At 45.0% G+C, this 67,514-nt stretch overlaps 1 pseudogene; it reads left to right on the top strand.

Moving 5' to 3' along the window:
- The first annotated feature begins 12,818 nt into the window (after positions 1–12,818).
- On the top strand, positions 12,819–64,078 carry LOC141273908 (uncharacterized; annotated as a pseudogene).
- Positions 64,079–67,514: the final 3,436 nt, after the last annotated feature.

The following is a 67,514-nucleotide window of genomic DNA, read 5'->3' as shown; positions in this document are numbered from 1 at the left end:
AATTGTTTTACATAACTTTGTGTCATCTGCAAATATTGATATTTTACTATTTATCCCGTTGACTATGTCGTTAATAAAGATATTAAATAACATTGGGCCTAGTACAGACCCCTGTGGTACCCCACTAGTGACGCTTACCCAATCTGAGTATATTCCATTTATAACCACCCTCTGCCTTCTATCCCTTAGCCAGTTAGCTACCCACTTGCAGACATTTTCCCCCAGCCCCATCATTCTCATTTTGTATACCAACCTATTATGTGGCACGCTATCGAACGCTTTTGAGAAGTCGAGATACACGACATCCACTGGTTCCCCCTGATCTACTCGAGAGCTAACCTCCTCGTAGAAGTCAATCAGGTTTGTTTGGCAGGAGCGATTCCTCATGAATCCATGTTGGTTCGGGATTAAAAGATTATTAGCATCAAGATGCTCCGTAATTGCCTCTTTAATGAAGCTTTCAAAAATTTTGCCCACAACGGACGTCAGACTCACCGGCCGATAGTTTCCGGCGTCACTTTTCGCTCCCTTTTTGAATATTGGCACTACATTCGCCTGTCGCCAATCAAGTGGCACAGACCCAGTCTCAACAGAGTCCTTAAATATAAGATATAACGGTCTGTCTATCACATTACTTAGTTCCCTTAGTACCCGTGGGTGTATGCCATCAGGTCCTGGTGATTTGTTTATTTTAATGTTACTGAGGCGTTTCTGTACCCCAGCTTGGGTTAGATTTGTCATACTTAGTGGAGGATTAAGTTTGTCACTTCTCATTTCTCCTGTTAGTTTGATTTCCTTTGTGAAAGTTGTCGAAAAAAAATAATTTAATAGATTAGCTTTATCCTCATCTTTCTCTATGATTTTGCCTTCCTCACTTTTTATCGGTCCAATATTATCCGATTTAATCCTTTTACTATTTATATACGTAAAGAACAGTTTGGGATTTGATCTACTTTCCCTAGCAATTAATTTCTCTGTTTCCTCCTTCGCTATTTTTATTTGTTTTTTGCAGGTTCTCGTTTTTTCCTTGTAACACATTAGTGCCTCCTTACTGTTTTCCTGTTTTAATCTCTTGAATGCCTCTTTTTTGCTATTTAACGCCCCTTTTACGTTCTTGTTCAACCATATTGGTTTCCTCTTATTTCGGGCCCTTTTATTCCCATACGGTATATACCTCTCGCACTGAGTATTCAGAATTCTTTTGAAGGTTTCCCATTTACTATTCGTATTTCCTTTGATTAAGAACTTTGTCCCTGTCAATAAGTTGAAGGCTTTCTTTCAGCTGATCAAACTTCGCCCTCCTAAAGTTTAATGTTTTTGTTGTTCCCTTATTGATAACCCTACTGAAGGGCATTTTGAAGTCGATAATATTATGGTCGCTATTACCTAGGTGCCCCCCTATCTGTACCTCAGTTATTCTATCAGGCCTATTAGTCAATATTAAGTCCAACACTGCCTTCTCTCTCGTTGGTTCCTGCACTAGTTGGGAGAGATAATTATCCTTAATATTTGTCAAGAACCTTTTTCCTTTCTGAGATCTACAGGTTTCTGTTTCCCAGTCATTATCCGGGTAGTTGAAATCCCCCATTACAATCACTTCATTATGTTTTGCTACTTTGTCTATTTGTCCTAATAGCAGATTCTCATTCTCCTCTGTTATATTTGGTGGCTTATAGCAGACCCCCAGTAATATTTTATTATTATTTTTAGTTCCCTCTATCTCTACCCACATGGACTCGACCCCCTCTTCTCCCTCTCCTATATCTTCCCTTAGTCTGGGTTTTAGACATGACTTTACATATAAGCCGACTCCTCCGCCTTTCCCCTGTTTCCGGTCCCTTCTAAATAAACTATAATCTAATAAATTTACCGCCCAGTCGTAGCTATCGTCTAGCCAAGTCTCTGTTATACCTACGATGTCATACCTCTCCTCCGATATAAGCGCCTGCAGCTCATCCGCCTTATTGGTCAGGCTTCTTGCGTTGGTCAGCATGCAAGATAAAACTTTGGGGTTATTTAGCATCCTATTCTTCTCTAACGATCTAACTGTACTATCCCCACCCCCCTCTCCACCCTCATTATATTCACTTCTCCCCTTCCCCCTTGCTTGCCTCACATCCCACCTATTTCCTTGGTTCCCCCCCCCCCGTCTCTAGTTTAAAAACTCCTCCAACCTATTAGCCATCTTCTTCCCCAGCACCGCTGCACCCTCCCCATTGAGGTGCAGCCCGTCCCTACGGTAGAGCCTGTAGCCGACCGCGAAGTCGGCCCAGTTCTCCATGAACCCAAACCCTTTTTACATCCCTTTATACGGTGATTCAGCACCATAAAGGCTGTGAAGCCACTACATTCTTTCTAAATAAGCTAAGTAACACACCAGACACACAAATTCACTTCATAAAGGAGTGTATGTACTTCATTTTGAACCATAACGCCTTTAAATATGGAAATAACTACTATACCCAGAGGTGGGGCACCGCCATGGGCACGAGATTTGCGCCCAGCTATGCAAATTTATATGTGGGCATGTGGGAACACTTTAACATTTACCCAGAAGGACATCTACGTACCAACCTAGTCTTATGGCGTCGCTTTATAGACGACATCCTCTTCATCTGGTCAGGCAGTCAATCAGCCCTAGATGAATTTTTAGAGGATATTAACCAAAATGAGTACTTCTTGAAATTCACCGCCTCCACTAGCCAAGAACGAGTTAACTTTTTGGATCTAAATATCTTCATTGACAAGGACCAACTGTGTACCAACACCTTTTTTAAACCTACGGACACAAATGGATATATACATCTAGACAGTTGCCATCTACCCAGATGGCTCCTAAACGTACCAAAGAGTCAATACCTAAGACTACGTAGGAATTGCTCCAAAATGTCAGATTTTAACAAAGAGGCAAATCTCCTCACAGATAAATTTATTGTCAAAGGGTACCAACAGGACTCTCTCCAAGCTACCAAAAATCAAATTAAAGCAATTCCACGATGCCAATTACTAACAACCAATAACTCCAGTGATACGAACCTTCCCATATCTGCTAAACCCACACTTGAAGTGCCCATCATTACGACCTATAACTCCAATTCTAATATACTCAAAACTATTATCCAGAAACACTGGGACATTCTAAAGGATGATAAGATAATTGGGGATCTGATACCTCCACACCCCAAATTCATCTTTAGGAAAGCAAAAAATATTGGCATGAAGGTAGCACCTACAATCAAAAATCCACAGCCCCCCCACCCCTCAGATACCGTGGGCTTTTTTCCGTGTAGAGACTGTAAAATGTGTAAAACTTTACACACTAAAAAACAAAGCCACATTTCTCATAGATATACAGAATTCCCCATAAAAGACCATATTACGTGCACCACTAAAGGAGTGATATATGGGTTAAAATGTCCATGCAAAAAATTATATGTTGGTCGGACTATACGGGCCTTTAATAAAAGGATAAGTGAACACGTTAGAAATATCAAAAATAAATATGAGGGACATCCCCTATCCAAGCATTTCAAAGATAAGCACAAAGGATCCATAAAAGGCATAGAAATCACAGGGATACAGATTGTCCAAAGAAACTGGAGGAATGGCAACTACATCAAACAGATGTCCAAGACAGAAACAGAATGGATATTAAGATGAACTCATTAAGGCCAAGAGGCCTTAACAGTGGAATTGAACTTTTTGCTTTCAATGATAATTAATTACAAACACCTCCCACCAGCTATGACAGGTATATAATGAGAGCAGTGAGAATCATGACCATCCCTGACGAAGGATACCGCAGTATCCGAAACGCGTAGGAAGTTTGGCCTCTCCTGCTCTCCGTCTCCAAGTCACGTGACTACCAGGACCTTACGCTACGCAGGTCCTAGTGTTATAAACGTCTTTATCTCCGGGCGCTGTACGCAGGTGCCGGAGTCTCCGGCCGGGACTCCGACATCCCTCAGCCCCGACACCCACCCGGTCCGTCTCCACGAAGCAAGTCTTCTATCACAGGACGCCAACCAAGGTAAATACCTCAGCAGCACGCAACTCCCGGGACAACAAGGCTTTTGCACAATCTACACTCTCTCTCCCCAAAGAAGCTGGGCTACTCACAGCAACATTTGCTTGCCACCATCACTGCCTAAAGAAACAGCCACAAAGCGCTATAAGCGCTTTTAACTCCTGCTACAGATAAGGGTATTTACCAATAACCTGACCTTCCCTACAGCTGAACTTTATCCATCATACAGAGCCAGCAGTGGTAAGACCTCTCACCCTACTGTAGTACTACGAAACTTTACCATATAATAATAGAATATCTTACCCTATTTTTTAACCCTATGTGTACCGATTTTTTATACTAACTAATATTGACACATAGCTTCTCTAGGTTGAAAAAATAATCTTGATGACCTGGATGATAAAATTGTGACTACATCCACCACCATTGGATACAACTACCATACAACTACCTCCTTACGGGTAAGATACTCAACTGTGTAGAAGTGTGTACTATATATCTATACACGTTTTATCTTCTTGAGTTCCCACTTTATAATACCCTATAGTCCTTCAAGCAAACCCAGGACAGGGACTCTCCAGTCCAAAACAGATGTAAATAGACTTTACCACCTATCTAAGATCCGAACTATAACAGGTAAATACCCAACTTAATCTCTAAACGTGGTAACATCCTGTCTCTTAATAATTAGTCCCTTCTTTACTCACAGCTGACCGTTTCAGCAGAGCTAGCCAGAGGCGTCCATACTCCTGTGATTACTCTTCCACCACCTAACTGCCCTCCAGGTAATTAGAACCTCCATATACTAAAAAGGAATCCGCCAACTTATCCTAAGCTTACCAAAGTATATATATACCCCTCACAGGTACTCGTACGTCCCGGACTTACCGAGAACAACCAACTAGGAAAATCTGGTATCCCGATCATATTTCTCCAAGGAACCCCTACTTCTTCTGTGAATTTTAACCCTGTATTTTAACTATATATTTTAAACAATTCTTTGTATAAATAAATTCTTCGTTTTATCATTAACCCTCTCGTGTCATTTTAGAGTAAGTTTACCAGCGTAGTAGATCTTTTTTACATTATGAAAAACAGTGATTTCTAGTCTGTAACTGAAGGACAAATGGTCATCATGAGAACAGTATGATATCTTTTGGGCATAAAAATAAGCTTTGATTTGGTGGAAATTGTTTATACCAACCTAACTATTCGTAATGTGCAATTTTGAATTGGGCATGTGCAGAGGACCCATGGCGGTGCCAGAATTTTTACTTAAATACTGCACCTTTTGGGGTAAACTAAATCTCTACCACTATGGTCTCTCTTTATGTATGTTTTTTATCTTCATCTGTGCCTTTTTAATTGTAACTTCTATGTGTATGTATTTTTTTTAAATAGATGTAATTTTTATTCAAATCTCCTGTAAAGTCCAGAGCTTTGCTAGGGTAGAAATACCACTCATTTTTATAGTGGAGTATGAGTAATGAAATAGTATATGATGAGGTTAATGGCAGTAGTGGTATCAACTGTCCTCATAATACAGATTGTGAGAAAAGGATTGTGTAGCAATAAGTGGTACATTAAAATGGTATGGTTTCAGTAGTGGCTAAGAAAACCATGGTAAGATAATTCCTAGGGTGTTGAAATAAAGTCTATATTATATTTAACACTTTTTAACCTGGGGAGATTAGATAAAAAGGAGAGCTGTACTTGCCATATAATTACAGATATTGTTGAAATGTACCGTGGTGGAATAGAAACCTAAGAGTGTTTATGTATAAATGTAGAACAGTTCTGGATGTGGTTTTATTTCCTACTAAGGAGTTAAAATACTACATATTCTAAAGAACACTCAAAGGAATAGAGACCCCGTGTGACAAGATAAGTAATATTTATCCCACTGCTTCCTGGAGTACCTTCTAAAAAATGGTAGCTGAATACATTGAAAAATTCAAAAAGGCAATAACTATCTGTGGGGGTCCCAGAGGAGACAAACGGACCAACAGCAGCTATGTTTATGGTAACATACATGACTGGGGTGACAGTGAGCTGTGACTGCAGGCCATTAAAATAAAGTGTCCCCGTACCACTACTGCCTCTCTCAGGACAAGACTCAGAAGAGCCCACCTTCCAGTTTTTCATAAATGAGTTGCTCTTTCATGTGTAGTGATTACAGGGCCAGCACGAGCAGCATAGTAAAGTGACTTAACCCTCCCATGTTCCTGGGGTCGGCTCAGATGCCAAAGTAAACTTACAGAAGCTGCCTGTAAAAATAAGTCCCATAAGCACACAGGCAGCATTTCTTCTAAGTAATCCTGTGCCCTGTAATTTATTGGGACTGTCCCCTTCTTCCTCAGTCAGTTTTCATGGACCATACTGTAATCAGGCCTGCATTGGCATTTTCTGTCCTGCATCTGGTGGGGCTCTTAGAGAGTGGAGCTGAGGAAGTGTATCGAGCTATGGACTCACGGTGGAACCACGAGTATGAGGACATTAAAGAAACCATCCTGGAACATTATGCGGTTACTCCAGACACTTACAGGACTCCGTTCTGCTCATTAGCCTGTAATGGGGAAGGCTCTTTCAAAATGTATGCCCCAGGTGTGTCATCGCTGGTTGGAGGGAAAGGGAGCCTTAACGCGAGAGACCATCCTCCAGGTCATCCTAAAAGAACAGTTCTTTGCCAAATGCCCCACTGAAATCAGAGAATGGGTTCATAAGAGAAAACCAGTGACAGTAGAACAAGCTGCCGCTTTATGTGATGACGTTTTCACCATCAAGCCTCAGTGGAAAAAGCTGCTGGTGGATGGAGAAAAAACTACCAACCCTTCAGTCCCCCATGGTTTGCTGTCCAACTAGACCACCACCTCATGTTGATACCCATGTGAATCACCTTCCAGCTAGTCCTACCTCATCCTCTGGAATGCGACAAGGAGAGAAAGTAGTAGAGCGCAGGTGTTATGGTTGTGGGCATCCCCGGCATCTGCAGGCCACATGCCCAGCTACCAAGTCGTCCTCAACCGCAACAACCACCTCTTGTACCTTCACAGGATTATCAGCCTCAAGGTTCCCCTACATTCTTCCCCAGAATGTAAATGGGAAGCAGTGTGACACAGCACAGATGTTACTGATGTGGGCAGCCTGGGCATCTGCAAGATACCTGCCCTCATGGTCAAGTGAGGAATGACCCTGCACCAAATCGGCCTATAAATTATTTAAAGTGAAATACCATGGAAGAAGAGGTGTAACCCCTCCAAGTTGACTTGCCCAATGACTCAGACACCCATGTTCGATCGTTAGGGGTTTATGAGGTGTGGGCCACAGCCACGAGTTCCTCTAATCATCAAAGAAAGCACTTACAGGAAGTCGTGGTGGACGGTCGGAAAGTTCTTGTGACTCTGGGGCATTTCTCACCATAGCGGATCCCAGAGTGGTTTGGCCAGAGGCAATACAGCAAGGACCTGGGATTAACATTGAATTTGCTGGAGGCCAATGGAGGAATATCCCAAAAGCAAATGTAGAACTGGACTTTGGCTTTGGGGTCAAGCAATGTGTGGTTGGGGTGATGAGTGGCCTGCTTGCAGATATTGTCCTAAGAAATGAAGTGGAAGATCTACAGTGCCAATATGTGGGTGCAGGAAGCAGAGCTTAACTCAAAGAGGATACGAAATGGTGCCCGGACCTTCAGCCCTGTAACTTTATTGTATGATATTGAAACCACTGTATCTCGTATTCTTAGACTCTCTTGCAACAGGGGTAGTGTCACAGGATTGGAGGATAGCCGATGTGGTACCGATATTTAAGAAAGGTAAGAAGGTGGATCCAGGTAACTACTGTCCGGTAAGTCTGACATCAGTAGTGTTCAAAGTTTTTGAGAGCATCATAAGGGATGACCTGCAGAGATATATCGCAGAGAATAATATAATAAATGATCGTAGATTGTGAGCCCTCGCGGGCAGGGTCCTCGCTCCTCCTGTACCAGTCGCTGTCACATTGTGCTCAAGATTATTGTAATTGTTCTTGTATTATACCCCTTTTTCACATGTAAAGCGCCATGGAATAAATGGCGCTATAATAATAAATAATAATAATGATAATCAGCACGGATTCATGAAGAATAGGTCGTGTGTAACCAACATGTTGGGATTCTATGAGGAGGTAAGTGCAAATCTGGATGTTGGTAATGCGGCGGATGTGATTTATCTGGACTTTGCAAAGGCATTTGATCCTGTGCCACATAACAGCCTTATACTGAAGCTACAGAAGCAAGGACTTGGGGGAAATATATGCAGATGGGTAAGGAATTGGCTAAATGATAGGAAACAAAGGGTCGTCATAAATGGTACATTCTCTAAATGGGACATAGTCAGCAGTGGGGTGATTAATGACCTGGGGGATGGCATTGTGAGTAAAGTGTCAGTTTTTGTTGACAATACCAAACTATGTAGGATATTAACATCTGATCTTGACATTACGATATTGCAGAACGATCTGGATAAGATGTCTGGATGGGCAAACACTTGGCAGATGAGGTTTAATGTAGATAAATGTAGAGTAATGCACCGAGGATGGAGTAATCCTATTGCTGCATATACATTAAATGGGAGTATACTCAGGACTACAGAACAGAAGAAGGATTTGGGCATTCTGGTTACGAGTAAGCAGAGCAGCAGCACTCAATGTCAGGCAGCAGCCGCAAAAGCAAACAAGATTTTAGGGTGTATAAAAAGAAATCTTGTGATCCCAATGTATTGTAACCCCTTTATAAATCACTGATGAGGCAGCATCTGGAATATGGAATCCAGTTTTGGGCTCCACATTTTTAAAAAGATATTCAGAAGTTAAAGTCAGTTCAAAGGCGGCAACTAGATTATTGCAAGGGATGGGTGTCTCTCATATGATGAGAGGTTGAAAAGTTGAGCTTGTTTAGCTTAGAAAAACGACACCTCAGAGGGGATCTCATTTACAAGTATGTGTGTGGTCAGTACAAAGGACTGGCACATGACTTATTCATTCACAAGACCATACTAAGGACCAGGGGACCCTCATTACAGGTGGAAGAAAGGCGATTCTGGCACCTAAACAGGAAAGGGTTCTTTACAGTCAGAGCAGTCGGACTGTGGAATACCGACCACAAGAGGTAGCGATGGAAGACACTATAACAGCGTTCAAAAATACACATAACATTGTGGGTTACAGTTAAATTAGACAAAATGTTACACCTATAGTAGTACATTTAATACGATAATAGTAATTACATGACTAGTATCATAATTAGATTTGATCCAGGGTTCTTGGACTCATCGCCTTTCTTGGGGTCAAGAAGGAATTTTTCCCCATGATGCTAATTGGCTGAATGTATCCTGCGGTTTTTGCCTTCTTCTGGATCAACTGATTTAGATACAGGGATTTTATTAATACCATAACAGTAATACAAAAATAAAACATTAAAAAATTATAAACTGGTTTATTTGTAATTGTAATAGTGCAGTAATAATAACCATAAAAATAGTAATTCATTTGTGAGGTCTAGTTCCAGTAAGTTAGTGTAGTGTTGGTATGGGGAGTACAATTAGGGGAGAACGGTTGAACTTGATGGACCTAGGTTTTCATTCAACCTACGTTGCTATGTTACTATATCCAGAAGAGGCAGTCAGCACCAAAATGCTGATGGATTGTCTAGACTGGAAGGGCCATGAATCATGTCAGCCATTTCTACGTGTACTGGACAAGCGACCTGTTGAGGTCACTAGTCTGTGCACAAGTTGAGAGCGGAAGGGGTTATAACAGTGTCCGCTTCCCCAGCCTGTTTTCATGGACCATACTGTAATCAGGCCTGCATGGGCATTTTCTATCCATTGGGGGCATGTGTGTCTTTGTTCCTCTCTGCAGGGGGCTTCCCTTAACTACACAACTCTGCAGACAGGCTGAAGACTGGAGTTCTAGAAGATTCTTCATCCTTTTGAGTTACTTGTAGTAAATGTTTAAGGGGGTGGTGTGTGAGTATCTCTGCCCAATCAGGGGGCTGATCCCAAGAGAAGGGGAACAATAAGCCACATGTTTGGTAGTTAGTAGTGTTGAGCGAGCACTAAAATGCTCGGGTGTTTGAAGCTCAGGCAGAGCTCGCCGTGATACTCGGGTGTTCGACCCGAGCAACGAGCCCAATGTTAGTCTATGGGAGACCCGAGCATTTTTGCGGCGGCACCACCGGCAGTCTTTTAAAAGCCTAACAAGTGCCCAAAACGACAGTTACAGTGCTCAAATGACATGGGGATCGCCCAAGGAAGCATTTCTGACCCCCAGGTCACTGCTGTGAACAACGTGGTCAGAGGTATTAAGCCACTTTTACGGGCTCACAATAAAACGTTCAAAAATGAAACTGAAACTGCTTTCCTGTGAAATATGTTAAGGAACTTCCTTTCCAGGGTAAAGACTTGTGTATATGGTAAAATAAATAACCCCCCCAAAAAATACTCCTCCACACTTTGGGCTATGTTCACAAGTAGCATTTTTTATGCGTTTTTGCACTTTTGTATTGCTTTCAACCGTGACAAATGCATTCACCGGGAAATGTCATTTTAACATTTTACAACCTTATCTGGCCATGTGCTATGTGACACATGCATACAGTGCTGAAAAGACGGGAACAGCATGGGGAAGACCCCTGGAAGCATCTCTGACACCCAGGTCACTGCCTAAAAGTGTGTCCATCAGAAGTGATCCTTGCCGCATCAGAAGATGCAGACTTGCAACTATCCCCGTTCAAGTCCTTGTCCCAGGGCAGTGTTCAATTGTACCTCTCCCATTCCTTGCAATGCAAACGCAAGTATGCAGCCTGCCACCCACCTACCCGCGGGCTGCAATACCATACTGCTTGCTTGCACTTAACCCTCCATCAGGGGCAACTTATCTGACAGGCGCAGCTCACTTCGTTTCATTTCTCTATTTTCAGTGGTTTTTCTGGGAAACAGCCTCCTCCCAGTACCTTCCTAACTTTAAGCTGTGTGCCCACGTAGCGTTTTTCAAGCGTTTTTGATGCGGAATTTCCGCAGCGGAAACGCTTGTAAAACGCTTGGTAACCCGCACCCCATGTTCCCCAATGGGATTCCGCAAGTTCTATGCACATGCTGCGGATTTTTCCGCAGCGTTTATGCTGCGTTCAAAAATCCGCAGCATGTCAATTAATTTTGCGTTTCCGCAAGCAGAATTGCCTTTGTCCAATGCATAAAAAACGCAAGGCAATTCCGCATGTGGAATACGCGTGATAAACGCGCGATAAACGCGTGCGGAATTCCGCATGCGTTTTTCCGGGAGAGGACTTGCAGAAATGAAGCAGAAATTTTCTGCTTCATTTATGCAACGTGGGCACATAGCCTTAAGGCTGTGTGAAACCTGAGACGCCTCTTGTGCTGAAGAGCTTCAGGAGATCAGATATCAGTGTTTTGGCTTCTCAGGCTCATTGCCCCTGAATGCGGCACACATTTGACGGTTAGTATTTGCTGCTTTTATTCATCCCAATTGTTTTTTTAGCTTGTTTTATGAATAGCTAGTGCTAAATTTGTGGATTTGTCATAGAAGGTTTTGTTAGAAATAAGAGTGTGCTTCTCAGGCACATGGCGCCCTAACACATATTCTCTCTCTTGCTTCAGCTTTTCTTCTGAAATGGCGAGGAGAATATTTGGCTTGTCAAATGCCCTTCATGTTGAGCAAGTGCAAAATATACTGCTTGATGATGATGAGACAGACCCCTTACAGCTAGAAGATTTAAGGGAAGAAAGTGACATTGATTCAGAAGATGATGTGGAAGAATGTCCAGATGTGTCTGATACAGATCAAGATGGAGAGAGTGAGGAGGATGCTCAAGACAGAGAAACATATTATTTGGGCAAAGATAAAACAACAAAATGGATAAAAAAGCCACCCCCTAAACGTTCTCGCACACGCTCGCATAACATTTTGAGCCACCTTCCTGGTGTCATAGGAACTGCAAGGAATGCTAAAAATGAAATGGAATGCTGGAACTGTTTATTCACTGGTCACAATTGTGACATATACAAATCAGTACATGGACACCATAGGGGACAGTTTCATTAGAAAGCGAGATGTCAACCATATTGATGTAATTGAACTGAGGGCGTTTATTGGTTTGCTATATCTTGCAGGCGCCTATAGGGCAAACTGACAGAGTTTGGAGGAGCTCTGGGGTAGAGGTGGGGATGGCATTGAGAAATTGTCCTTGGTAATGAATATAAAGAGATTCAAAATTATAATGCGGTGTCTTCGTTTTGACTACAGAAGTACCAGAACTGAGCGAAAAAAATATGACCGGCTTGCTGCGATTCGTGAGATATTTGAAAAATTTGTGCAAACCTGTCAAAAAAGCTATTGTCTAGGTCAAAATGTCACTATTGATGAAATGCTCCCGGGATTTCGTGGTAGATGTGGCTTTCGGCAATATATCCCATCTAAACCAAATAAATATGAGCTAAAAAATGTTTCCCTTGCTGACTCCAGGATTACTTATACCTACAATATGGAAGTTTATGCGGGGAAACAGCCAGCAGGTCCATATTGTGTAAGCAACACACCGAGTGAGGTGGTAAAGCGAATGGCTGAGCCTTTGTATGGTTCGGGGAGAAATATAACTGCAGATAACTGGTTTACTGATGTGGGTTTGATTGATTTTTTTAAATCCAAAAAAATATCATATGTGGGTACTGTGCGAAAAAATAAAACACAATTGCCGCCACAGTTTATCAATGTGAAAGGGACAGAACAATACCACAGTATGTTTGAATTTAGTGAAGGCAAAGTTTTAGTGTCCTATGTCCCACGCAAGAACAAAAATGTTATTCTTGTATCCTCCCTTCATGATGATGATGCGATCGATCCTCGGTCTGAAGCACAAAATAAGCCGGAAATGATAACGTTTTACAACGAAACCAAGGGTGGTGTAGACACTGCAGATCAGATGTGTGCTACTTTCAGCGTGTGCAGAAATGTCAGGCGCTGGCCAATGGTAATTTTTTTCACTATGCGAAATGTGGCAGGAATAAATTCTCAAGTTATTTGCAAACAATTGGAATACCCTCTAGCATGCAAATGCGGCTGAGAAAATTTGGCACAGAACATGAACGCGAAGAATCACCAGCTCCCCCACCACCCAAAAGACAGAGATGCAACACCTGCACTGTAGAAACAGGACTCCGGAGACTCTCAAATTATGCATGTAAAAATTGCAAAAATGCTATTTGCCTGGCTCATGCACAAATGATCTGCAAATCATGCTCATTGCTCTGCAAGTGTACTTTTACAGGTGAACCGCTAACATCTGAGAGTGACTGATTTTGAGTACAGTACTATTTCAGCAACCTTATAATTTATTTTGCTTATCTAAATTTTAGGTTTACTAATAGTTTTTGAAGAAAACTGTCGGGTTTTTTTGCAAGTAGCAAAATGTGTGCACTTTGAAACATATTACTTTTCTGGTTAGTAAACATTTTTTTTCCACTTGATTATGTGTATTCTCATTTATTACATTCCTATTAAGGTAACTGATTACTTTTAGAGCATTGAAATGTTAAAAAAAGGAAAATATAGCCAATTTTCTAGCCTGTGCCTGACGGGCGCAATGCCCCTAAACTCGTTATGAAACATATTGCCCCTGACGGAGGGTTAAGTCCCAGGAAGATCTGATCACAGAAGAAGTGTGAATAATGTCATTTATACACAGAGTAGAGAGATGCGGCCTCAGCCCCAAGAAAGAGGAGCAGCGGAGCAATGAAGCCCTTCAAGAGAGGTATTAGAAGCTGGGACAAAAGCCCTGACATGGTGAGACAATCCTGCTGAATCCAGGGCGGTTGGGAGCTATGCACAAGGCTCCCCGCACATTACACACTCGGCTCCGCTCCGCACATTACACACTCTGCTCCGCTCCGCAAATTACACTCGGCTCCGCACATTACACACTCAGCTCCGCTCCGCACATTACACACTCGGCTCCACTTCGCACATTACACACTCGGCTCCGCTCCGCACATTACACACTCGGCTCCGCTCCGCACATTACACACTCGGCTCCGCTCCGCACATTACACACTCGGCTCCGCTCCGCACATTACACACTCGGCTCCGCTCCGCACATTACACACTCGGCTCCGCACCACACATTACACACTCGGTTCCGCTCCGCACATTACACACTCGGTTACGCACCGCACATTACACACTCGGTTCCGCACATTACACGCTCAGCTCCACAACGCACATTACACACTCCGCTCCGCACATTACACACTCGGTTACGCACATTACATGCTCAGCTCCGCACATTACACACTCGTTCCGCTCTGCACATTACACACTCGGCTCCGCTCATTACACGCTCGGCTCCGCACATTACACACTCAGCTCCGCAACGCACATAACACACTCGGCTCTGCAACGCACATTACACACTTGGCTCCGCTCCGCACATTACACACTCGGCTCCGCTCCGCACATTACACACTCGGCTCCGCTCCGCACATTACACACTCGGCACCGCTCCGCACATTACACGCTCGGCTCCGCTCCGCACATTACACGCTCGGCTCCGCACATTACACACTCGGCTCCGCACATTACACACTCGGCTCCGCTCCGCACATTACACACTCGGCTCCGCTCCGCACATTACACACTCGGCTCCGCACATTACACACTCGGCTCCGCTCCGCACATTACACACTAGGCTCCGCTCCGCACATTACACACTCGGCTCCGCACATTACACACTCGGCTCCGCTCCGCACATTACACACTCGGCTCCGCTCCGCACATTACACACTCGGCACCGCTCCGCACATTACACGCTCGGTTCCGCTCCGCACATTACACGCTCGGCTCCGCACATTACACACTCGGCTCCGCACATTACACACTCGGCTCCGCACATTACACACTCGGCTCCGCTCCGCACATTACACACTCGGCTCCGCTCCGCACATTACACACTCGGCTCCGCTCCGCACATTACACACTCGGCTCCGCTCCGCACATTACACACTCGGCTCCGCACATTACACACTCGGCTCCGCTCCGCACATTACACACTAGGCTCCGCTCCGCACATTACACACTCGGCTCCGCACATTACACACTCGGCTCCGCTCCGCACATTACACGCTCGGTTCCGCTCCGCACATTACACGCTCGGCTCCGCACATTACACACTCGGCTCCGCACATTACACACTCGGCTCCGCACATTACACACTCGGCTCCGCTCCGCACATTACACACTCGGCTCCGCTCCGCACATTACACACTCGGCTCCGCTCCGCACATTACACACTCGGCTCCGCACATTACACACTCGGCTCCGCTCCGCACATTACACACTAGGCTCCGCTCCGCACATTACACACTCGGCTCCGCACATTACACACTCGGCTCCGCTCCGCACATTACACACTCGGCTCCGCTCCGCACATTACACACTCGGCTCCGATCCGCAAATTACACTCGGCTCCGCACATTACACACTCAGCTCCACTTCGCACATTACACACTCGGCTCCGCTCCGCACATTACACACTCGGCTCCGCTCCGCACATTACACACTCGGCTCCGCTCCGCATATTACACACTCGGCTCCGCACCACACAATACACACTCGGCTCCGCTCCGCACATTACACACTCGGCTTCGCTCCGCACATTACACACTCGGCTCCGCTCCGCACATTACACACTCGGCTCCGCTCCGCACATTACACACTCGGCTCCGCTCCGCACATTACACACTCGGCTCCGCTCCGCACATTACACACTCGGCTCCACTCCGCACATTACACACTCGGCTCCACTCCGCACATTACACACTCGGCTCCGCACCACACATTACACACTCGGTTCCGCTCCGCACATTACACACTCGGTTACGCACCGCACATTACACACTCGGTTCCGCACATTACACGCTCAGCTCCACAACGCACATTACACACTCCGCTCCGCACATTACACACTCGGTTACGCACATTACATGCTCAGCTCCGCACATTACACACTCGTTCCGCTCTGCACATTACACACTCGGCTCCGCTCATTACACGCTCGGCTCCGCACATTACACACTCAGCTCCGCAACGCACATAACACACTCGGCTCTGCAACGCACATTACACACTTGGCTCCGCTCCGCACATTACACACTCGGCTCCGCTCCGCACATTACACACTCGGCTCCGCTCCGCACATTACACACTCGGCTCCGCTCCGCACATTACACACTCGGCTCCGCTCCGCACATTACACGCTCGGCACCGCTCCGCACATTACACGCTCGGCTCCGCTCCGCACATTACACGCTCGGCTCCGCACATTACACACTCGGCTCCGCACATTACACACTCGGCTCCGCACATTACACACTCGGCTCCGCTCCGCACATTACACACTCGGCTCCGCACATTACACACTCGGCTCCGCTCCGCACATTACACACTAGGCTCCGCTCCGCACATTACACACTCGGCTCCGCACATTACACACTCGGCTCCGCACATTACACACTCGGCTCCGCTCCGCACATTACACACTCGGCTCCGCACATTACACACTCGGCTCCGCTCCGCACATTACACACTCGGCTCCGCACATTACACACTCGGCTCCGCTCCGCACATTACACACTCGGCTCCGCACATTACACGCTCGGCTCCGCTCCGCACGTTACACACTCGGCTCCGCTCCGCACATTACACACTCGGCTCCGCTCCGCACATTACACGCTCGGCTCCGCTCCGCACATTACACACTCGGCTCCGCTCCGCACATTACACACTCGGCTCCGCTCCGCACATTACACGCTCGGCTCCGCTCCGCACATTACACTCTCGGCTCCGCTCCGCACATTACACACTCGGCTCCGCTCCGCACATTACACACTCGGCTCCGCTCCGCACATTACACACTCGGCTCCGCACATTACACACTCGGCTCCGCTCCGCACATTACACACTTGGCTCCGCACATTACACACTCGGCTCCGCTCCGCACATTACACACTCGGCTCCGCACATTACACACTCGGCTCCGCTCCGCACATTACACACTCGGCTCCGCTCCGCACATTACACACTCGGCTCTGCTCCGCACATTACACGCTCGGCTCCGCTCCGCACATTACACACTCGGCTCCGCTTCGCACATTACACACTCGGCTCCGCTCCGCACATTACACACTCGGCTCCGCACATTACACACTCGGCTCTGCTCCGCACATTACACACTCGGCTCCGCTCCGCACATTACACACTCGGCTCTGCTCCGCACATTACACGCTCGGCTCCGCTCCGCACATTACACGCTCGGCTCCGCTCCGCACATTACACGCTCGGCTCCGCTCATTACACGCTCGGCTCCGCACGTTACACACTCGGCTCTGCTCCGTCCTCCTCTATAATACTATACATCATCCAGCACAGCAGAGTCCTGCAGACACTGAGCAGAGAACCCTGGAGCTCCGCCCCTGATCATGTGACTGATCACATGACGGTGACGTCACACAGGTCCTGTCAGCACACAGGTGGAGGTATGTGTGTGATCCTACACTGTATATGGGGGAGAGAGAGCGACAGATCCTGCACTGTATATAGGGGAGAGAGCGACAGACCCTGCACTACACATGGGGGAGAGAGCAACAGACCCTGCAATGTATATGGGGGAGAGAGCAACAGACCCCGCACTATACATGGGGGAGAGAGAGCGACAGACCCCGCACTGCACATGGAGGAGAGAGAGCGACAGACCCCGCACTACACATGGAGGAGAGAGAGCGACAGACCCTGCACTACACATGGAGGAGAGAGAGCGACAGACCCCGCACTACACATGGGGGAGAGAGAGCGACAGACCCCGCACTACACATGGGTGGAGAGAGAGCGACAGACCCTGCACTACACATGGGGGAGAGAGAGCGACAGACCCTGCACTACACATGGAGGAGAGAGAGCGACAGACCCCGCACTACACATGGAGGAGAGAGAGCGACAGACCCTGCACTACACATGGAGGAGAGAGAGCGACAGACCCTGCACTACACATGGAGGAGAGAGAGCGACAGAACCCGCACTACACATGGAGGAGAGAGAGCGACAGACCCCACACTACACATGAGGGAGAGAGAGAGCGACAGACCCTGCACTACACATGGGGGAGAGAGAGCGACAGACCCCACACTACACATGAGGGAGAGAGAGAGCGACAGACCCTGCACTACACATGGGGGAGAGAGAGCGACAGACCCCGCACTACACATGGAGGAGAGAGAGCGACAGACCCCGCACTACACATGGGGGAGAGAGAGCGACAGACCCCGCACTACACATGGAGGAGAGAGAGCGACAGACCCCCCACTACACATAGGGGAGAGAGAGCGACAGACCCCGCACTACACATGGAGGAGAGAGAGTGACAGACCCCGCACTACACATGCGGGAGAGAGAGTGACAGACCCCGCACTACACATGCGGGAGAGAAAGTGACAGACCCCGCACTACACATGCGGGAGAGAGAGTGACAGACCCCGCACTACACATGCGGGAGAGAGAGTGACAGACCCCGCACTACACATGCGGGAGAGAGAGTGACAGACCCCGCACTACACATGCGGGAGAGAGAGTGACAGACCCCGCACTACACATGCGGGAGAGAGAGACAGACCCTGCACTACACATGCAGGAGAGAGAGCGACAGACCCTGCACTACACATGGGGGAGAGAGAGACAGACCCTGCACTACACATGCAGGAGAGAGAGCGACAGACCCTGCACTACACATGGGGGAGAGAGAGCGACAGACCCTGCACTACACATGGGGGAGAGAGAGCGACAGACCCCGCACTGCACATGGAGGAGAGAGAGCGAAAGACCCCGCACTACACATGAGGGAGAGAGCGACAGACCCTGCACTACACATGGAGGAGAGAGAGCGACAGACCCTGCACTACACATGGAGGACAGAGCGACAGACCCTGCACTACACATGGGGGAGAGAGAGCGACAGACCCTGCACTACACATGGAGGAGAGAGAGCGACAGACACCGCACTACACATGGAGGAGAGAGAGCGACAGACACCGCACTACACATGGGGGAGAGAGAGCGACAGACCCTGCACTACACATGGAGGAGAGAGAGCGACAGACCCTGCACTACACATGCAGGAGCGAGAGTGACAGACCCCCACTACACATGGGTGAGAGAGAGGGACAGACCCTGCAATGTCTATGGGGGAGAGAGCGAAAGACCCCGCACTACACATGGGGGAGAGAGAGCGAAAGACCCCGCACTACACATGGGGGAGAGAGAGCGACAGACCTCGTACTACACATGGAGGAGAGAGAACGACAGACCCTGCACTACACATGGAGGAGAGAGCGACAGACCCTGCACTACACATGGGGGAGACAGAGCGACAGACCCTGCACTACACATGGAGGAGAGAGAGCGACAGACCCCGCACTGCACATGGAGGAGAGAGAGCGACAGACCCTGCACTACACATGGTGGAGAGAGAGCGACAGACCCTGCACTACACATGGGGGAGAGAGAGCGACAGACCCTGCACTACACATGGAGGAGAGAGAGTGACAGACCCCGCACTACACATGGAGGAGAGAGAGCGACAGACCCCGCACTACACATGGAGGAGAGAGAGCGACAGACCCCGCACTACACATGGAGGAGAGAGAGCGACACACCCTGCACTACACATGGAGAAGAGAGAGCGACAGACCCCGCACTACACATGGAGGAGAAAGAGCGACAGACCCTGCACTACACATGGAGGAGAGAGAGCGACAGACCCTGCACTACACATGGAGGAGAGAGAGCGACAGACCCTGCACTACACATGGAGGAGAGAGAGCGACAGACCCTGCACTACACATGGAGGAGAGAGAGCGACAGACCCTGCACTACACATGGAGGAGAGAGAGCGACAGACCCCGCCCTACACAATGGGGGAGAGAGAGAGACAGACCCCGCACTACACATGGAGGAGAGAGAGCGACAGACCCCGCACTACACATGCAGGAGAGAGAGCGACAGACCCCGCACTACACATGGAGGAGAGAGAGAGCGCGACAGACCCCGCACTACACATGGAGGAGAGAGAGAGCGCGACAGACCCCGCACTACACATGGAGGAGAGAGAGAGCGACAGACCCCGCACTACACATGGAGCAGAGAGAGCGACAGACCCCGCACTACACATGGAGGAGAGAGAGCGACAGACCCCGCGCTACACAATGGGGAGAGAGAGCGACAGACCCCGCGCTACACATGGAGGAGAGAGAGCGAGAAACCCCGCGCTACACATGGGGGAGAGAGAGAGACAGACCCCGCACTACACATGCAGGAGAGAGAGCGACAGACCCCGCACTACACATGCAGGAGAGAGAGCGACAGACCCCGCACTACACATGGAGGAGAGAGAGAGCGCGACAGACCCCGCACTACACATGGAGGAGAGAGAGAGCGCGACAGACCCCGCACTACACATGGAGGAGAGAGAGAGCGACAGACCCCGCACTACACATGGAGCAGAGAGAGCGACAGACCCCGCACTACACATGGAGGAGAGAGAGCGACAGACCCCTCACTACACATGGGGGAGAGAGAGCGACAGACCCCGCACTACACATGGAGGAGAGAGAGCGACAGATCCCGCACTACACATGGGGGAGAGAGAGCGACAGACCCCGCACTACACATGGGGGAGAGAGCGACAGACCCTGCACTACACATGGAGGAGAGAGAGGGACAGACCCCGCACTACACATGGAGGAGAGAGAGTGACAGACCCCGCACTACACATGGAGGAGAGAGAGCGACAGATCCCGCACTACACATGGGGGAGAGAGAGCGACAGACCCCGCACTACACATGGGGGAGAGAGCGACAGACCCTGCACTACACATGGAGGAGAGAGAGGGACAGACCCCGCACTACACATGGAGGAGAGAGAGAGCGACAGACTCCGCACTACACATGGAGGAGAGAGAGCGACAGACCCCGCACTACACATGGGGGAGAGAGAGCAACAGACCCCGCACTACACATGGAGGAGAGAGAGAGCGACAGACCCCGCACTACACATGGAGGAGAGAGAGTGACAGACCCCGCACTACACATGGAGGAGAGAGAGCGACAGACCCCGCACTACACATGGAGGAGAGAGAGAGCGACAAACCCCGCACTACACATGGAGGAGAGAGAGAGTGACAGACCCTGCACTACACATGGAGGAGAGAGAGTGACAGACCCCGCACTACACATGGAGGAGAGAGAGCGACAGACCCCGCACTACACATGGGGGAGAGAGAGACCATTTTGTATCAGGGTCCGGAGGTTGTACGTTATTAATATTCTCCATGTGACATAATATCCTGTATGATTAGTAACATTGTGCCTTATTATATATTTCTGTGGTTTCCAGTGTGACTTTCTGTGTAGATCTTTAGTTCTCAGAATGCCTGACTTGGATTACACAGGATATGCTGTCACTTGTAGTTCTACAACAGAAGTAGAACAGGGTCATTTGTGTTGTCGTGACCCTGGCGGCCTCCACATTACCGGTACCCCTCTTCTTACTTTGCGCTCTAAAGTCGCATGTCCGGCAGGTTTATTGATAACTCCTTTATAGGCTGTGTGCCCACTATGCGCTTTTTAAGCAATTCCGCTGCAGAAACACTTAAAAAACGCTTGGTAGAAGGCCTGCCATTTGCCCCAATGATAATCCGCATGTGCTGTGCACATGCTGCGGAAATTTCCACTGCGGATTATCATTGCGGAAAAATCTGCAGCACTACCAATTATTTTGCGGAAGCGCTGCGTTTTCGCCGCCACTGACTTGCATTGGAACGCATGGATTCCGCATCACTGCATCTGTACATGCGGAATCCATTTGTTTCAATGTGCGGATGGTACCCGGGTGTGGAGGACAGGAGACTCCTCTGGACCCGGGTACCATAGAACCTGTAAAAAAAGAATAAAATAAAAAATAAATATTATACTTACCTTCTGATGGCCCCCGGTGCGCTTGTCTTCGCTTGCCGGCAGCTTGCGGTGGACTCAAGGACCTGCGCTGATGTCATTTAGTCATGTGACGGGTCACGCGACCGCTGACGTCTTCAGGTCCTTTAGTCCACCGCGATCTGCCGGCAAGCTGAGATAAGGACTCCAGGGGCCATCAGAAGATACAGTAAGTGTAATATTTATTTTTTATTTTTTGACATTCTCTCGGGTCACACTATATAAATCCATGCCGGTTGCATGGATTTATATAGTGTGACCATGTTGACAAGCACTTTCCAACTGATGCTAAAAATCGCTTGACAAGCAGCATGCGGAAATGCAAGTGAAGAACGCTTCGCATCCACATGTCCCTGGCTGGAAAAACGCATGTACAATCCGCATGTACAAACCGCATGTACAATCCGCATGTACAATCCGCATGTACAATCCGCATGTACAATCCTCATGTACAATCCGCATGTACAATCCGCATGTACAATCCTCATGTACAATCCGCATGTACAATCCTCATGTACAATCCTCATGTACAATCCGCATGTACAATCCTCATGTACAATCCTCATGTACAATCCTCATGTACAATCCGCATGTGTTTTTTATGCCAGAGAGATGCAGAAACGTTCAGGAAAAATCCGGAGCATTTCTGCACCGTGGGCACATAGCCATAGCCAGACACGACAGTCACCTCTTCAGATCGTGCTTTACCAAGCAGTTCAAGCCTTGCGATTGTTTACAAAGTGATAGACATCAAAAACCTAAGATAGAAACAAAATCAGCATATACCCTGCTGTAAGAAAGGAAGTGGAAAGTAATAGTGAATATGAATAACATAGGGGACTTAGTAAACACAAAAAAAGCGTAAAAGTGTTGGCAGCGGATTACTCTCTGTACTGTCCTGCAGGTCAACAGTGAATATATGTTTGTTCAGGAACAAAGATAACACAGCTTACAACTGGTATTTCTTATAGCTTAGGATCTTCGCATCTTGTCTGTCAGCTTACAAAGTGAAAATTTGCTTCAGCTACACTCACTCACACACACACTCACACACACACACACACACTCACACACTGCTTGAAAGGAAACTTCCTTGTTTTTCAGTGAATTATTAGCAATATAACTCTCTTGCTGGAAACAGAAACTTATGCACTATTAAACAGTAGTACATAGTAATTGATGCAATATATACAATAATAAGCGTTATTCCAACACCCCCACTCAACAACCACTTATCCTGCTAGTTCCATACTGATTCTGAGTTCTTCAATTTTAGCTTTTGGAAGTGGCTTTGTCATAACATCAGCTATGATCTGGTCAGTTTCGCAATAAACAAACTCAAGTAATGTCACGTTCTATCAGATCACGCAGGTGATGATATTTAATGTCATTGTGTTTGGTTCTCGCATTTATCTTCTCACTGCATGAAAGTTTAATGCATCCTTGGTTGTTTTCATAAATCACCGTCGGATGAGCTGATGGCTTACCAAGATCGAATGACCGCTTGACTTGCGTGGGCTGCAGACACATACTCTGCTTCTGTAGATGACAAGGCTACAGACACCTGTTTTCTGCTAGACCAAGAAACTGAACTTTCTCCAAACTTGAACAAATAGCCTTTTTGCATCACTTAATTCACCAATGCTGAGTTTTAGATCTCTCTCTTTCAAATATCGAAGAACTCTCTTAATGGTATTCCAGTCTTTTTGGCGCGGTTTTTCCACATATCTGCAGGCAATTCCAATTGTTGCTGCGATATCTGATCGAGTCATAGTTGCTATATAGAGAAGTGCCCCCACTGACTGTCTGTATTTCTCATTGTTAGGTAACAGATCAGCTTCTTCCAACTTTAAGTAGGATGGTTCCATTGGGGTTGATATACCTTTTGGCTTCTGACTTTCCAAACTGATTCAAAATATAGTTGATTTTTCCACTTTGGTTTAGAAAAAACTTCCATCTTCTTTTTGGACCTGGATTCTTAGATAATATGTTTAGATTTGAGAGTCCTCAGTGGTTGATACCTTTTAATGGCTAACTGAAAAGATGGTAACAAATTGCAAGCTGTCGAGACTTCTCTGGTCTCTTCATCAGGCATGGTATATCACAAAATCTGAAGAGTCACATATTTATACACAATAAGACACAGAAATAATTCAATAGATGAGACAAGTGATGTAAAGCAGAACTATCATTATGGGAGAAGGATAAACAGTTGTGGCCATACATATTGGAATAGCTCATAGATAAGGAGTGTGAGTTTTATTGTCCCGTTATTGAAGTCTGGTCAAGTTTTGTTATGCCCCCACAGGTCTGAGGAGCACATTCCTTAGTTGATGTAGAATGACATAAATCCATGCGACATATTCATTCCTGCACTGAGTGTGTCAAAGGTCGTCATGAGTTTATATTCCCAGACTGTCCTGTCTCTCTGAGATTTGAAATTACCTTTTAATACCAGTAACTTAATGATACAAAAATGTTTTGCCACGGTTAGATCTATTCTTTTTTCTTTTATTGTGTGGCGATGAGAATTCATCTTTGTTCTAAGTTTTTGCCCTCTCTCCTCAACATATAGACCCCCAGCTGGACATTTAGTACATATAATTAAGGACACTACATTAGATATGATTCAGCTGAAAGTACCTGGGATCTTGTAGTACTGATGTGAATTGGGGATCTTTATCTTGTTCGTGGTTAATATAAACGGACAGGTTTTACATTTTTTTTGGTTGCAGGGAAAGGTTCCTGTAGCTGGAGGAGATGACAGGGAGCTTCTGACAATGATGCTTCTTAGATTTGGGGGCTGCCTGAAACACAGAAGTGGGGGGTCTGGAAATATGGATTGTAATCGGGCATCTTTTTGTAGTAAGGGTTGTAGTTTCCATGCAGCTCTCCTTAGCACCTCCAGGTTTGGATTGTAGGTGACTACCAGAGGCACCCAGTTGCTTTTTTGTTTAGTTTTGTAATGTAGGAGATGATTCCTTGATGTTTTGGTGGCTCTTGTAATCTGGTTCTCAATTGTTGTTGGATGGTAGCCCTGATTCAAAAAGATCTTTCTGAGGCCACCACGGTTTTTGTCTCTATCCATAGGGTTGGAACATATCTGATTGTATCTGATGGCTTGGCTGTAGACAATAGTTTTTTGTGTGTTTTGGATGGAAACTGTCCCATTTAAGGTATGTTGGACGGTCGACTGGCTTCCAGTACAGGGATGTCTCTATTTCATTGTTCTGTAGCTTAATGATGGTGTCCAAAAAGTTAATTTCAGTGCAGGAGTAATTCAGTGTTTAACCCCTTACTGGCCCAGGGCGTATTCGTACGCCCCAGGCCAGCACCCCCGGTTCAGTGAGGGCTCCGGCGCTGAGCCCATACTGAACTGGGCACATGTCAGCTGATTATTACAGCTGACATGTGCCCGCAACAGCCACGGGTGGAATGTTAACATGTTAAATGCCGCTCTCAATCTCTGACAGCGGCATTTAACATCGCCGCACCGGAAGCGCGGCATTAGCCCCGCCCATCGGTGACCCCATCACGTGATCGCGGGTCACCGATGGGTGGTCATGACAACCCTGGGTCTGCAGCAGACACCAGTGGTTGGTCATGTAAAGATTACTATGAGCGCCACCTAGTGGTCGGTGCTCATAGTACAGGAGAATTTCTGCTACATACAGGTGATCTGCTGATCATCTGTATGTAGCAGAGGCGATCGGACAGTTGCTGCTTCTAGTCTCCTATGGAGACTATAGAAACAAGCAAAAAGTTTAAAAAAATATTTTTAAAAATATTTTTAAAAAATATAAAAGTTTAAATCACCCCTCTATTGCCCCATTCAAAATAAAATAATAAAAAATAAACCCCACATACACATATTTGGTATCGCCGCATTCAGAATCGCCCGATCTATCAATATAAAAAAATAATTAATCCGATCTGATAAAATGCAATAACGGGCGATCAAAACATCGGATCTGCCCAAAAATGGTATTATTAAAAACGTCAGCTCGCTGCGCAAAAAACAAGCCCCCATCCGGCCCCAGATCCCCAAAAATGGAGACGCTACGGGTCTCGGAAAATGGCGCCATTTAAAAAAAAAAAAATTTAGCAAATTTTGGAAATTTTTTTCACCACTTAAATGAAAAAGAACCTGTACATGTTTGGTGTCTACGAACTCGAGAATAATAATGGCAGGTCAGTTTTAGCATTCAGTGAACGTGGTAAAAAAATAGAAAAAAAAAAAAACATCTGTGGTATTGCACTTTTTTTGCAATTTCACTTCACTTGGAATTTTTTTTCCCGTTTTCCAGTACATGATATGGTAAAACTAGTAATGGCGTTTAAAAGTACAACTCGTCCCGCAAAAAATAAGCCCTCACACGGCCATATTGACCAAACAATAAAAACACTATGGCTCTGGGAACAAGGGGAGCAAAAAACGAAAATGCAAAAACGGAAAATCCCAAGGTCGCGAAGGGGTTAAGTTGGTGGTGGGATGAAATTGATTTAAGTGTTCATGGAACGTCTTCAGCTGTTGCTCAGACCCCGTCCAGATGATTAAAATATCGTCAATGTAACGATAGTAGGCCAGAGGCCTGATGAGACAAAAAGTCACTTTCAAGCTTGGCCATGAAAAGATTTGCTCACTCTGGAGCCTTTTTACTTCCCATCGCTGTTCCAGTCTCCTGTAGATATATGTTGTTATCAAATTCAAAGTAATTGTGGGTGAGGATGAATTTTGTAAGTTTCACCACAGACTCAGCATCAATTCCTGTATTTTCCATGAAGACTTTGCAGGCATCTAATCCATCCTGATGTGGGATATTAGAGTACGATTCCACATCCATGGCGGCCAGGATGGTTCCTTCTGGTAGAGGACCTATTGCTGCTAGTTTATTCAGTAGGTTCATCGTATTCTGAATGAAGCTGTGAGTATCCTTTACCAGAGGTTTAAGAATACCCTCTACCCATCCAGAAACTTGCTCAGTATGGAGCCCACACGTGAAATAATTGGTCTTCCTGGATTTCCAGATTTGTGGATTTTGGGAATATCCCTATTCTTGGTCTCTCTGGTATCAGGTCATCGGCTCATATGGATTCGTCAGGCAGACAAGATACCAACTTGTTTAGTTCCTTGTAATAGTCCTGTGCAGGGTCGTCAGACTCCAATTTTTTGTTTCTGCCAGTGTGTGACCTTCCTTGAGATGGTACCTTGACCACTCTCTTCACACTCGTGTTGTGTATCCTGTTGGCTTGTTTTATCCGAGTGGTGACTAGTGATCATATCATGATTTTTTATCATGAAAATATGTATTTAAAGAAATGGACCATGTTGAATAGCCTCGGTTGAGCTTTTATGTTCTAGAGGCTGTATGATTGATAGCTGTACCCTTTTTGGTCTAGCGCTTAGTCACTTTAAGTATTCTGTCTACCTTTGCTGTTTACAGCACTTTATGTGTGCTCCTAAGGGCTATATTTTAACTAAATTAATAAAGGTTAATTTTTAGGGGGGGGGGGGGGTTCAGTAAACAGTACTAGTGTCCCCCTGTAGGGGATTTTTTTTCTTGTAATCTGATACTATGACTTTGCTTTAAAGGGAACCTTTCACCATAAATAACGCTATTAACTTGTAGATATGGGGTTAATCTGCAGGTTAACAGCGTTATGCTGCCCGGTGCCTGCACGCAGCCGAATGCTAACTTTATTCTCCCCGCCAGCATTTGGTTTCAGTCCTGGGGTTGAGTGCAGCGCCAGTTTAGTCACCGCTCTGAGTATAGGGAGCGGCGGCTGTAACTACTCCCCCGGCCCTGACTTGCACTCTCTCTACATTGGGGCTCAGCTGTCAGTCATGGGGCCAAGGGCGCAGTTACAGCCGTTGCTCTCTATACTCAGAGTGGTGACTGAATCGGTGCCGCCCCGCACTCGGCTATTTGCAGGCGCCGGGCAGCATAATAACGCTATTAACCTGCAGATTAATGGCATATTTGCAGGTTAATAGTGTTATTTGTGGTGACCGTTTCCCTTTAACCTCAAGCATTGAGGAGCTACCTCAATAAGTGATTCCTCTGTTCAATAGCAGAGAGAATACAACATCTACACTTTTATATCTTATCAAACGATTTCTCCTTATTATCTCCAGGTGTATTTTATGTTTTTCCCTTTTTGTTGATTTTTTTTTTTAAACATCTCATCCTCTTTACAATAAAGGATCTTCGTTTTTGTTTTGTTTTTTTTAAATAGGAGATTTGTCTTGATTGACCCATTAAGGATGAATAAGGACAGAGACCAGATGGTGGAGAGGATACTAAACCTCACCCTGGAGATAATCTTCCATCTTACCGGAGAGGTGAGAGGTTCTGATGTCATCACATGACATCATTATCTATGGGAATAACAGGTGATATGGCTGGAGAGGTGAGAGGTTCTGATATCATCACATGACATCATTATCTATGGGAATAACAGGTGATATGACCGGAGAGGTGAGAGGTTGTGATGTCATCACATGACATCATTATCTATGGGAATAACAGATGATATGACCGGAGAGGTAAATTGTAAAGGGAAAAAGAGCTATCACTCTATCACTCCCTCTGATCCTCTACGACCTCGTACTATGAACTGGTAATTGAAGTAGGTTATCTGATGGAGAGCTGACATAAAGTGGGAGTTGAGACTTTTCTCATCTGTGTGGATAAGGATATATTCACATGTCCAGTAATGATCTGTTAGTACGAATGCAGCATCAATCCGTAGGCAAAAAAGTTATGCACACACAACTTTGTAGTCTGTTTTTCAAAAACTGATCTCTGCCATTTTTTTTAACATTGAAGTCTATGGAGCACGAATCTGTTAATTAGTAGTGTTGAGCGAGCACTAAAATGCTCGGGTGCTCGAAGCTCAGGCCGAGCTCGCCGTGATACTCGGGTGCTCGACCCGAGCAACGAGCCCAATGTTAGTCTATGGGAGACTCGAGCATTTTTGCGGTGGCACCCCCGGCAGTCTTTTAAAAGCCTAACAAGTGCCCAAAACGATAGTGACAGTGCTCAAATGACATGAGGACAGCATGGGGATCGCCCCAGGAAGCATTTCTGACCCCCAGGTCACTGCTGTCAACAACGTGGTCAGAGGTAGTAAGCCACTTTTACTGGCTCACAATAAAACGTTCAAAAACGAAAGTGGAACTTTTTTCCTGTGAAATATGTTAAGGAACATCCTTTCCAGGGTAAAGACTTGTGTATAAGTTAAAATAAATGACCAAAAACAAAAATACTCCTCCACACCTTTGGCTATGTTCACAAGTAGCATTTTTTATGCGTTTTTGCACTTTTGTATTGCTTTCAACTATGACAAATGCATTCACCGTGAAATGTCATTTTAACATTTTACAACCTTATCTGGCCATGTGCTGTGTGACACATGCATAAAGTGCTGAAAAGACAAGGGAACAGCATGGGGAAGACCCCTGGAAGCATCTCCCAGGTCACTGTCTAAAAGTGTGCCCATCATAAGTGATCCTTACTGCATCAGAAGATGCAGACTTGCAACTATCCCCATGCAAGTTCTAGTCCCAGGGCAGTGTTCAATTGTACCTCCCCCATTCCTTGCAATACAAGCTCAAGTATGCAGCCTGCCACCCACCCACCCCCAGGCTGCAATGCCATACTGCTTGCTTGCTTGAACTTGAAATTGGGCCTTTTAGGCATGTGGAGGCGGAATCTGGCCACCACGTCATGGCTGTGTTGGCGGCCTGGAATCCATACTCAGTCCCCAGCCGCCCGGCGGCCGGGTGTCCATACTCGGTCCCCAGTTTCCCCGCGGCCGGGTGTCCACACACGGTCCCCAGCCGCCTGGGGGCAGCCGGGTGTCCATAAACGGTCCCCAGCCGCCCCTATTTCTCCTTGGAACATCCCCCCACACACTTTTCTTAGCCCGGCCTGCTTTAGGCAGCATTGGACGAGCCCACCAGAGAACCAGACTCCTCCGGTGGACCCTGACTTCTCCATCGGTGGAGTTGAGAGTGCCAAGGTGAGGAGCATGATGATGATGACAGAAGTTAGCATCTGCTATGTTTTCTTTTAATGCAAGTGTAAGTGTGCAGCTTGCCACCCACCCACCCCCAGACTGCAATTCCATACTGCTAGCTTGCACTTGAAATGGGACCTTTTAGTTTGGAGGAGGCCGAAGCTGGCCACTACCTCATGGCTGCTTCGGCAGCGAGGTATCCATACTCAGTCCCCAGCCGCCCATATTTGTCCTGGTGTGCCTTATACATAAGATTAAGCGCGTATACCAAAACATTACCTGTGCCCTTCCCAGTGCATTTAGTGGGAAGGAGAGCCTATTCAGCTGTAGTGTGTGCATGCCAAACCCCTGTTCATGGTACATGCGAAGATGCCTCCCACCTTGCACCTGTCGTTGCAGGCTTGCAACTATCCCCATTCAAGTCCTTGTCCCAGGGCAGTGTTCAATTGTACCTCTGCCATTCCTTGCAATGCAAGCGCAAGTATGCAGCCTGCCACCCACCCACCCCCAGGCTGCAATACCATGCTGCTTGCTTGCTTGCACTTTAAATTGGGCCTTTTAAGCATGTGGAGGCGGAATCTGGCCACCACGCCATGGCTGTGTCGGCGGCCTGGTATCCATACTCAGTCCCCAGCCGCCTGGTGGCCGGGTGTCCCCGCTTGCTCCCCAGCCTCCAGGGGGTGGCCGGGTGTCCATACTCGGTCCCCAGCCACCCCTATTTGTCCCGGTAACCTTTCCCACACTTTTCTTAGCCTGGCCTGCTTTAGGGCAGCATTGGCCGAGCCCATCGGACTATCAGACTCCTCCGGTGGGCCCTGGCTTCTCCATCAGGGGAGTTGAGAGTGCCAAGGTGAGGAGCATGATGAGGATGATAGAAGTTAGCATCTGCTTTGTTTTGTTGTAATGCAAGCGCATGTATGTAGTAGCGGCTAGGCCTGAGGTGGTCAGCGTTTTGGCGCATATCCTACCTCCTCCGAGGATTGCTGGATGTTTTCCTGCTACTATCCAAGTTCTATGACTCCCGTTAAAACAAAGCTTCAGGTGATAAATGATGGATGAGGTAGTGGCAAAGGAGAAAGAGCAGGAGGAACAGGGACCATTCACATCAATATCAGGCCAGTCAACCAGATATGTCTTGTAGGATATGTTTCTGTAACAAAAGGAGCGGTTCGGCTACACAGTTATAGGGCATACAGTGAGTGCAATGCCTAACAAAAATTTCGAGCCACTCCAATGCCCCTTGGAAATGACATGGAGGTCAGAGGGCGTTAACTAAACCTTTTTTTCCATTTATAGCAACTGGGTCTCCCGTGCATTGTTGGCCTAAGCAGTGAATGGAAGGCTTTCCAAAAATTATGAGGAACTGCAATGCCCCTTACAAGAGCCATGTGTGGCACCCCAGGGGTCTGGTCACCACAGTAATAGAGATATTACGTCGGAGAGCAAGTGGGAGGTTTCCTGGTCAGGATCCCTTAAACATGCAACATCCTCCTGCCCCAATCCTGGGAGGGGAGAATTCTGCCCTTATAAACTGGATCTGGGGCGGGGTTGAGTGAGTCAGAGAACAGTCAGAGTCAGAGTGAGAGCAAGGGAAAGTAACAGCAATGAGCTCTGTAGGAGCTAGGAGCTAAAAACCAGGGGCTGGAAGCTGAGCAGAGCTCGCCCTGGCAGAAGACAATAGGAACCGGACACAGGAGTCCGAAGCTGTGAGGACTTATATATCCAGCAGCAGAAACCAGCCGGCAGGGGATTTCAGGTCCTCTGGCCATAGAAGCCCGGAGGCTCAGTCACAAGCAAGGGACCAGCACCGCCGTCGTGGAGCGGAGGCTAACAGAAGGCCCCAAGTCACCAGCCATACGGGTGAGCACTACACGGTACACTCAGGGACGTGGGCTACTTCTACCCGCTTACAGCAAGGTAGCCAGGAAGAGTGCAGACAGACGGGGAGGCCTACAACTCCACCTGGCCAGGGGAACTCCTGCTTGCTCACAGACTGACCAGGCCTCTTATGCTAGCCAGTACTCCCGGGATGGTCTACCTTATAATCATCAGTAAAGACCCTGAACTGCACTGCAAAGACTCTGAGTCATTCCTGTTGCGCTCGTGCACCATCACCCCCATCATCCACACTCACTGCCCTGAGGCTATACTCCTCCCGAGGGGAGTTATCCCATTCTATGCTGCGCACACAACACCAGCCTCAGCGGTCTGCCTCGCAGCGGTGGTACTCCCTGACCGCAATCCACGGGTGGCGCAGTCGGACAATTAACCTCAAAACCTAAGAAAGACTGCCACTGGTTTGATCAGCCTGAGCCATGGGACCGGATCACCGCCACGAAGACTACAGACCCCAGAGACCTGGCACCGGGTATCCCACACACGTGTACACACGGCCCAGGGGGCGCGTCACATGCAGTACAGCATATTACAAACATAAGTCCCATTATTGGGGAGTGGGTGTTCCATGGTATTTGCTTATGCTTTCCAAGCAAAAGCTGCCAAAAATTAGGACGGAGCAACTTGCAATGCCCCTTACAAGAGCCATGCAGTACAGCATATTACTAACATAAGTCCCATTATTGGGGAGTGGGTGTCCCATAGTATTTGCTTATGCTTTCCCAGCAAAAGCTGCCAAAAATTAGGACGGAGCAACTTGCCATGCAGTACAGCATATTACAAACATAAGTCCCATTATTGGGGAGTGGGTGTCCCATAGTATTTGCTTATGCTTTCCCAGCAAAAGCTGCCAAAAATTAGGACGGAGCAACTTGCAATGCCCCTTACAAGAGCCATGCAGTACAGCATATTACAAACATAAGTCCCATTATTAGGGAGTGGGTGTCCCATAGTATTTGCTTATGCTTTCCAAGCAAAAGCTGCCAAAAATTAGGACGGAGCAACTTGCAATGCCCCTTACAAGAGCCATGCAGTACAGCATATTACAAACATAAGTCCCATTATTGGGGAGTGGGTGTCCCATAGTATTTGCTTATGCTTTCCAAGCAAAAGCTGCCAAAAATTAGGACGGAGCAACTTGCAATGCCCCTTACAAGAGCCATGCAGTACAGCATATTACAAACATAAGTCCCATTATTGGGGAGTGGGTGTCCCATAGTATTTGCTTATGCTTTCCAAGCAAAAGCTGCCAAAAATTAGGACGGAGCAACTTGCAATGCCCCTTACAAGAGCCATGCAGTACAGCATATTACAAACATAAGTCCCATTATTGGGGAGTGGGTGTCCCATAGTATTTTCTTATGCTTTCCCAGCAAAAGCTGCCAAAAATTAGAACGGAGCAACTTGCAATGCCCCTTACAAGAGCCATGCAGTACAGCATATTACAAACATAAGTCCCATTATTGGGGAGTGGGTGTCCCATAGTATTTGCTTATGCCTTGCAAGCAAAAGCTGCCAAAAATAAGGACAGAGGAACTTGCAATGCTGGCACCCTGGTGGTATAGTGGTGGTGGAGGCTGAGGATAAGGAGAAGAAGATTAAACAGCCGAAACGAGGAAGCGTATACCCATGTGTGGGTGTGAAGCGGTGCATGTGAATACACCTCCCGAAATAACACAGTGGATTTGACTTTATGTTACTCTGCTGTCATTTGGTGGTGATGAGAAGTCTGGCCCAATCCAGCCCTTGTTCATTTTGATAAGGGTCAGCTTGTCAGCATTGTCAGCTGACAGGCGAGTGCGCTTATCAGTTATAGTTCCCCCAGCGGCACTAAAAACACGTTCCGATAACACGCTAGCGGCAGGGCAGGCCAGGACCTCCAAGGCGTACAGAGCGAGTTCATTCCAAGTGTCCAGCTTGGATACCCAATAATTAAAAGGCACAGAGGAATCACGGAGGACGCTGGTACGATCGGCAAGGTACTCCCTCACCATCTTTTGAAACTTTCCACTCCTTGTGAGAGTACCCCGCGCCTCAGGGCTTGTAAGCTGGGCGGGTGTCAGAAAACTGTCCCAGAACATTGACAGTGTTCCCCTGCCTCTGCTGGATTTGAGTTGCATCTCTCTCGCCTGTACGCCTTGGTTGGGCAACGAACTGTGATCTCTGCCGCTAGCGTGTTCAGATGGGAATTTTTTTAAGAGTTCTGCAGCAAGGGCCTTCTAGTATTGACCCATTTTTGTAGACCTCTCAACCTCAGGAATAAGAGAGTGAAAGTTCTCCTTGTAGCGGGGGTCTACAAGTGTCACCAACCAGTAATGACTGTCACCCAACATTTTGACAACGCGAGGGTCACGGTTAAGGCAGCGTAACATAAAGTCAGCCATGCGTGCCAGACTGGTAACGGGCAAGATTTCCGTGTCCTCACCAAGATGACGACTGACCATGCTCTCCTCCTCCTCTTCCTCCTCCCCCCTGTCCTCAGGCCACCCACGCTGAACCAACGGTATGACACTTGTACAGGTACTACCGTCTACAACGCATGATAGCAGCTCCTGTTCTTCCTCCTCCTCCTCCTCCTCCTCCTCTCCCTCATTGTCCCCCAATGCACGTTGGGATGAGATGAGGCTGGGCTGTGTGTAATCGCCCGCTACGGCTTCTTGATCCATCTCATCATACTCTGGCTGCAATGCCTCCTCTTTAATTCTCTGCAGAGAGCGTTGCAAAAGACAGACAAGTGGGATGCTGACACTAATGATGGCGTCATCGCCACTCACCATCTTGGTGGCCTCCTCAAAGTTTGTCAGGATGGTACATATGTCAGACATCCAGGTCCACTCCTGAGGTCTTATGTGTGGAGTCTGACCTGAATATCGACGGCCTTGTTGCAGCTGGTACTCCACAACTGCTCTCTTCTGCTCACAAATCCTTTGCAACATGTGGAGGGTAGAGTTCCAACGTGTGGGGACATCACACACCAGTCGGTGTGCCGGAAGCTGCAAACGCTGCTGCAACACAGCAAGGGCGGCGGAAGCTGTAGCCGACTTGCGAAAATGAGCTGACAGGCGGCGTACTTTCACGAGCAGATCTGGCAACTCGGGGTACGATTTAAGAAACCGCTGAACCACGAGGTTAAGCACATGAGCCAGGCATGGTACGTGTGTGATCTCACCTCGCCTCAGAGCCGCCACCAGGTTACGGCCATTGTCACACACGACCATGCCGGGATGTAGGTTCAGCGGTCTAAGCCACAGATCTGCCTGCTCTTTCACAGCTGTCCACAACTCACAAGCAGTGTGAGGTTTATCACCTAAGCTTATGAGTTTCAGCACAGCCTGTTGCCGCTTGGCGGAGGCAGTACTGCAATGCTTCCAGCTTGTAACTGATGTGGTGCTATCTGAGATGGAGGCTGATATAAATATATAACACGAAAAAGGGTATGCGCAGCTTCCTTAGGGTGGTGCCTATATGATGCAAAAACCACTGTATGAAAAAATTAGCACCAAGGCACACTATAGAGTTCGTGACAACAATTGAATATTTCAGTAAATGTTTATTGCCAACAACGTAGGACAGATTTTCAACCAACGTCAACGTTTCGGCTCGCAGAGCCTTTCTCAAGGTTTATCTGTATATAATAGATCAACAGATAAAGTCATCAAACAAGCTACAACCAAAATTGCTCATACAAAATAAAGTTTTTTATATATACAGCTCTATATGTCCGTGGCGTGGACAAACATCAGCACAAATAAAATAGAAGTGAACATAATTTGCAGCAATAACGATGATGATATTGACATAGTGAAGGCCATCGGCTGCACATGAACTCCATTCTGTGAGCACATCAGAAGTGTAACTCTGTATACAGACATAAATGATAAGATGTGTAAAAAGACATCAATTAAAGGAGCTCCTCATGCAGGCTAGACGAGAAGGGAAAAAAAAAAAAAAAAGGGAAGAGAGAGGCATAAAAAATGGAAAATGAGTGAAGAATAGGAGGGAAAAAGAGGAAAACCAGACAAAGAAAAAAAAGGAAAAGAAAAATAAGGAAAGAGAAAAAAAAGGGGAACAAAAATTCACAAAAGGAAACAGGAGTACAAGGATCAGGAGACTAAGAGCAATATAAAAGTAGAAGGACAGTAGAAATATACCGTATAATAGCCATATAGTTACCTATCCACTGGTGCTGGAGAGAATAAATTTCTATAAGTATAGAAATAGCGAAAGAGTTAATGAAAAGGAATAGAAATTAGAAAGAAAATCCATAAGGCATAAGGAAATACCTGGCAAATCCTGCGTAATCCACGTGAGTCAATAGCCTGGGCTGGGCGGTGTGTGTGCGCTCTCAGTGCACGCTCATTTAAATGAGGCCGGGGCGGAAGTGTGTGCCCGGCAGAAATCAGCTGTGCGATGACGTGTGACGGACAGACTGCGCATGCGCAGAGGTATCAGAGCCGGGGAAAGCCGGAAAAAGCCGAAGGCAGTGCGCGAATAAGACAAATATGAGAACGGGAAGAAGTAAAGGGCACGCATAACAGGACAGACCACAAAGAAAAAGATTAAGGACATAAGTACAGGAGAAATACGTAGTAAAAGAAGAGGAGGGTATTAGCAAGAGAAAGAGAGATGTAAGGAAAATATGAGAAAACACTAATAGCTATAAAAGAATACATAGCTACAGAGGAGATGCATGGTAGATAGAAAGAAATTATAGGAAACGTAGAAAGGAACAATATAAGGCGAGCCATACCTGAGAAGCACCTAATTGACCTATGAAAACCAAATGATTTATTATGAGTAAATAAACATATCAAACATAAAAAAATAATAAAAACGATTAGAAAACCAAAAGACAAATAAAGATAATAATCATATTACAAGGCATATACAACAGAGACCTAAAATGAAAAAAAGAGAGAGAAGACTACATAAAAGGAATGAAATCTAAATAAAATCTGAAAGGATTTCACTAAGTTTAAAATAAACAGGCCCTTAATTGAGGAAGACCTATAAAGTGAAATCCTCATAGAGAGGATTAAAGACAGATAAAGACAATTTTTAAATCAATAAAAAACCTCATATTCCCTATTCAGTCCATATGGTTCCAATGTATTCAGCCTATGAATCCAATAAGCCTCTCTTTCTCTCAACCTACGGATTCTATTGCCTCCACGTCTAAAGGGGGGAACGTGCTCCAACACCTGAAAGCGAAGCTGAGAGATGTCATGTCCCCTCGAGACAAAATGTGCTGGTATGGGTAGCAACATTCTCTTGCACCGTATTGTTGACTTATGTTGAGAGATGCGGTCTCGGATATGCTGGATAGTCTCTCCAACATATCCGAGACCGCAGGGACACCTAATGAGATATATGACAAATGACGAGTCACATGTAAAAAATCCGCGGATCGGGAACTTCTTACCCGATCGGGGATGTGTGAATGAATCGCCCTTAGATACATTCGAACACTGTGGACAATGAAGACAGGGGAATGTACCCCTTTTGGGTGTAGATAGAAAAGTCTGTATATCTTTAACTGTTTTAGAGCCAAGGTCAGCTCTAACAAGTATGTCTCGAAGGTTCTGAGATTTTTTATGACAAACTAAAGGTAAGTTTTGAAATTCAGGTATATTAGGGTAAGAGTTCCTTAGGAGGGCCCAGTGGGTATGAATAACTGTATGAATGGCATACATAAAAGGATGGTAAGTGTTGACAAATGTCACTCTGGGGCCTACTATACTTGGCCCAGAAATCTTGGGTGCAATAGAGAGACAAGTATCAGGATAACCCCGTTTCCGAAATTTGTTCTGCATTTCCTTAAGTCGGATATCACGAGTGTGACTGTCAGAGACAATACGGTTAACCCTCTGAAACTGTGAGTATGGTAATGCTCTCTTCATGTGTTTAGGGTGGCAACTCGAGAAATGTAAAAGACTATTCCTATCTGTAGGTTTAATGAAAAGATCTGTAGACAGTGTTCCCTCTTTGTTCAAGATGACATACGTATCTAGAAAACTAATCTTGTGAGAATGATAATGTAAAGTGAAGGTAAGCCGTGGGACTGCATGATTAATAGTTTCAAAAAACGTGTTAAGGGAAGATTGATCCCCATGCCAAATCAGGAAAATATCGTCAATGTATCTCTTCCAGATTAAGGCATGTCTCTGGAAGAGGACATTGGGATAAATATGAGAAAGTTCAAATTGAGCCATATAAATATTGGCATACGGAGGCGCCACATTGGAGCCCATCGCTGTACCAGTCATTTGCATAAAAAATTGGTCCTCAAACATGAAAAAGTTTTTTGACAAAACCAGCCTAAGTGTTGAAATGCAAAATTCCTTTTGTAAAGCATCAAAGTCAGTAAACGCGTCAAGGAATGATCCAACTGCCTGAATCCCTTTTCCATGCTCAATATTTGTATACAAACTGTTTACATCAAGTGTCACAAGTATACTATCCAATGGGATGGAGGTCAAGTCTTTGATAGACGACAAAAAATGGGAAGTGTCCCTAAGATATGAGGGTATGTGGCACAGTAATGGTGTGAGAATCTTCTCTAAGGTAATAGCAAGAGGTGAGAGTAGAGAACACGTAGATGCTACAATTGGTCGCCCGGGGGGGAAAGACAGGTTTTTGTGAATTTTTGGAAGGGTATAGAAAACCGGAATAACCGGATGTTGATTGATAAGAAAATCACTCAATTTGTCATCAATAACCCCTTGGGATTTAAAACTGTCAACCAATTGTCGTATGTCTCGAGCTATACCATAGGTAGGATCATGTGACAATGGTAAGTATACATCTCTATCATTCAATTGTGAATAGATTTCAGAAGTGTAAAATCTTCTATCCATAACCACAATGGAACCGCCTTTATCGGCAGGTTTAATCACGATTTGTTTATTAGATTTAAGGTCATTGAGTGCCCGCATTTCCAACTGTGAAAAATTACGTTTGATCCGTAAATGTCCATGTTGAATGGATTGTAATTTAGCAGTGACATCTCTCTTGACCAAGGAAATGTAAGTCTCAACCGGGTGGTAAGATTTAGGTGGACTAAAGTTACTAGTCGTATGTAGTTGCAAACTCTTAAGTGTGAAACTCTGATTAGAGGAAGATGGATCTACATCAGTCCGAGAGGGAAGACGTGTTTGACCAGCAATGATAGGATTTTCTTGAAAATGGACTTTTAAACGTAATGTCCTAAAGAAACGATGTAGCTCTTGATCCAAGCAAAATTCATTGAAATTGGGAGTAGGGCAGAAAGACAAACCTTTCTGTAGCACAGAAAGTTCTATAGGAGTTAAATTATATGATGAGATGTTGTAAACTATCTGTTCCGTGGTACCTGTGATCGGGTCTGCATTCGAGGTGTAGTTGTCTGCTGGGTGTCTATTGCCCCTCCTGGTCGGTTTCTTGGACCTCTTCCACGTCTGCGTTCTAAAAAATAAGGGGTACGTTTAGAACCATCACTGTCGGAACTGGAAGAGAAGGAAGAAGCACCATATCTCGGTGTCCTATATCCTCTAAACGGACTAGTATCCTGCCATCTGTAAACTTGGTTACGCTGATAATCCTCCGTATCTCTTAAAAATTTTTGTCTTTTACGTTCCTGTAAAAGTGTACGGAATTCACCAATATTCTTCTCTGTTTTATTCTTAATCTCATTAAATTCTTCTGACGTCAGAGTGTTATTCATCTGCGTCTGAATACTGGAAATTTGGGTGTCGACCTCCATCAATTCCTTTTGTAAAAATTCGATAGTTAACAACATTATATCCATGGAACACTTATTAAGGATGCCCTCAAATTTAGAACAAAATTCTGGTTTCTCAGAAAACAAAGTTGGCCGTAAAGAAACCCTTAAACCCCGAGGGATCCTCTGTGCTCTGTAATATTCTGCCAATGTAACATAATGCAGTTCATGTGCTATTCTTTTACGCAAAGTTTTTTCATAGTCCTTAAGACGAATCTCTTCAGCCGGGGTATGTAGAAATTGGCCAGGAATATGAACCTGGCCAATGATGGCTTCAGCTTCTGCTTGATTATACGATAATAGATTAGATGCCATAATATCTGCAATAGGGTGCGCAATCCAAAAATAGAAACATATAACACGAAAAAGGGTATGCGCAGCTTCCTTAGGGTGGTGCCTATATGATGCAAAAACCACTGTATGAAAAAATTAGCACCAAGGCACACTATAGAGTTCGTGACAACAATTGAATATTTCAGTAAATGTTTATTGCCAACAATGTAGGACAGATTTTCAACCAACGTCAACGTTGGAGGCTGAACATGAGGAGGAGGAGGAGGATGCGCAGGAGCTGTACACTGTGGGGGCAACTCTGACTGACATAGGGCCCGCAATCCTCGGTGTGGGGAGGATGTGTTCCGTCCCAAGGTCCGACTGAGTCCCGGCTTCCACTATGTTTACCCAGTGTGCCGTCAGAGAGATGTACCGTCCCTGGCCACAAGCACTTGTCCACGTGTCCGTTGTCAAACCTGAATAATAGAGATTTTTTACCGTGGGATGGCAAAACCACAGTTATTGTTTACTGGGGTATACCACACTTTTTTAAATAGAGATATTTGCGGCTGAACAGTGAGCGACACACTCAAACTGTTTTTTTTTTAGATACAATTGGCCCAAAATGGATAATACAGAGGTTTGAACCGTGGAAGTGCAAAACAACACTTCTGTTTCTCTAGCCTACACCAGACTATTTTCAACAGTTATATTTGTGTCTGAAAAATCAGAGACACGCTGGCTGCAGCATTACAGTGACTGGCTGGCAATCCCTGCATGTTCATTGGCTCTGTAAAGAGTGCCAAACATGCAGGGCGGAGACCCGAGCTCCCGCCCGAGTAACCCGGAAATGCTCGGTGTTCGCCGAACATCCCGAGTAGCGTGATGCTCGGGCGAGTACCGAGCAGTGTCGAGCATGTTCGCTCAACACTATTAATTAGCCATCCGTTGTCTTAGATTTCTAAAGATCCAGTAAGCAAAAATCTGATCTTTTACAAATGGGAGAACAACGGATGGCTAATTATCGGATCTGTTAACAGACTTAAATGTTAAGAAAACGGATTCAGCAGAGATCAGTTTTTTAAAAACTTGTGTCTACACAACTTTTTTGCCAATGGCTTGCTGCTGGATCTGTACTAATGGATCATTACTGGACATGTGAACATAACTTTACTCTTACTGTCTTCAAAAGCAACAAAGGGCAATGATATCAGATTCTTTGACACCGGATATGAGATCGAGGATTCCATAAGTTTTGGTACCTGATCCACATCCCATTTACCTGCCTCCAGCTGAGGTCACCAAGCAGAGGTAGGTAGATGTATCCGGAGAACATGCCCCAGAGGTCAACTTCAATCATTGTTAAATGCTAGGAGATACAGCTTGTTGTCGCATTGTACCATTTCCAAACAGAGAGTTCCCCTCCATAAAGATCTGTGCCATTCCCGTGACATCGGGTGCAGTAATTTTCTTTTGCTATCCATTTTATGTGATTGTATATACTCTATTGTTTTATCCCCTTTGTAACATATTTTGCATATTTTTATAAGCACTGCCTATTTGTCGGATTAATTATATAAATTTTAATAGCTTCATTCCTCTTGCTCTGTAAACTGCTTCCCTGAAGCCTCGTGAGGCCAGACGTTACTAGTAATCGGTGTCCAATCAGCCTGTATAAATGATTGGTGGTGGCAGCTAGTTATTTCGTTGGTTACTTGACAAAGGCCAGCATAGCCGAAACGTCGGACATTATCTGTACACACTCTGCTTGGCACTCTCATAGCACAAGCTGCACCTGCATTTGAGGGTCAAGTTCTCCCTTTGCTGCAGAATGAGTGTCAAACAAGTGTCCATTCCACTCTGGGAGCAACTGTTGCTGCAGGCCCCCTCTGAGTTGGACAGTTCAGGAACCGGATCCACAACTGGGTATCCTGGTGCTCTACTGGTCCTGGGCTCTGGTACCTCATTGTGTTGCTGCTTGGCATCATCCTCAACCAAGGAACAAATCACCATCTCTTTGGTTTAATCTGCCCTATCGAGATCTTGCTGTTCGCAAAGACGGATAAGCACCGCTTTCTTGTGCTTCTTATAAACCACTCATTCTGCAGCCAGTGGAAGAACTTGACCCAATCAGAGCGTGAATTTGCATTGCGTCAAGCTGAGCGAGAGGCAGCAGCGAGAGAGAGAGGCTGTGGAGCGTCAAGCTGAGCGAGAGGCTGTGGAGTGAGAGCGACAAGGTGAGTAAGAGAACCAGCTGGTGTTAACTTGACTCCAGATGCAGCGTTCTACCCCACTACGCAGTGAGCCCGGTACTGCCTACACCTTGAAATCCCGGGAGGGGTACCTTGACACATTTTTTATTGGATTTGAAAAGGCCTGCAGACAGTACCAGTTGCTCAATGAGCACTAGGCTCTATACTTAACCCCAGACTATGAGGCAAAGCTCTTGTAGTGTTCGCCGCTCTCCCTGCAGATTGAGGCCATGAAACAGGCCCTGATAAGGAAATATCAGTTGACCCCGGAAGTGTACTGCAAAAGATTCCAATGTGGACCTAATGACAGCCAAAGTAATGTGGATGGTTTATAACGAACCAGTGAGTTAATGAGCTATCGATTGAAGGAATAGAGGAATTGAAGGACCTGATAGTGAAGGACCAATTTTTCCATCTTTGTCTAGTAGGAGTGTGACAGTTCATGGGGCACTGGGAGCCAATGGAGGTGGCCAAGGCAGTACAGATCTTTGATACCTTTGTGGATAACTGTACACCTGAGGTGAAGAAGTCAGCCATCATCAGTTGGAAAGAGGGCAATCTGACAACTGCCACTGCCAGTCGATCATCGAGGGCCCCCCCCCCCATAGTTTATATAGTTTATAAGGCCCAAAAAAGACAAGCGTCCATCCAGTTCAGCCTATTTCTTGTGCACTGCAGCTATTCCGCAGCGTTGATCCAGGGGAAGGCAACAAAAAACCATGCGGTATAGGCCAATTTACATCATTGAGGAAAAATTCACTTCCCGACACCAATCTGGCAGTCAGATTAAATCCCTGGATTAATTAACTAAGCATAAGATGTAATTTTATTGTTCTCAAGAAAGGCGTCCAGGCCTCTCTTGAACTCTTTAAGTGAGTTGGACATCACCACTTCCTCTCCCAGAGAGTTCCAGAGTCTCACGGCTCTGACCGTAAAGAATCCCCTTCTTTTTGTATCACATACAAAACTACAGTGCACATCAGTGTAGGTACAAGGCTTCTGTCTCAGTAATATTTCTCTTGCCTTATATATTGTGAATCTACACTAGTAAGTCTAGTTCACCTTTAACCTCCAGTGGCCAGCCTTCGATCAAAGATGAATGAGAGGTACAAGGCTCTCTTCAAACAATGGTGTGCAATAAACGCACACAATTCAAAAGCTCTCAGTGGTCACATAAGTAAACTTGCAGATAAAGGTTAAACAAATCTTCATATTTTACAATAACAAACAATAAACAGCACTATTTGAGAGTTGAATCTTCCAGACAATGTGAATAAACAGCTCTCAAGATTTTGTTACTGTGACCATTGTCTGTGTCTAAACATCAACTAAGTCTTTAACAGAATGAGCCTTATCTATCTGTCAATATTTAACCAGACCAATACTGGTTTGAATACATTCTGTATATTTCAATATGGACTCCAAATAACCATTTTTATCCAATAGAGAGGAGATGATGAAAAGCTGCACTCACCGTTTATGTAAAAATAAGAGTCCTTTATTTCATATTCGGATAAAATGAATGGAAAGCAGGGAGTGCAGGGAGGAGGTGGACGACGACGCTCTAACTAGCGCTTCTGCGGCCCCATGGTGCAGTGGGTCCAAACTCACCTGTGTTACAACCAATCCATAAATCCATCTCTTGAGTGGGGATGTGGCATCCTTATATTGAGCATAGAAGTATGGTTTCATAAATTGTAAAGGAAAAAGGCGCTAACACTCTACATTCCATCTGACCCCTGATGCTCTTTGACCTCTTGCTGTGAACAGGTAATTGAAGTAAGTTACATGATGAAGAGCAGACACACAGTCTGTACAAGAGGGTGGGAGGTGAGACTTTTCTCTCCTGTGTGGATAACTCTTCCTGTCTTCACAAGCAACACGTGGCAATGATATCAAATGCTTTGGCACCTGATACCAGATATGAATTTTGTTTTTTTCTGACAGGCGTAGGTCCTGTAGTTAAGGGAGATATATTTTTGGTGTCATGATGTAGTGGTTAACATAACATAACACATTTACTTTCATCACTGTGCGGTCTGTGCATCAGCCCTGAATTAATATCGGCCAGATGGAGAAAGTTGTATATGCCATGTCTCCTATGTATAAAAAGCTAGAATAATGATAGAAAATATGGCATTAATACAGTTGTGCTCAAAAGTTTACATACCCCGGCAGAATTTTTGCTTTCTTGGCCTTGTTTCAAAGAATATGATTGATAACAAAAAAACTTTTTCTCCACTCATGGTTATTGGTTGGGTGAAGCCATTTATTGTCAAACTACTGTGTTTTCTCTTTTTAAATTTTAATGACAACTAAAAACATCCAAATGACCCTGATCAAAAGTTCACATATCCTGGTGATTTTGGCCTGATAACATGCACAGAATTTGACACAAATGGGTTTGAATGGCTACTGAAGGTAACATCCTCACCTGTGACCTGTTTGCTTGTAATCAGTGTGTGTGTATAAAAGCTGAGTGAATTTCTGGGATTCAGACAGACTCTTGCATCTTTCATCCAGCCACTGACGTTTCTGGATTGTGAGTCATGGGGAAAGCAAAAGAATTGTCAACGGATCTACGGGAAAAGGTTGTTGAACTGTATAACACAGGAAAGGGATACAAAAAGATATCCAAGGAATTGATAATGCCAGTCAGCAGTGTTTAAACTGTGATTAACAAATGGAAAATGAGCGGCTCTGTAAAAACCAAACCACGGTCAGGTAGACCAACAAAGGTTTCGACCACAACTGGCATGAAAAATGTTCGATATGCAAAGAAAAACCCACAAATAACATGAGCTGAAATTCAGGATTCTCTGAAAACTAGCGGTGTGGCTGTTTCAAGATGCACAATAAGGAGGCACTTGAAGAAAAATGGGCTGCATGGTTTAGTCGCCAGAAGAAAGCCATTACTGTGCAAATGCCACAAAGTATGTTGCCTACAATACGCCAAACAGCACAGAGACTGGCCTCAAAACTTCTGGAACAAGGTAATTTGGAATGATGAGACCAAAATTGAACTTTTTGCCCACAACCATAAACGTCACTGTCGGGGATCACGCAATATCTCACCGTGCCGTCACGCTGTAAGTATTTCGTCCGGAAACGCGAGCACGCGATCCAGACTACTCACTCCTTGGGCATCGGCGAGCACGCAGAAAGTGTATGGCGTCACACCTCCGAATTCCAGCTCCAGGAATATGTGTGTACGCCCCATACGGTTGCTACCCGCTGCACGATAGCCCTATTATTAATATTATTCTCTGCCACCACCGTCCAGATTTGAAATACACTGCTCAAAAAAATAAAGGGAACACTTAAACAACAGAATATAACTCCAAGTAAATCAAACTTCTGTGAGATCAAACTGTCCACTTAGGAAGCAACACTGATTGACAATCAATTTCACATGCTGTTGTGCAAATGGAATAGACAATAGATGGAAATTATTGGCAATTATGAAGGCACCCTCTATAAAGGAGTGGTTCCGCAGGTGGGGACCACAGACCACATCTGTGTACCAATGCTTTCTGGCTGATGTTTTGGTCACTTTTGAATGTTGGTTGTGCTTTCACACTCGTGGTAGCATGAGACGTACTCTATAACCCACAGAAGTTGCTCAGATAGTGCAGCTCATCCAGGATGGCACATCAATTCGAGCTGTGGCAAGAAGGTTTGCTGTGTCTGTCAGCGTAGTGTCCAGAGGCTGGAGGCGCTACCAGGAGACGTGGAGGGGGCCATACGAGGGCAACAACTCAGCAGCAGGACCGCTATCTCCACCTTTGTGCAAGGAGGAACAGGAGGAGCACTGCCAGAGCCCTGCAAAATGACCTCCAGGAGGCCACAAATGTGCATGTGTCTGCACAAATGGTTAGAAACCGACTCCATGAGGGTGGTATGAGGGCCCTACATCCACAGATGGGGGTTGTGCTCACAGCCCAACACCGTGCTGGACGCTTGGCATTTGCCACAGAACACCAGGATTGGCAAAGTCGCCACTGGCGCCCTGTGCTCTTCACAGATGAAAGCAGGTTCACACTGAGCACATGTGACAGACGTGACAGAGTCTGGAGACGCCGTGGAGAGTAATCTGCTGCCTGCAACATCCTTCAGCATGACCGGTTTGGCAGTGGGTCCGTAGTGGTGTGGGGTGGCATTTCTTTGGAGGGCCGCACAGCCCTCCATGTGCTCGCCAGAGGTAGACTGACTGCCAATAGGTACCGAGATGAGATCCTGAGACCCCTTGTGAGACCATATGCTGGTGCAGTTGGCCCTGGGTTCCTCCTAATGCAGGACAATGCCAGACCTCATGTGGCTGGAGTGTGTCAGCAGTTCCTGCAAGATGAAGGCATTGAAGCTATGGACTGGCCGCCCGTTCCCCAGACCTGAATCCGATTGAGCACATCTGGGACATCATGTCTCTCTCCATCCACCACAGACTGTCCAGGAGTTGGCGGATGCTTTAGTCCAGGTCTGGGAGGAGATCCCACAGGAGACCATCCGCAACCTCATCAGGAGCATGCCCAGGCGTTGTAGTGAGGTCATACAGGCACGTGGAGGCCGCACACAATACTGAGCCTCATTTTGACTTGTTTTAAGGACATTACATCAAAGGTGGATCAGCCTGTAGTGTGTTTTTCCACTTTAATTTTGGGGGTGACTCCAAATCCAGGCCTCCATTGGTTTATAAATTTTGATTTCCATTGATGATTTTTGTGTGATTTTGTTGTCAGCACATTCAACTTTGTAAAGAACAAAGTATTCAATGAGAATATTTCATTCATTCAGATCTAGGATGTGTTATTTGAGTGTTTCCTTTATTTTTTTGAGCAGTGTATAATGCAGGCCTGGCCGGACGCCTGCGTTTTGGTAGCGTATATGGCTTCGGGGAAGGGAACGATTACAGGACAAAAGAAACAGAACTATTAAATTTTATATTTAATCCAAAAGGGAGGCAGTGTTTAGGAAAAATATGTACAGAAGGATGTTACAAAGGAGACATTAAAATACATTAGCAGTTACATAAAATAAACAGTATAAAAGAAGACAACTTACACTATACAGTTCGCAGGGACGAATCCGCATAGGCGGAGGAGGCGCTCCCCAGTTGATTTGAGCATTATCGAACGCGACCCGCTGCTTATAATCCTTATACCCCCCTGGCAATGAGTGCTCCTGTATTCTCCATGGGTTCTCTTATACCTAAGGGGAGATTTGCCCATACGCCCCTTGTGGTGACATCATGTGGGCTGGTCTCCAGCCTGCACATTTTTATTAAAAACACTAACTTCTGCAATAACTCATTGCTCGTTGATCGCAGAAGCTTGCAACCGATGCCATTTTTTCCGTTTGATTTTACCTTAATTTAGAGACCACACATCACATAGTTGCAGTCTGCTATTTTGGGGTTTTTGTGTTACAGCTCTCCAGAGGGGCCTACGCCTATGAAAACCTGAGCATCTTGTTTCTTAGCTTTCCCTGCCACCAAAAATATGAGTCCCATTATTGTAAGAATTACGGGACATCAATTATTCCATATTTCATATCGGAGTCGACGTGGCTGGAGATCTCTTTTTTTTTAAGCTCGGGAAAGCAAACATTCCTAGATACAAATTATTGCAATCCTGCCACTAATTACCCCCTGCGTGTGCCAGGGACAAGAGGCTCGCATAGTAAGTAGCTTGGTGGCACCTCTTGGCTGCCATTTGCTTGTGTAAGCTCTTACTCATGGCTGTGTTATTTGGGGCTTTGTGCTGGGCAAAAGGGGAATGAGGGAGGGGGTGAAGAGAGGTTTAGGAGGAATGGTCAATATCCATGACAGACTTTCAATATTCCTCAATATTTCCCTGGCATTAATATTTCCCTGACAGTTACATTTGGAGAGAGGTCAACAAGGCCTATGATGAAAGGAACACTATTCCTACAGTAAAGCACGGAGGTGGATCGCTGATGTTTTGGGGATGTGTGAGCTACAAAGGCACAGGAAACTTGTTAAAAGTTGAAGTAAAGATGACTGCAGCACGTTGTCAGCAAATACTGGAGGCAAATTAGCACTCATCAGCCCGGAAGCTGCACATGGGACGTACTTGGACGTTCCAACATGACAACGATTCAAAACACAAAGCCAAGTCGACCTGTCATTGGCTACAGCGGAACATACTGAAGGTTCTGGAGTGGCCATCTCAGTCTCCTGACCTCAATATCATTGAGTCACTCTAGGGAGATCTCAAGCGCGCAGTTCATGCTAGACAGCCCAGGAATTTACAGGAACTGGAGGCTTTTTGCCAAGAAGAATGGGCAGCTTTACCATTTGAGAAAATAAAGAACCTCATCCACAACTACCACAAAAGACTTCAAGCTGTCATTGATGTTAGAGGGGGTAATACACGATATTAAGAACTGGGGTATGTGAACTTTTGATCAGGGTCATTTGGATGTTTTTGGTTTTCATTAAGATTTAAAAACAGAAAATACAGTACACTCAATCAATAATCATGAGTTCAGAAAAAGGTTTTTTTTTGCTATCATTCATATTCTCTGAAACAAGGCCAAGAAAGCAAAAATTCTGCCGGGGTATGTAAACTTTTGAGCACAACTGTATCTCCTGCCTGGGACCTCCAGGGGTCAGATATCCTTAAAGGGGTATTCCCATCTCCAAGATCTTATCCCAATATGTAGTAGGTGTAATAATAAAAATAATAGCAAATACCTCCAAACAGAAATGTATAGTATTTTTGATTCGCTATGCCACTTACCTCATGTGCAGGCAATACATGACCTTAGGTATCCACTGTTACGACCACTAGCAACTAGCTAACTAACTGTCACTTTATCAGTGGACGTAACCATTGATACCTAAGATCCTGCAGTGTCTGCACATGTGGAAAGAGATATAGCGAATCAAAAATATTATACTACATTTCTAATTGGAGGTATTTGCTAATGTTATTATTACACCTACTACATATTAAGATATGATCTTGGAGATGGGAATACCCCTTTAAGATTGAGAATTCCATAATTTTTGGAACCTGAGCCACATCCCATTTACGTGCCTCCAGCTGAGGTCACCAAGGGTAGGTTGGTAGGTGCAGCTGGGTACTTCATAAAAAACAGAGGTCACCTTCAATCATTGTTCAATGCTGGGAGATACAGCTTTCTGTAGGAAAGAGAGAGTTGAGTATTTGTGAGGAGGGACTGTGGGGACTCATGGCAAAAGCTTTGTCTGGTGTCAATCTTCTGCTTGAAGAATGAGGCAAAGTCTTCAGCTGAGATGAGTCGAGAGGGAGGGATAGCTGGGGGACGGAGGAGAGAATTTAAAGTACTGAATAGCTGTTTAGGGTTGTGAGACAGGGAGGATATGAGAGATGAGAAGTATGTTTGTTTTGTTGCAGTGAGTGTGGACCTGTGAGTAGTCCGTCTCAGTTCTTTAGTCTGGCTGGTTTGCCAGGGTTGCCTGTTGATTGTGCAAGCTTTGGTATGTCATGTCCCTAACTTTGATGCGGGCTCACACCCCAAGCCTACATCTTTCCCAGCGGATGATGACTGAATTATTCAGTCATCATCTGCCTCCAACAGCTGCGGATGGACAGCGGCATTTAACATACGCCGGCAGATGGAAGCGTCATTCCAAATGACCATCAGCTTGCCAGTGACATGCTCGTGGGGCGCCGATGGGTTACCATGTCAGCCGGGTGTCTGATAAAGACCCTCAAGCCTGTTATTAGGGTCCTCCTGTGAAAGCCAGCCTGTTGCTGCTGGTCATAGGAGATTGTGATTTTCACTATACATAACAGTTGTAATGCACTGCTATGTATATTACAAGCGATCGGATAATCACAGCTTTAAGTCCCATAAGGGGACTATTAAATACATAGATAAAAACACTGGCGCGTAACCTGTCGGTCTGGAGGCTGGATGCATAGGGGATATATACAATGGGGAAAATTAAGTGTTTGATATACTGCCGATTTTGCAAGTTTTCCTACCTACAGTACAGACCAAAAGTTTGGACACACCTTCTCATTTAAAGATTTTTCTGTATTTTCATGACTATGAAAATTGTACATTCACACTGAAGGCATCAAAACTATGAATTAACACATGTGGAATTATATACTTAACAAAAAAGTGTGAAACAACTGAAAATATGTCTTATATTCTAGGTTCTTCAAAGTAGCCACCTTTTGCTTTGATGACTGCTTTGCACACTCTTGGCATTCTCTTGATGAGCTTCAAGAGGTAGTCACCGGAAATGGTCTTCCAACAATCTTGAAGGAGTTCCCAGAGATGCTTAGCACTTGTTGGCCCTTTTGCCTTCACTCTGCGGTCCAGCTCACCCCAAACCCTCTCGATTGGGTTCAGGTCTGGTGACTGTGGAGGCCAGGTCATCTGGTGTAGCACCCCATCACTCTCCTTCTTGGTCAAATAGCCCTTACACAGCCTGAAGGTCTGTTTGGGGTCATTGTCCTGTTGAAAAATAAATGATGGTCCAACTAAACGCAAACCGGATGGAATAGCATGCCGCTGCAAGATGCTGTGGTAGCCATGCTGGTTCAGTATGCCTTCAATTTTGAATAAATCCCCAACAGGGTCACCAGCAAAGCACCCCCACACCATCACACCTCCTCCTCCATTCTTCATGGTGGGAACCAGGCATGTAGAGTCCATTACTTCACCTTTTCTGCGTCGCACAAAGACATGGTGGTTGGAACCAAAGATCTCAAATTTGGACTCATCAGACCAAAGCACAGATTTCCACTGGACTAATGTCCATTCCTTGTGTTCTTTAGCCCAAACAAGTCTCTTCTGCTTGTTGCCTGTCCTTAGCAGTGGTTTCCTAGCAGCTATTTTACCATGAAGGCCTGCTGCACAAAGTCTCCTCTTAACAGTTGTTGTAGAGATGTGTCTGCTGCTAGAACTCTGTGTGGCATTGACCTGGTCTCTAATCTGAGATGCTGTTAACCTGCGATTTCTGAGGCTGGTGACTCGGACAAACTTATTCTCAGAAGCAGAGGTGACTCTTGGTCTTCCTTTCCTGGGGCGGTCCTCATGTGAGCCAGTTTCTTTGTAGCGCTTGATGGTTTTTGCAACTGCACTTGGGGACACTTTCAAAGTTTGCCCAATTTTTCGGACTGACTGACCTTCATTTCTTAAAGCAATGATGGCCACTCATTTTTCTTTACTTAGCTGCTTTTTTCTTGCCATAATACAAATTCTAACAGTCTATTCAGTAGGACTATCAGCTGTGTATCCACCTGACTTCTGCACAACACAACTGATGGTCCCAACCCCATTTATAAGGCAAGAAATCCCACTTATTAAACCTGACAGGGCACATCTGTGAAGTGAAAACCATTTCCGGTGACTACCTCTTGAAGCTCATCAAGAGAATGTCAAGAGTGTGCAAAGCAGTTATCAAAGCAAAAGGTGGCTACTTTGAAGAACCTAGAATATAACACATATTTTCAGTTGTTTCACACTTTTTTGTTAAGTATATAATTCCACATGTGTTAATTCATAGTTTTGATGCCTTCAGTGTGAATGTACAATTTTCAAAGTCATGAAAATACAGAAAAATCTTTAAATGAGAAGGTGTGTCCAAACTTTTGGTCTGTACTGTACATAGAATGGATGTCTGTAATTTTTATCTTAGGTACACTTCAACTGTGAGAGACAGAATCAAAAAAAAATTCCATACAATGTGATTTTATGATTGTACATACTTATTTCATGCAATAACATATAAATTAATTATTTGATACAATAGAAAAACAGAACTTAATATTTAGTACAGAAATATTTGTTTGCAATTACAGAGGTCAGACGTTTCCTGTAGTTCTGGACCAGATGTGCACACACTGCAGGAGGGATTTTGGCCCCCTCCTCCATACATATCTTCTCCAGATCTTTCAGGTTTCGGGGCTGTCGTTGGGTAACATTGAGTTTCCATTCCCCCCCAAAGATTTTCTACTGGGTTCAGGTCTGGAGACTGGTCTGCTTCAGAGGACCATTTTTCCATTGACATCTTTGTGCCCTTAAGAAGATGTGTCAGGGGGTGGCTATCATGAAAAATACATACATTGCCGTTTGTTTCGCACAATGTCCAGAAATGCCCAAACTTGCTTCTTGAAGTTCAGTTGCGGCCAATTTTGGATAGCCTCCACCTTATTTACTTGGGGCTTTATTTTGCTCTTTCCGTCAATGTAGCCCAAGTATTTTGCCTCTTCTTTCCCCATGGCGCACTTCTTTGAGTTTATAGTAAACGCTGACTTCCTCAGCGCATCCAGTACTGCCTGAACCTTCTGTAAATGACTTCCCTAATCTGGGCCGAATATCACAATGTCATCCAGGTAATCTGCGGCGTACTATTTGAGAGGCTAGGATCTGGTCCATGGCTCCCTGAAGACAGAATGGCATCCTGGTGTACTGAAAACACCCGTCAGGAGTAGAGCATGCCGTCTTCACCTTGGCACTTGGGGACAGGAGAATTTGCCAGTACCCTTTCGTTAGGTCTAGGGTGGTGATATTTATAGGTCTCAATGAGCTCATCGACCCAGGGCATCGAATATACGTCAAACTTTGACGCCTCATTCAGCTTCCTGTAGTCATTACAGAAATGCCATTCTCCATCTTGCTTCGGCACAAGGACAATGGGGCTGGACCATCCGCTTTTTGACTCCTCGACGACACGCAAGCTCAACATTCTCCTCACCTCTGTGACGCTAGTCACTAACTCACGGGGTTACCATGAGGCAGAGAGAGGCGGAAGTCAGATCACAGTCCAGGGTCAATACCAAGAGAAAGTGGAACAAAGCCAAAGGACCAGACCAAGGGGATAGTCAGAACACGGTCCAAAGAGTCAGGCAGCAGAAGATCAGAACACCATGCACAGAGAACAAACCTCACACAAGCTGAATGTACATCTGGCAGAGGTCTGTGAGAAACAGCCCAGTTAAGTAGCCTGGCAGTCACATGGAATAATGAACACCTGGAAATAGCCAGCGCCTCCCAATCCCAGATTGGACAGCCGATCTGTCAATGAACACACTGACAGCTTCAGTACGCCCCTGTACCAGATTAAATGGTCGAGCTGTCAATCACAGTACTGACAGCTCCAGCATGCCCCGCACCTGATTGGATGTCAGTAACTGCATCCCAAACACACTGAGGGGTGGAACAGTGACATCCTCCTTGGAGATCACCTCACGGCGGGCTTTGGGAATCCGATACGGCTTTTGGTTTACCATCACATGCCGTTCCATCAGGATTTCATGTTCCACAACCTGCATACAGGAACCCGGCAGCTCTGAAAACAGGTCCCGGTTCCAGCTCTCGACACTGTTGCTTCTGGGCCAGTGACCATGTCTCTGCCACTGTGACATCTTCGACCCTGGCTTCAAGATTGGCCCCCAGGCATGTAGCATCTACCATTTCCCTGTCTCGTCTTGAGCAGGTTAATGTGGTATACCTGATACAGCATTCTTCTCCCTGGTTGGTGGATCAACTGCTCAACAGCTGACGTCACTCAAATTTTCGCCGACCTTGTATGGCCCTTAACACTTGGCCAGGAACTTACTTTCAACCATAGGGATCAACACCAGCACCCATTCTCAAGGGCTAAACTGTCTCAGTCTCTCAGACCGATTGTAGACTTTTGCATGGGCCTCTTGTGCTTGAAGGAGGCTCTCCCTCACAATCAGCATCACCCTCACGGATAGTCAGATAGGGGGCCAGCACCTCCGCCTACTGCTCTGGCTGCAGCTTTTCCAGCCCTACTACCCTCTCGAACACAGTCAAAATCGCCTCAACATCATCACCTGGGGTCATTTTCTGTATGGCTCATCTTCTGAACTTGGAAGTCATCACCTGGAGTTAGGGGAGGGGCTGCCGGTCTCCCATGAACCACCTCTGCGAGCAACTCCATCTGTTATCTGTCGTGTTCTTGTTGCTGCTGTTTGTGGATCTGTTGCATAAGCAGCTTACTTGTCTCCTGCTGGGCTAGCACAAGGTACTTAATCAGGTTCTCCATGCTGTCTGTCATCATTTCCTGGCTTATGGCCACCTTAAAGCCCCCGTCTCACATAGCGAGATCGCTAGTGAGATTGCTGCTGTGTCACGGTTTTGGTGACGCAACAGCGACCTCACAAGCGATGTCGCTATGTGTGACACTTTGCAGCGATCAGGCCCCTGCTGTGAGGTCGCTGATCGCTGCAAAATGTCCTGGACCATTTTTTGGTCTTTGCCCTCCCGCTGGTCAGCGCACATCGCTGTGTGTGACCAGCGGGACCAGCGATCAGGCTGGTAACCATGATAAACAGCGGGTTACTAGGGGCACACGCGCACTTAGTAACCCGCTGTTTATCATGGTTACCACTCTGCTACGGTGAGCGGTAACCTCCCGCTCACCGTAGCAGAGTGGTAACCATGATAAACAGTGCCCCTAGTAACCCGCTGTTTATCATGGTTACCAGCCTGCTCCTGCTTCAGCAGGCTGGTAACCAGGAGCAGGACATCGTGGAAAGATTCTTTCCACGATGTCGCTGCTCCCCTGATCGCTGGTGAGCCTGCCTGTTTGACAGCTCACCAGCGATCACATAGCGACGCAGCAACGATCCCTGACAGGTCGTATCGTTGGGGGGATCGCTGTAGCGTCGCTAAGTGTGACGGGGCCTTTACTGATGACATGCGGTTTGTTGTTGCCTGCATTCGAAACACCACCTGTGGAAGATGAGCTCACTCAGCTGCACACGGAGGTAGAGACAAGAACGATGCTTCTTTAAATTTCTCACTGGTTTATTAAAACATGGCATAATCCACTTTAAAGTCCATCAAAACAAACATGGCCTTTCTGGTGTAATGGGGAAACAAAAAGAAAATGGATAGCACAGTCCATAGGCCTGAGGGGGATCCACTGGCTCGGGGTTAGCAAAACACACAATTCAGTTTAGCAACACACAATCACCTCGCTGGAGTTAGCCTCGCCTGGCACCCTGAACACTGAATGCTTCAGCAGGCCGTCTATTTAAACCCCATGTCACACCCTGGGGTGAAGATATGGAGAACAACCTCCCACCCGCTCTATGGTTGTTCTCAAAAACCCAGCCCTTAGAAATGGCTGCTTAACCCCTCACAGCACTTAGTGTGCTGGAGCAAATCTTCTGGGTTTCAAATCACTGAAGCTAATAGCCTCAGTGAAACATACTTCCTCTCCAGCACTTTGCCAGTGACTTTGTCACAATATATACAATTACATGCGTTGGAATCGGCACTGTGAAGTGCCCAATAACCGGCCTAGTAATGATAGCAACCATGGCCTTATCCATCAATTGGATGACTGTTTGCAAGCGGTGTGCTGTTCTGTGACCCATTGGTGGCAAGTGGTCTGAGATCTGTGTGATCCCCTGGCTGTTTGGTGACGCAGATGATATGATCGGAGAGGTGAGAAGTTTTGATGTCATCACATCACAACATTATCTATGGGAATAACAGGTGATATGACCGGAGAGGTGAGAGGTTGTGATGTCATCACATGACATCATTATCTATGGGAATAACAGGTGATATGACCGGAGAGGTGAGAGGTTGTGATGTCATCACATCACAACATTATCTATGGGAATAACAGGTGATATGACCGGAGAGGTGAGAGGTTCTGATGTCATCACATGACATCATTATCTATGGGAATAACAGGTGATGTGACCGGAGAGGTGAGAGGTTCTGATGTCATCACATCACAACATTATCTATGGGAATAACAGGTGATATGACCGGAGAGGTGAGAGGTTCTGATGTCATCACATGACATCATTATCTATGGGAATAACAGGTGATATGACCGGAGAGGTGAGAGGTTCTGATGTCATCACATGTCATCATTATCTATGGGAATAACAGGTGATATGACCGGAGAGGTGATGGACTCTGGAAATGTCTGTAGTGATTATTAATGTCTCCACACTCAGGATTACACAGTGGTGAAGAAGACCTCTAGTGATCGCTGTCAGGCCCCTGTGTCTGAAGGACGAGGAGGAACCCTGAGCCCAATCCCGGGGCCTCCACCTCACCCCCGGATACATGAGGACATCAATGACCAGAAGATCCTAGAACTCACCCACAAGATGATTGAGCTGCTGACTGGAGAGGTGACACTGCTGGGAATGCTGGGACATTATACAGGACAGCACTGGAGGATTCTGGGTGATGACGGTATCATTGTGTGTGTGTCAGGTTCCTATAAGGTGTCAGGACGTCACCGTCTATTTCTCCATGGAGGAGTGGGAGTATCTAGAAGGACACAAGGATCGGTACAAGGAGGTGATGATGGAGGAGCACCGGCCCCGCACATCACCAGGTGATAGACAGGACTAAATCCACACGGCCTATAATTCTCTGTATGTAATAATGATGTCAGTCCTGTCTGTGTCTCCTGCAGGTCTCTCCAGTAAGAGGACAACCCCAGAGAGATGTCCCGCTCCTCCTCCTGCACAGGACCATCAGGTAGATAGAGATCTCCCCTATGATGTGTAGACGGCTGTGACCTCCTTGTGTTCAGTCTTGTCTTCTCCTCCAGTATTAGATGTTTTATACTTGTGTAATGAGAGCGGTGGAGACGGCAGGATCAAAGCTGACCACAGACATGTCCGGATCTTCTCACCATTATTCCCGGGGACTTCTCCAATCATCGGGGACTTTTACAATATTTGTTTTGCAGCTTTTGGATCCGGATAAAGATCTGAACAATATTAATGCTCCAGAGAGAAATGTGAGGGGTGATCAGCGGTGTAAGGAGGGGACTCCGACAGATAACCGCCCAGGTGAGTGGTGACCGCGGGATAAGAAGTCACAGATTCCTCCCAGTCACCGAATACGATTTTTTTATGTTGTTTGCTCTATTAGTTTTTTCAGCAGTATATTAACCCGTTCATAAAAACAAATTAAATACCAATATATATGTGATACTGGTACTGGTGATAACTCAGGCTGTGCTTTCATATTATATATGAAAAATACAGCTGAAGCTGCTCATGTGAGCTTGGCTTAGTTCTCTTTGCCATTATCCGCTGTCAGTACTGATGAGGTAAAGGTGTTTGCCAAATTTTTTGGCTAAAAAACCATTAGCTCCTATTAAACTCATGTCAGTGTGTGACAGAATACAGAACATGGAGACATCTGTTATGATTGTGTAGTAACTACTTAGGGAAAAAAGGTAGCACACTATAAACTGCAAATGACCCTACGGGTTCCTGTAGACAATAGAGATCGTGACCCTGCAGTGCCTAGTGGTTACTGCGTGAGCTGATACAGCCCCAACCACAGACTAGACGATGGCAACTAACTAATGCTGCCTGAAAGGCCGTCGGGCCCTTCACGTTCCTGCTATAGAACCGGAGGGCAGAGTAGCGTGCAAATTACCTATAGAATGTAAAGTGTGCTGAAATCGAAAAATATCCCAGAGTGACTAAAATAAACCACAAAATAAAGGATTAAATAAATTATTATTATGTAGAAAGTAAACAGTCTACTTCTTAAAAAAAAACAGAAGATAAGTACAAGATAAAGAACATAAATAATAAAGAGAAAAACTCTAGCTGGTCTTTCACTGATAGGCTTAAACTACAGCAGTATGGCTGGACATCCAAATTAGACCATCAACAACAGGAAATACCAGCAGGGGGGAAAGTATATAAAGCTGCACACAAAAGGTGATGGGGCAGACAAATGAAAACACCTGTTACCCTAATAAAAACTGCAGCAAGGATAAGAGAAACTTAACACTTGGAGCAAAGGTGTATCTGCTGTTTATCAGCGGACAGAGATGCAAAACACAAAGCATAGGCTCAGGGGTTCGAACCCAGACGCATGACAACATCTGCCCAAATAACAGGAGAGGATGGGAGATTACAGCTCTGAGTGTCAGTAATGCTGCTCACCACGGACTCGGAAGAGACCGAGATGATAGATCGTCATTGTCACACACCCAAATTTCATGGTTACATGAAAGACAAGTATCATTTCTTAGACCTAACCCATTGGGACCTGATAGGTTGTCTGGGGCCCAGCAATTTATTCATGAAATTCTTGAATGATTGTTCTACCTAATTTCATCACGAAAATGTGCAGGATACGAATTTAAAAACAAGAAAAAGGATAAAATATTTTTATATTCTGACTTTTTTCTAGAAGAGGAAATGTGCAGATTTTTTTTTTTTTTTTTTTAATCATAAGGTGCTAAAATGTGACAAGTATCTGCTTGGTTGTACATTTCTGTTGCTGACTCCTTGTTCTGTATAGAGTCTTTAGACACTCGTTTTATGATATCATAAAGTCTTATTCCTCTTATGTCGCCCTATATAAAGTAGATACAGTCATATGAAAAAGTTTGGGCACCCCTATTAATCTTAAGCTTAATGTTTTATAAAAATTGGTGTTTTTGCAACTGCCATTTCAGTTTGATCTATGTAATAACTGTTGGACACAGTAATGTTTCTGCCTTGAAATGAGGTTTATTGTACTAACAGAAAATGTGCAATCTGCATTCAAACAAAATTTCACAGGTGCATAAGTATGGGCACCTCACCAGAAAAGTGACATTAATATTTAGTAGATCCTCCTTTTGCCTCTAGTCGCTTCCTGTAGCTTTTAATGAGTTCCTGGATCCTGGATGAAGGTATTTTTGACCATTCCTCTTTACAAAACAATTCCAGTAGAGTTAAGTTTGATGGTCGCCGAGCATGGACAGCCCTCTTCAAATGATCCCACAGATGTTCAATGATATTCAGGTCTGGGGACTGGGATGGCCATTCCAGAACATTGTAATTGTTCCTCTGCATGAATGCCTGAGTAGATTTGGAGCGGTGTTTTGGATCATTGTCTTGCTGAAAGATCCATCCCCTGCGTAACTTCAACTTTATCACTGATTCTTGAACATTATTGTCAAGAATCTGCTGATACTGAGTGGAATCCATGCCTCCCTCAACTTTAACAAGATTCCCAGTGCTGGCATTGGCCACACAGCCCCAAAGCATGATGGAACCTCCACCAAATTTTACTGTGGGTAGCAAGTGTTTTTTTTGGAATGCTGTGTTTTTTTGCCACCATGCATAACGCCTTTTTGTATGACCAAACAACTCAATCTTGGTTTCATCAGTCCACAGGACCTTCTTCCAAAAAGAAATTGGCTTCTCCAAATGTGCTTTTGCATATCTCAGCCGACTCTGTTTGTGGCGTGCTTGCAGAAACGGCTTCTTTCGCATCACTCTCCCATACAGCTTCTCCTTGTGCAAAGTGCGTTGTATAGTTGACCGATGCACAGTGACACCATCTGCAGCAAGTTGATGCTGCAGCTCTCTGGAGGTGGTCTGAGGATTGTCCTTGACTGATCTCACCATTCTTCTACTCTGCCTTTCTGATGTTTTTCTTGGCCTGCTACTTCTGGCCTTAACAAGAACTGTCCCTGTGTTCTTCCATTTCCTTACTATGTTCCTCACAGTGGAAACTGACAGGTTAAATCTCTGAGACAGCTTTTTGTATCCTTCCCCTGAACAACTATGTTGAATAATCTTTGTTTTCAGATCATTTGACAGTTGTTTTGAGGAGTCCATGATGCCACTCTTCAGAGGCGATTCAAACAGGAGAACAACTTGCAAGTGGCCACTTTAAGTAGCTTTTCTCATGATTGCATACACCTGGCTATGAAGTTCAAAGCTCAATGAGATTACAAAACCAAAAAAAGTGCTTTAGTAAGTCAGTAAAAAGTAGGTAGGAGTATTTAAAACAAGAAAATGATAAGGGTGCCCATACTTATGCACCTGTCAAATTTTGTTTGAATGCAGATTGCACATTTTCTGTTAGTACAATAAACCTCATTTCAAGGCAGAAACATTACTGTGTCCAACAGTTATTACATCTATCAAACTGAAATAGCTGCTGCAAAAACACCAATTTTTATAAAACATTAAGCTTAAGATTAATAGGGGTGCCCAAACTTTTTCATATGACTGTATAGATATTGTTCTTGTGGTTCCGGGAATGAGTTTCTGGATATATTCAATATTATTAAGTAATTGTCTGTGTTTTCACTTTGGCCCTGTAGAAGAGTCGTTTTGGTAATAAGACCATCGTTATCTGGGCACTGCAACCAATCCTGCAGCCTAATTTACCAGTGAAAACCAGGTTTTAATGTTATATGGTTTAAAATTTACAAAATGTGTTTTATTCTTTTGACAGATTATTCTGGTGTTATACAGAATACATACGAAGAGCATCCCGTTATCCCAGATATACCCTCAGCGCTTCCCACCCAAGATCTGTCATCTGATGCTCTTAAACAAGTCCTATCTCCTGCTTCACCACCAAATGTTGAGCAGAATAAAAGCCACACGAAGGGTGTTCAACACCAAAGAGCTGGCAAAGGAGAGAAGCCATACTCTTGTTCAGAATGTGGGAAATGTTTTACCCGGAAATCCTATCTTGATAACCATGTAAGAATTCACACAGAGGAGAAGCCATTTTCTTGTACCATATGTGGAAAGTGTTTTAGACAAAATTCAGCTCTATTTGTACATCAGAGAACTCACACCGGAAAACCATTTTCATGTCCAGAATGTGGAAAACTTTTTATCCACAAATCAAATCTTTTTAAACATCAAAGAACTCACACAGGGGAGAAGCCGTTCTCATGTTCAGAATGTGAGAAATGTTTTAATCGGAAATCACAACTTGTTACACATCTAAAAACCCACACTGGGGAGAAGCCGTTTTCTTGTACAAAATGTGGAAAACATTTTGTTCACAAATTTGCTTTTGTTAGACACATGAAAATTCACACACGGGATAAGTCATTTTTATGTTTAGAATGTGAGAAATGTTTTAGCAGTAAATCACTTCTTTCTGAACATCTAAGAACTCACACGGGGGAGAAGCCGTACTCATGTTCAGAATGTGCAAAATGTTTTACTGGGAAATCACAGCTTGTTACCCATCTAAAAAATCACACAGGAGAGAAGCCATTTTCATGTTCAGAATGTGAGAAATGTTTTATTCGGAAGTCACAGCTTGCTGCACATAACAAAATTCATACAGGGGAGAAGCCGTATTCATGTTTGGAATGTGAGAAATGCTTTACCCAGAAATCAGATCTTCTTAGACATCAAATAATTCACACAGGGGAGAAGCCATTTTCATGTACCATGTGTGGGAAATGTTTTAACCAAAAGTCAGCTCTAATTGTACACCAGAGAATTCACACAGGAAAACCTTTTTCCTGCCCAGAATGTGAAAAATGCTTTATCAACAAATCAAATCTTCTTAACCATCAAAATACTCACAGAGCAGAGAAGCCATTTTCATGTTCACAATGTGGGAAATGTTTTAATCAAAAGATAACTCTAATTGTACATCAGAGAATTCACACAGGAAAACCATTTTCATGCCCAGATTGTGAAAAATGCTTTAGCAACAAATCAAATCTTCTTAATCATCAAAATACTCACACAGGGAAGAAACCATTTTCCTGTTCAGAATGCGAGAAATGTTTTAATCGGAAATCCCAGCTTACATTACATCTAAAATCTCACACAGGGGAGAAGCCATTTTCATGTTCAGAATGTGAGAAATGTTTTATTCGGAAGTCACAGCTTGCTGCACATAACAAAATTCATACAGGGGAGAAGCCGTATTCATGTTCGGAATGTGAGAAATGCTTTACCCAGAAATCAGATCTTCTTAGACATCAAATAATCCACACAGGGGAGAAGCCATTTTCATGTACCATGTGTGGGAAATGTTTTAACCAAAAGTCAGCTCTAATTGTACACCAGAGAATTCACACAGGAAAACCTTTTTCCTGCCCAGAATGTGAAAAATGCTTTATCAACAAATCAAGTCTTCTTAACCATCAAAATACTCACATAGACAAGAGGCCATTCTCATGTTCACAATGTGGGAAATGTTTTAACCAAAAGATAACTCTAATTGTACATCAGAGAATTCACACAGGAAAACCATTTTCATGCCCAGATTGTGAAAAATGCTTTAGCAACAAATCAAATCTTCTTAATCATCAAAATACTCACACAGGGGAGAAACCATTTTCCTGTTCAGAATGCGAGAAATGTTTTAATCGGAAATCCCAGCTTACATTACATCTAAAATCTCACACCGGGGAGAAGCCATTTTCTTGTTCAGAATGTGGGAAATGTTTTGTTCACAAATTTGCTTTAGTTAGACATCTGAGAATTCACACAGAGTAGAATCCGTTTTCATGTAATCTATGTGGAAAGTGTTTTAAGAGAAAGTCACTTGTGATTGCACATCAAAGAATTCACACCAAAAAACACATATCCACCAGTCAAATCTCTTTAGACATCATGGAACTCACAGGGAAGCAGACATTTTTTTTTTAATTGTTTCAGTCAAATCCCACGAAGGACAACATCTACAAGGAGTTTGTATGTTTTCTCCGTGTTTGCGTGGGTTTCCGCTCACACTCCAAAGACCTACTAATAGTGAGTGTAAATTGTGAGTCCCGATGGGGACAGTGATGTCTGATTGTGACTATTTTGCATAAATAGGGGATTGGTTTTGTGCCTCTAACACTTCACTGTTCGTGTATGTACTGGGATTCATGGGATTAAGCGCTAATAACATGCGCTCAATTGTTGATAACATTATCAGGTGGTAAAGGAGTTCTTATATAAAAATCCCTCAAAACTGTTTCAAGCCTTTTTGCTTCGCTTCCTATTCCCTGGCATCAGCTCTGCTGTCGCTGCCACCGGTTCCTCTTCAAGATTCCTCCGCTCCCTTCTGACTACATTTCTCAACAGTCCTTGTGCTGGGCTGCACGCCCGCGGTGAGCACAACCCTTGTAATTCTTCCTAAACCATTTTGGCTTCTCCACTGGCATTACACACAGCATCAGCACGATCTCCTGTATAGAACATTGTTATAGGGAATAGAAGGAATGCACAGAACACCAAAACAGCAGCCCTGGCAATAAAGATTATCCCCTACTCCTCACCTAGTAATGGATGGACGGGAAGAAAGTTATAAATGTATTTATAACATAGAGGGAATACAGGAGGGTGTATATATTGTACATTACACAGGGTATAAAGCAGTGTATGGGCATATATACACACCCAGCTTTATACATATAGATATGAGGGAGAGTTGTATCTGGAGCAGCATGCAGGTATTTTCCTCAGACCGAACCCTATCACCTAGAACTACAGAACTACATGTGAGATCTCCTGTGGTGATGGCTCCAATGGGTCTACTATCCCCATCCACACAATGGGACTAGTGACTGAGAGAACGATGACTTGAGGTTCCTGAGACGTCAACAAGAGTAATGGAGTGATTGCGTTACCTCATAGCCAATCTTGAATCTGGCCTTATGTATGCATAAGATCCAACCCGCACATCTTCCTCTGCTTACTGTCACAGAATGGAAACATTGAGTCTGAACTGACGAACAAGAAAATCTCTAATAAAACACAGCAATAAGATCAACGTAACCGGTGCTCTGTACTGGGAAAAGTCTGCAACTCTTAGAGCCATGGATTCCACTCTACGTACATTGGAAAATGAGTCTTTAGAACAAGGCCAGCTCCTCACAAGTAAGTTTTCTCCCTTCCTCCTAACCTGCCGACGTCTGGCTGTTGTTAGACAGACTCCGCTGGCCTCCCAAGCATCTCTCCTTCATTAAATGGTTAATACATTTTCCTATCTTCCAATAAACTCTTTCTTGTCAGCCTGTGTGATGATCTCTGGGGTTTTGTTAATATATTTGTGGTCGAGCATTTCGCGCTTTTAAAGGTCGTCAGCTATTATTGTACTAAATTGTCAGAGTTACTGGATTGATTCGAACCTGCACGCTTTGTGAAGTCCGGATTTTTGCTGGGGTAGAAATACCATTTTTTTTATTGTGGAGTATGAGGAATGAAATAGTATATGATGAGGTTAATGGTACTAGTGATATTTAATGGTGTGCAAAAATGAAATAGTGTCTTATATTCCTAGGATAAACTGTCCAGATAAGGCAGATGATAAGAAAAGGATCGTGTAACAATAAGTGCTACATTAAAATGGTATGGTTTCAGTAGCTGGGAAAACCATGGTAAGATAATTCCTAGGGTGTTGAAATAAAGTGGGAAAACTTTCGAAATCAGCAGTGTATCAAATACTTATTTTCTCCACTGTATGTATGTATGTACAAAATATACTTTGTGTTTAGTATGCAACTAAAAGAAATTTATTAGGAAGGGATGTTTTGTTCTGTCTGCATACTTCAGGAAAGTTTACATTTTCTTAAAATTTCTTTCCTTGAGTCTGAAAGCAGCAGATGTAGGGTTAATATCTCACTTCTTCCCAACTAGGACAAAAAAAAAAAAAAAAAGAGTATGAGACTCGATATTAACGAAATAAACTAAGTAACCAATCACTCTATAGCAAATACAGTTAGCTCCTTTGACCACATGTTGTGGGTTCACAAGAACAGCTTCCAAATGCTTAACTAATGATGGATTAACAAAGGAATAGTCCATGCAGCCCATGAAAGAGCTTTTGAGATAAAGAGCTGTAAATACTTTTATGCCCAAAAATTGCAAAAGTATTCTCAGAGTGATACCTTTATTGGCTAACCAGAAAAAAAATATATATATGCAAACTTTCAGAGCACAGAGGCTCCTTCTTCAGGCAATATTACAAATGAATTGATAAGCAAAGGGCACAACATTTAACCCCTTAATTACCGGGGACGTATTAGTACGCATATTTGCGATCCCTCCGTTCAGTGAGGGCTGCTGCGCTGAGCCCTCACTGAACGGAGCACATGTCAGCTGATTCTTACAGCTGACATGTGCCCGCAACAGCCGCGGGTGGAATCGCGATCCACCCGCGGCTGTTAACATGTTAAATGCCGCTGTCAATCTCTGACAGCAGCATTTAACGCGCGCTTCCGGGTAGCGCGTCATAAGCCCCGCCCACCGGCGACCCCGTCACGTGATCGCGGGTCGCCGATGGGCGTGCATGACAACCCAGGGTCTGCAGCAGACGCCTGTGGTTGTCATGATCTTGTCGCTATGAGCGCCACCTAGTGGGCGGCGCTCATAGCACAGGACCATTTCTGCTGCATGCAGGAGACCTGCTCGTCCCCTGTATGTAGCAGAGGCGATCGGATAGTTGCTGATTCTAGTCTCCTATGGAGACTATAGAAGCATGCAGAAAGTTTAAAAAAAAAAAGTTTTTAAAAATATAAAAAAATATAAAAGTTTAAATCACCCCCCCTTTTGCCCCATTCAAAATAAAATAATAAAAAATAAACCCCACATACACATATTTGGTATCGCCGCGTTCAGAATCGCCCGATCTATCATTATAAAAAAAGAATTAATCCGATCGGTAAACAGCGTAACGAGAAAAAAATTCTAAACGCCAGAATTACGTTTTTTGGTCGCCGCAAAATTGCAATAAAATGCAATAACGGGCGATCAAAACATCAGATCTACCCCAAATGTTATCAATAAAAATGTCAGCCTGGTGCGCAAAAAAGAAGCCCTCACCCGGCCCCAGATCACGAAAAATGGAGACGCTACGGGTCTTAGAAAATGGCGCTATTTTTTATTTTTTATTTTTTTACCAAATTTTGGAATTTTTTTTCACCACTTAAATATAAAAGAACCTATACATGTTTGGTGTCTACGAACTCGTAATGACCTGTAGAATAAGAAGGGCAGGTCAGTTTTAGCATTCAGTGAACGTGGTAAAAAAATAAAATAAAAAACAACTGTGGTATTGCACTTTTTTTGCAATTTTACCGCACTTGGAATTTTTTTCCCGTACACGATATGGTAAAACTAGTAATGGAGTTGAAAAGTACAACTCGTCCTGCAAAAAATAAGCCCTCACATGGCCATATTGACCAAAAAATAAAAACGCTATGGCTCTGGGAACAAGGAGCAAAAACGAAAATGCAAAAACGGAAAATGCTCCGGGGCTTAAGGGGTTAGAGGGGTTGTCCAGTACTTAAGATTATCCCCCCAGGGCCAATAAGGATTTTTGTAATTACCTTAAGTTGCAGATAATGCCTGTGAGCGGCGCTATCACTGACCGCTCACAGGCATCGCGTGACCCCCGGCTGCAGCCGGCTCTGACATCCGCTGATGTCACGACAAGTGCTGGCAGCAGCCGTGGGTCTCTGTCTTCCGCGTTCCACGGTGGATGCCATGCTGTAGGCGGGGTTACCCCCCCGCGCGTGTCACACCCGACATCCACCGCACGCTCTGCCTCTCCCCATTCATTGGGAAAGTGCGCAATGGATGCTGGGTGTGAAGCGGGGGTGACCCCGCCCACAACCCAGCAGCCACCATGGGGACCCCAGCACTGAGTCACGCCTCACTTGTCATGACGTCAGCGCGGGGTCACTGCAGGAAGTCTCAATCAGTGACCTAGATTTGTAGTTCTAATGATGACTCATGCAGAGAAAGAGACTTCCTGTTTCTACATAGAGCTTAAAAGGATTCAGCTAGTCTGTTTTTAATCATGTGACGTAATAGACCTAATGAAAAATAAAACAATTAGATGGGTAGAAAGTCAAAATGGGCAATGATAAGAACACAGTGCTATATAGTATGATAACTTTGCTCTACTAAGAGGAAAAAAACTTTGATGGGAGTGCTCTTTAAGGACAACTTTGAAACTTTTATCTCCATTTCTAGATCCTTGGAATGGCAGAAAAAGGACTTCTGATCTGAAAATCTGTGATTTCTCCAGATAGATTTGTACACTCCAGTTGACATCTAAAGGATGAGATACAGAGTTTTCTCTACACTTGCATCTAAAAAAAAAAATTGGAAGGAAAATTTATTGATTGATGTTCTCCGTGAATGCTACTTTTGGAAAAAATAAAAAAATTCTTAAGATGAGGCAGTGTGGTTTGAAACCTCAAATATGGTCCCTTAGATGTGAGTGCTTGCAATTTTCTGACTCTGCTGAGCTATTGGCTACTAAGAACAATGACTTTCAGGGTAAGAGACTAAAGGTCACACTCTTGAAGAGGTTCAAATGAAGGTTCACTAAGAACATTCAACCAAGTCCCATGAAGAAACTGCATTGCGAAGAGAAAGTATAATGTTCTTGATTGCCTTAAAAGCCCCTTCTTTATTAAGGGTTAGTTACAAAAAAATACCATTAT

The sequence above is a fragment of the Phyllobates terribilis genome, unplaced genomic scaffold, assembly GCF_046119375.1.
Source record: "Phyllobates terribilis strain yellow unplaced genomic scaffold, ASM4611937v1 Scaffold_1__5_contigs__length_1240528914, whole genome shotgun sequence".
NCBI classification, from domain to species: Eukaryota; Metazoa; Chordata; class Amphibia; order Anura; family Dendrobatidae; genus Phyllobates; species Phyllobates terribilis.
The sequence above is the reverse complement of the archived record's forward strand: the minus strand, read 5'-3'. Positions and strand labels throughout refer to the sequence as shown.